Raw genomic sequence first — 72089 nt, 5'->3', positions numbered from 1 at the left:
CAGCACTATTTTTAATTAAATAAAGTGCAAAATTAGGAGATATATGCTTGGAAAAGTCTAGATATGCCACTTGGATTGATCTGATTTATTTTGCTATAAATGGCTGCCACATACCCCCATTAGGTGTCCCATTTTCAGCTAATTAAGGGTAGAAGGCGGCAGATTAAATTTTCTATAAATACCCCCTCCTAAAATACAAGAAAACGTTAGAAAAATTGAAAAAAGAGAGGAGGTGTTGTCACTACAATTCCAGGCCAAGGGAGACCAAAAATTAGAGGGTTTTGAGTAAGAAATCATCTAGTTTTTACTAGGGAAATATCAAGGTATATGCAGGCATTCCTATCCCTAAGTTTCAAGCTTGTTTAGTAAGGGTTTTGGCTTGAATATTCCAAGTTGTGGTGCTGCCGAAATTTCAGTGGATTAGTGATGTTTAGGGAAGGATATAAATCTTAAATATCAAGTGAAATAATCTTGATTAAGTGGTGTATGGATTGATTTTTGGAAGAAAACCAAGTTAGGGTTTTTGGTGAACATTTCGGCCAAACACTGTTCATGCTACAGGAAATTGTTTTCCCTTGATTTGATGATTCCCATGAGTTTAAAATGTGTTTTTGTGTAGGGATATGTTATTGGGAAGTGTTTAAAATCATTAGAATCAAAAATAAAATTTTTGGAAGCATATACCCCCTATTCGGCCAACTCAACTTGAAGGGGAAGAAGTTTGATTTTTAAAAATTTGATTTCATATTTGGATTCCTCATGAAAAATTTTGTAGGAATGAGTCACAAGGTTATTGATTCTAAAGGAGGAATCATTTTGTTAAGAAAACAAAGAAAAAGGGGGAAAATGTTTGGTTAAAGTTAAAGTTTTGTGTTGTGTTGTTTAATGGTTAATGTGGCCTATATTTATGCTTGATTTAACAGGCTTTAGGAGGAGGAGTCAAGGAGGATAATTGTCCCTTGAGGTGACCAAATTGGACAAGTAGTAAGAGGTAGCTTTAAATTATAATTTGATTATTTATCTTGCTTGTTTAATGTGATTTAATGTTGCTTAGATTGAGAAGCTTATGTTGTGATCTTGGTTGGTTGGATAACCTTGGTTTATGCTTTGGCTAAATGTGGAAGTGTTAATATTCCTCTCCTGACATATTGTTGGATATGATTTTATGGTTTGAGGATGTCTTGAAGTTTATAACATGTCACATGATAACTTGCTTGATTTGCATGATAATTATAGTTCAATAGCTACTGAGATTTCTATAAATCTCATCTCTCCTATGTCAATTTATTTGTCATTTAGGAAGTGGCTCATCCATGGATCAAGGCAAGGATTTGGTGCTAGGATGAGAGAGCTTTGTGGATGTTTTATTATTTTGCAATGTCATGTAATTTGTTACCAAATTTTATGCCAAGTTTATAATAGATTATGAATGATAAAATATTATAAATTATATTGGTATGACATGCCCAAGTGCTGAAATATTGAATGGTGCAATGTCAAAAGATGTGGAAGGAGGAAAAAGGAAAATAAATTCAGAAAAATGGGATTAGGGGATAAAAATACACTAAAAGAGGCTAATCTTGTGGCACATAAAATAATAAGAAAATAATAGAATTTGGACCTGAGATTTTGCAAGCTTATAGATATCATTTTTAGCTTTAAAAAAGTGGTAAACCATTAAAATTGGATTTTTGTACTCAAAGTTATGCCCATCCAAAGTTGGGTTAAAATATTAGAAATTCAAAAATTGACCATATGAACAATGTACTTTGTTGAATTTTTTGGTGCTGTTCTAGATAAAATTGGTCCAATAAATATTTTTCCTCTAAATAAATATTAGCAAGCTTCAAGTAAAAATTGGAACCATCACATTTTGATTTTTCTAGAATTAGCTATGAATTTTCAAAGTTGGCCCAAATTCGGATAAATAGTGTACGGACAAAATAAAAAGGAAAATTTTGGAATTAAAATTTTTCGCTCAGAAACATTGGGAAATGCGTTATAATGGTTTTAATTGATGTATAATGGGATATTTAAAGGAGATATGACACCACTAAATCCAATCAACCTAAAATATGAGTTTCCTGAGTCTACCAAATTTTAGAGCTTAATGTTGCAGTAATATATCTCAATATTCTTTTAGAATAAGATATAAATTTACCTTGAAAATATGTGGCAAGGAGCTATGGGTGTTTAGAAGTTTTTAAAGTCTCAATATCCCCCTTGAAGTATAAATTTCATAGTAATATCATCCCAAGCAAACAATCACCACAACAAATGTTTGCCACGTAAGATAAGCCACCACATAAGCAAACACATATGATTGTTCTTTTTTAATTACACATTGGACAATTCTTGCCAGCTAAATTTTCCTACATTAAAGGAGACATGGGTACATTAAATGGTAAGGATGTACATTAGCTAAATCAAGCAAAGAGGTAGAGGAAGAAGGATGATCAAATGCATAAAAGAATCAATAGAGGACTTGATGGCATCTTTGATGACAGCAAAGGAGGAAAAGGTTGAATTTATGAGACGTCATGGTGGAGAGGTCCAATATGTTGGTCTAACGAGGGTATGTAACTACAAAATAGAGTCACCCCTATGTACTTTGTGAATAGAGTATAACCCTGAAAGGAGATTATTCAGGTGCCAAAACTATCAACAAGTAGTTGGTTAGGCTCTGTAATGAGATTGATATATCTTTTTACTTTTCGTCTTGATCTATTCCTGATATGAAATAGTAAATAGTACAGGGAAAAGGGTTTGGGTTTTTCTAATAGAATGACGAAGAAATAAGGAAAAGGAAGACAATGGTGATAAACCAACTAGTGGACAATTTGGATACGACGTACAAGGAAAATACAAGAGAGAGGAGAGGAGATCTAGATGGTGATGCATGTGGACGTGATGTCAAAGTAGAAATTGGTGGCATACTTCAAGAGATGAAGAAGACACAATGCACATTGAGCATGGCATTTTATGCACTGGTTGTTACATGGGTGTTGTTGTTTGTCTTCATAATATATTAAAACTTGGATAATATGGGATAGGGAAGGAAGTTAAATGTTACAACTATTAAGTATTTTGGAGTAGGGAATATAGTTTGACTAAAAATTGTAGAACTTGAATATAATAACTATGATAGTAGCGAAATTTTTGTTACATTATAATGACTATGGTTATGGTGAAATTTGTGTCAAATTAGGAAGAAGATAGTAGCACTATAAAGTAACAAATTTTTTTCTTCAACATTTAACAATACTTCAATAAATTAATGTTCTATTTGTGATGAAAGTTTTTCGACATTATTATTGACACTACATTTGAAATATAAGACAAAATGAAAAACTATTGAATAAGACAAATGTTAGATGCAAAGTGGGAAATTATTTTCAAATTGGAAGTATGGGACAAATGTCCATCATGTTTATAAAAGTGATATTTATTTTTCCCATTCCATTCTTTAGTTATTTAGCCTAACCTAATACAAAGTGTTAATTTAAGTTAAATGATGAAAAAATTGAAAAAAGAAAATGACTAAAGTATATTGGAGACATAGGACTTCAATTTGACTAACTAAATTGTTCAATTTAGCATTATATATCACACAACATAGAACTTTAAATTACTTAAGATTAAAGTTAAAGATAAAATTACATATGCCTTAAAATATTACATAAATAAAGAATAATTTAGCATTACATATCACAAAACAAAAATAATTAGCCCCTACTTTCCTATAAGGCAGCATTACATAGATGAAGAATCCTACTTTCTCCTCCCTCTTATGTGAGCCATCTTCTTTCAACCATAGGTAGCAAACCTGTTTTCTCTATTGGCTAGGAGCCTTCAAGTGGTCAGAGCTGGTTGTCCTCTCCAAGTCAGACCTAGAGGAGTGAATAGAAGGTCAAAAGGAGTTTGGGGAGTTCCTCCATCACCTTGAAATTGTATTATCCTTTACCCTTACTTGGTGGAAGTAGTAGAGCCATTCTATGTCATCATTTTCATCATATCAGGGATGGAAAATCTAATCTCCATATTTTCATGATTAGACATATACTCTTCTGCCGTCCCCTTATCAAGCACAACTTATGAACTCATCTTAGGCTACATAACACATGGAAAATGATAATTAAATTAGTTTAAATATGTAGTTTAAATTTAATTGCAACAGCATGATGTAAATAAATTAGGTGCATATAAAAATCAATACATTACCTATTATCCTTCTAGTTTGTTCATCAATTTAAACTCCTATTTCCTTATCTACTTAAGTCCTATAAAAAAATGTTGTCACCACATAGTCGGAAGCTGGCTTGACATTATTGTTTCCATCTAGTCTACTTAATCAAGCAAAAAAAACTCAATTAACATTTGAACTATGAAAGTTTCAAAATTGATGATTATATGCTACTTACAATAAACAAAATAAACATATTTCCTTTACAGCATTAAAGCAAACATAGATTCGGCTGAGTACTTTTTTCCCACATTCAAGCACCTCTTTGTTTACTTCAATTAAGACATCTAAGCCAATATTAGATGTCCTCAACTCATTATAGTAAGTTTCAAGATTTTTTAATTCATCATTGTACTCTCTTCCATTTGGTGCATAATCATCGTCTTCTTGTTTTTGCATTCTATGTGCTCAAATAGAGCTTCAACTCATTTTTCATGTCCTTCTTCATGCCTACAAGTTTGTACTATGGCCTCTCTTAAACTTTCCTCTTGAAATGTGTTGTCACCCACTTCATAGATGCCCTTGGATTCATAAAAAGCCTAGTGCATTTATTTTCTAAATATAATGTCTTTAACAGCATCCTAAAATTGGACCTATACTTGATGCATATAGGACAAATAGGCACCCTTTCTCACACTTAACCTCTACTCTAAATGACTCACTTTTACTGAGTTTCAACTTTACACCCACACTTATTGTGTATCTATCAATAACTCCTCCTTGTTTTTATTGCTCATACCAACCATAAAAGAGGGCCTCCCATCTAATCCATTACCTATTTGTTCACCTTTCACTTCAAGTAAAGGCCTATCCCTTCCCTTTAGCCCTAACTTTATCTCAAAATCCCCCTATTCATACTCACTTCCTTTATTTTCATTATCAACTAACACACTATCTCCCCTACATAAAAAATCCCGATTCTCACTATCACTATCTTTTCTCCTTGCCCTTGTTGCTTTGATCATCCTCTTTGCCCTAATTGCCTTTATCTTCCTCCTTACCTCCACTTAACACATTATTTACCACAATTTCATGTTGAATTTTACCCAACTCCATCTTAACAAGCTCATCATCCCAAATCTTCCTCCTTCTCTCTTCTAATGCAACTTGTACCTTGTCTAGATGGCTATTTCATCATCCTAATGCTCTTTAATTTTTCCTCCTCTAAACAATAAGGGGCAATATTACTACAATTTTAAACTTTGTGAGAAAATTTGCACATCCAGACACCCAGCGCTCCTAAGCAAAAACTTTTAGAACGAATTTACACATTGTAACACCCTGCAACTTACTTACCAAACTTAACCTATTTCTCATAGCCATGATATAAAAGAACCAAAGTACATAATAGCATACGGTGCATCACGTTATGGTTATAGAAGAATTTTACTTACCTCAAATGTATAACCATATTAGAAAATTATTGTACTGCTAACATCTTTATACAACGATCACTTCCAGTAACCAACAAACACAATTATCACTGCTAATATGCAAGAATCAAATCCATAGATCAAAATTACTTATGCACCACCCAAGTGTCATAATTCATAATAAGATACTAGGCCCCAACATCAACTTTAAATGAAAAACCAACTAACCAATGAAATGACAAAAAAGAAGGTTTAGTAAATCAAACAACAAATGTTTAATAATTTAACAATGAATGCCCATATCCTAGGTGTAACACATTAATTTACCACCCAATTTTATGTCAAGTAGGAGCAATTAGAACCATTTAATAAATCATTAAGTTGAACAATTTTGAATTTTTAAATTTCTTTTCTCAGGTTACTAGTCATGGTAACCCTAATTTTGACCAAACTTTGAAAAATCATAACTAATTCTAGAAAAATCAAAATTACATGGTTCCAAATCCTAGTTTAAGCTTTCAATGATATATTTAAATTAAAAATAATTCTAGGGTGTGAACTCAGCTCATATGTGCTCAATTCTATCGTCAAATTGTATTGTTCGTTTGGTAACTTCGTCAATTTTACAAAATTTATGCCTAATTTGAGAAAAGCATAACTTTTTGTACAAAACTTCAAATTTTATGAATTACCACTCATTTTAAAGTTAAAAATGAGATATGTAGATCTGTCTAATTTCATGACCAAACTTCTTCATTTGCTCAAAATATCATGTGGTTAAATTTTGACTCACTTTAGGTCAACTTTTACACTTTTAGTGTTTAATTTGCCATAACTCAACTTTAACAACTCAGGCATAATTAAACCATAATTCACAGCATATAATAGGTGTATCCACATAGATTACAAGCCTCGATAGTCAACCAAACATTATTTCATAAATATTACAATATTTAGGCGTAAAGTTCATTATAATGTCATCAAGATACTCTTCATGATGTAACCACCTCCATGCCTTTGCCAAGACCATTTGCAGCCCCTATTGCTATTATTTAGACATAAAGAGGAATGAGATTTCATAAAAATCTCAATAGCAAAGAATTACAATTATAATGTTAATCAAGCAAGGTATGTTACAATTTCACAAGTATTCAACTAACTTTCATGTCATGTAAGAGGGTATAAAACCATTCCAAACATCAATATGTTAGTGCATTTTGACAAGGCATACAATGCAACCAATCAAACACATTATCATCAAACAAGTTCAATCACAACATGACACATATTCAAGGAATTATGCAATGCAATAACCAAGTAAGATAACATTAAAATTGTAAGTTTTATGCTACCTCTTGTGTCCTTGAATTACACAGCCTCCCTTCTTGATTTTTGAATGTATTTGAAATTTTAAAAACATGATTTTTTTTTTATGTAACACAATGCAAAACATTAAAGACTAAACATTGTCATAAGAAGCATCAAGCTTCAACTCAACTGGCAAAAGCTTTGGTTGTGTATAAGGTCAAGGGTTTGAACCACAACTTGGTCATAAATTCAATCGATTCACAGCAAATAGGAGATGTTGTTGTTGTGGCATTGGTTGATGAGGCCACATGGCATCAATTACTGGATTCCACATGGCATTTGAGACTAATAAAAGTAAAAATAAATTATTGACAAACGTTCTGTTCCTAACTAGGGATATTACCTGGACCAAATTTTAGGATATTATATATTATCTTTTTCATTTTTATAAATTTATTTTACTTATCAATTTTTATTTCGATTATATTGTTTTCAACACTACAAAAAAAATGTTTTTAGCAACGAAATTTTTTATCCAGTGACAGAATTGAATTACCAACAAAATTTGCTGATCTCACTGATTAGCCACGGATTAACGACAGAATTTTTCATCGCTAATTACTGACAGAAATTTTTGGTCGCTAATCTGTCACTAATTACTGATAGAAATTTCAGTCACAAATTAGCAATGGAAAAATTCCTTCATTAATCTGCCGCTAACCTGATTTTTGAAATAAAAAATAAATTGCCATATGGAGCCTTTATCATTCACCAGATCATTGCCTGTGATGATCGCCAACCACCTCTATGTGTCCCTGTCACCTTTGACAACAGCTGCCACGTCACATGTCACCTTGTGCAGTCACGTGTCACCACCACATAATTCTTTTCTCAAAGTAACTTCTCCATGGCTCAGACCCAAGACCTCGTCTGTGCATAAATGTAGTTTTACCAGTTAAGCTACAATGAACATGTTGACTTATTATGCATAATTATATATAATATTCTTTTACACAAACAAATATATATACATATGTATTATTAAAAACTAAAAATAAACTATATGATAATTTTAATCATGACTATTTTAGAAACAAAATAATTTTTAAATATTTCTTGTACTATTTATTTTATAATATTTTATTTTTTTAAAAGATATTTTTAATATAATTTTAATTTTCAATGACACTAATTTTGAATTTTAAATCATAAATAATTTTTTCATAAATATTTTTTTAATTAACATTGATAAGACATACAATTTAATTATATATGTACTATGTTACAATTTTATTGTTTAATGATTGAAATTCAAAATTCACTTCAATATTATTTTGTGTTCATATAAATTTATTTTTCAATTTTGAATTTCTATCATATATTATATCTTTCAATATATTATACATATGATAAAATTATTTCTTTCTTATATTAGTTTGTATAAGCAAGTTATTAATATTCTTATTATATTTTTTTAATTATTATTAATAATCAAGAGGAATTGATTTTAACAAAATATAAACAAGTTTTCTAAGAAATTGTCTTCCTATTCTCAATATATACCTAATGATGACATGAATGATGACGATACCTTCGTTAACACCAACTTCACAAATATATTAATTTATTTTACAATTAAAAATATATTTAAATCATTATATTCTTAATTATGTTATTATATAAATTGTTGTAAGATTACAATCTAAAATAATAACATTTAGAATTAGTGACAGATTAGCAATGGAATAGAATTAGCAATAGAATTAGTGACAAAAACTTCTATGACAAACAATTTAACAACAAAAATTTCTGACGAAAAAAATTCTGTCGCTAATTCTTGAGCTAAATATTTACTAACAGATTTTCTGATGGATTAGTGACAGAATTTTGTGAGGGACAAAAATTCTATCGCTAATCCATCACTAATATTAGTGACGAAAAATTTTTTCGCTAAATTTAGCAACCGAATTTCCATCGGTAATCCTTCAAAAATTAGTAATGGAATAATTTTTCATCACTAATTTTGTCGGTGATGAGCTTTTTTTTTTTATATAGTGCAAGTTCTTCTATATAGGTTATATGATGTCTTTTAGTGGATATTTTGAATTTCTTTATTTTATGTATTTCAAGATTACAAGAAACTTTTTCCTTTGGCAATTTTTTACTTATTTTCTTTATGCTATTGTACAGTCTTGTTATGAGTTTCTTACGACACAAATAAAAATAAAGTTTTTTAACAACAAGGAAAGACATTCCTATCCCATCACAATTATGTCCCCTCTTAATTGGTATGGGACACCATTAGGGTAGGAAAAAACACAAGATGAAAAGGTCACCCTCTTGTGATTATCAAGACAAGATTAGACTAGGACGGGATTGTCCCAATTTCAACTTGTTCCATGAATACTCCTATCACTAAAAATTAGTGATAAAAATTTCATTGCTAAATTACGGTGGGAAGATGCACATTATGGTTATATTTGCAAATGGAGACATACATAAGCGTGAAATAGGGTTTATGTAATTTTAGGATGAAAAAAACATTTCTAGGGAAAAATGCACGAAAAAGAGACCTTGAAAATTGTAAAATCATAAATTAGGACTCATTACAAGACTTGTATAAGTTTTGACTTTTGACAATAATTGAATGGCACATGACAACAACTTTCTGACAAAATACCTAATTTGCAATTTCACAATTTTTTTGTGATTTTCCCTACTTTCTACACCAATTAATATGAAATAGTGGAATAAGCTTTTTACTTTAGTCATTCTTTTATTAGGTGTAAGGTGTAGGGTAACCTTTTACATTAATTGTAACATTACTTGCGTATCATGTAATTGATTTCTTTAAAATAATCAATTTGGTACTCTTTTAATCCAAAATATAAGACTCATTTTATAGCATAAATTATATTATAAAGTACGTCTTACATTTAAGATCAGAGAGAGTATTATTTTTCTATCCCTCTAGTAAAAAATTTGTCTTGCATCTTATTTATGACAATACTATTGATTATACTTTTTACCCCATCTCTATAGAAATTGATGTGGAAAGACTGTCGTGTGTACTTAACAGAGAGCTCAGAGTCCAAAAGCCCCTAACGATGAGTGAGAAAGGTAGAGAGAGAATGATGCGCACTAAATGGATACAAGCAATGATGATTCTCCAGCCAAGGTTGACAGCGAGCAATCAAAGGAGGAGGAAGAGATTTTGGGAAGGAATATTAAGAGGTTACTAGATGGTGACGGTGATGTAGACATGAGGGAAGATGACAAAATTGATAACCAAGAGAAAGAAGAGGGAAAATTGGGCTAAACCAATAAAGACGATAGAACACCAAATGCTTGGAACAACAAAAACAGGGAAAAACATAGATTTCTTACAAGTCAAAACTCCTAGGATAAGAAGAAAAAACTTTTGACCAAACACTGGAGGAATAAATGGAAGAATGGTTGCGGGAAGAAGAATAAATGGTACCTCTTCTGTCGGCAAAACAAAAGAAATTGATGGAGGGCCTACCAAACTTGAATATGCCAAATGAGAGGTTGAATGAGCTGTGTAAACTGTGGAGAAATGTCCTTATCATTACACTCCTCAGAAGAAACACAAGCTTATAGATGATGACTGATAGAATCCAGTGGCTCTTGAGGTCGACCAACTTCAAACTGATAGACCTTCCGAACAACTATTTTGTTTTTTGAACTGAAGAAAAAAGCATACGTATAAAGCTTCTCTTTGAGAGACGTTGGCTTATATAGGGTCACTATTTAGCAGTCCAGAGATGGAGTCCCAACTTTAATCTCTATTGCAACCAACTTAAGAAAATAGCAATAAGGGTTAGAGTCCCCACCTTGCCTATACACGTTTATTCAAAAGATTGTCTCATAGAGCTGGGAAATTTGATAGGCAAAGAGTTAAAAGTCAATATGAACATGCTAGTTCACTGTGAAGGGGAAAAAAGTAGTAGTTGAACATGATAAATTTGCTACAGTGAGTGTGGAGGTGGATCTGAACAGACCCCTCCAATCTCGCTTTGTCATCCGAAAAAGAATGTATATGGTAGGATATGAAGGGCTTGAGGTGATTTGTTTTACCTGTGGGAAGTATGGCCATGAAAAACAAGAATGCCCTCTGCTTGGAGCAAAACAACCGGAGAGGGCAAAGGCTAGCTCATCAAAAAAATGGTGGAAACATTGGTTACTTACCCAGAAACATCACAATCATTGTTTAGTTTTCTAGGTGTATCATGTGAAGAGTAGTACGGTGAATGGATGCTTGCTTAAAGGACCTTTAGGCAAAGACAGTGAAGGAAGGAAGCTGAAAAGAAGAGTAGAGATACCAATAGGGATAAACAGGTCAATGGCTCCTAACAAGAAAAAAGCAACAGGGGCAAGGTTTGATGTACTGCAAGAGGAGGTGATAGAAGTCCCATCAACAAAAAAAATCTTGCAGAACAAGAAAAAGGTAACTGCAAAGTAGTAGAGGAGAAAAGGGGGAAAGAAACCTAGCATGGAAGAGGAAAAAATACCTACAAAAGACCTAAAATAGCAAAACCAAAGCCCTTTTGTCTTTGGTGAGACTAGCATGAGGGAAACAAAATAGCAGGCAAGTAGCGGACATCAGATACAAAAGGAAGAAGACAAAGGGAAGGAAAAGGAAAAGGAGACAAGGGAGGGCTTTATGAGAGAAATATGATCAGAGCAAGCCCAAGACCAAAGCCCAAAAAGGGGAAAAAAACTAGAAGGCAAAGAAGTGCTGGCTGGAACAAAAAAAAGTCAAGCCTCACGACCCAAGGTTGTGTCACCAATCCTCAAAAGGAAACCGTCTATTTAGCTAAACCAAGTAGTTGTTGGGTCTTTGGGTAAAACTGGACCAGTGAACCTATAAGGATTATTTGAGCAGGCCCAAAAGACCAGTGAGTCTCAATAAGAAAAAAGAGAGAACATAAGCTCACAGATATAGCATGCTAGTAAGCAAAAGGCACAAAATAATCACACCTTGAAAGAACATATGGTTATATCTCCTAAAAAACCCCCTGACCTGTCAAGGATGATGAAAGATGCTTCTCCTGACTCGGACAATAATGAAGCTAATGATCAATGGTTTGAGACACAAGATGAACTGAAAGAAGAAACATCGATGGGCAACAGTGCTTTGGTAGTGAACCTTGAATCTCAACAATGAAGTACAACTAACTAACTCCTGTTGTTTTAGTCTTAATGAATATCATTACTTGGAATTGTAGAGGCACAACCTCAAAGTCTTTTCCGGGTAGAGTGAATGATTTGACCAAAGGAAAGAATGTCAATATTCTTATTTTTATCAAAACTCAAGTGTGTGGGAAGAAAGCTGATAGAATTGTTAGCAAACTGGGATATATTAACTGGATTCGATTGGAGGCTACAGGATTCATAAACGGTATTTGGGTTTTATAGTATGAGGAGGAGAATATTGTGACATTCATTACTTCCATAACCCAATTGCTACACCTCTATGTGAAAAATACAAAAGATTATCTTTCTTTTTATATAACAGCTGTCTATGCTGAGCCTTGCCATAACCTAAGGTAACACCTATAAGGGGACCTTATAAATATTAGCAGAAATATAGAAGGACCTCGAGTTGTTACTAGAGACTTCAATGCTTACCTTAGATAAGACAACAAAAAAGGAGGGGCAGGAGCTAATATCCTATCCATGAGACAGTTTGAGGATTGTATACAAGAAACACAACTAGTTGAATTGGAGAGTGTTGGGGAGAATTCACTTAGGAACGAGACTCGAACAATGATTGGTTGAATAGATTTCCTTTCTCTAAAGTGCATAATCTGAGCAAATATGGTTCAAACCACAGAGCTTTATTACTGATGAATAAACCCAAACAGCCTACTACATAAACCATCCCTCTTTTTTGATGTCAAGCAACTTGGGTCCTTGAAACAGACTTTATAGATTAAAAGATGCTAGGCTACAAGTAATTAGGAGGAAAAACTAAACAAGTTTACTAGGAAAGCTACAATATGGAACAAAAATAAGGTAGGAAATTATAGAAACAAGGTGGGAAATTATAGAATCAGGAAGAACAAACTCTTGAGCAAAATTGGAAGAATAAAAGAGGCAAGAGGTAGATAGGATTCACAATACTTATGCCAAGTGGAGCAAGAGTTATAGAATGAGTATAACAAGGTTTTGGCCCAAGAAGAGCTAATATGGTATCAAAAATCTTGATGTAACTGGCTTAAATGGGGTGATCGAATTACCACCTTTTTTTATACTCAGGCTACTATGCATTGTAGACGAAACAGAGTTGACTATTTAAAAAGTAATGAGAGGGACTGGATCTTTTAACAGGATGTACTTCAGAAAATAGCACTAGATTTCTATCAGCAATTATTGACATCAGAAGTGACTGTGCACAGGAACTTTGGTCCAAAATGCTTATTTCCTCCCATTGACGAGAGGAATTTCAGTTGTTGGACAATGTAATTCAAACCAAAGAAATTAGGGAAGTAGTATTTGATATGGGAGCATTTAAAGTATTGGGACTAGATAGAATTCAAACTTTTTTCTACCAGCAATATTGGAATGTGGTGGGGGACTTAGGATGCCACATGGTCAGGGATATGGTGAAAGACCTAGCCATATCTATCTTGTTGCAGGGGTTGAAGAGGGTTGGAAATGACAGAGAATAAGCTTTCTGGTTTGATAATTAGTCTGAAGTAAATACAACCCTAATCAACCTTGTTGCAGGGGTTGAAGATTTGATTGATAGAAATGAAAAAGTCATCGACTATGTCACTCACTCTGGGGAATGGGATACTGAAAAAGTGAGACCTTGGCTCCAACCAAACATCGTTGGGCATATTACTTCACTGCATCCACCCTATAAGGAGAGAGGAGAGGATAAATACTTGTGGAAACCAGCCTCAGATAGACGATTTTCTGTCAAATCTGCTTGTTGTTTTCTTACAGGTACACATAGGAGCAAGGAAAGCATTTGGAGAAAATTATGGAGGTGGCAAGTACCAGAGAAGATCAAGTCCCTTATGTGGCTCTATTGTCATGACAAAATGCATACAATTGAACTAAGAAGAAAAAGGGAAATAACAGTCGAAGCAAATTGTTTGTTTGGATGTGAAGAGGAAGAAGACACCATGCATTTGCTCAGAAACTGTATCAATGCAAGGGAACGATGGAGATCAGTTTTATTGCCATCTTTAGAGGGGGAATTTTTTACATTACAGGGCATAGATTGGTTGAAGTGGAACTTACAAAGGGAAGCAGGAAAGAGTTTTACAAAAAGGATCCAATGGAATAGTCTGTTTGGATATATTTACTAGGATATCTAGATTGCAAGGTGCCAGAAGCTCTTTGGAGACGAAGGGAGAGATGTGCAACCCAGTGCCCAAATGATTTTTTCTAAACCTTGCTCGGATTGACATCAAGAGAAGCTAGCAAGGACATAGAGACAGATACATCAATGAGATAACCAACCAAGAAGCGCCAATATCTTTATTAATTTGAAGGTTGATGGGTCAGTTTCTAGGAATGGAAAGAGTAGGTGCGGTAGGGTGCTGAGAAAAAAGGATAAGACCTAGATCAAAGGCTTCAGTTGTAAATTATCAAGGGTCCCTCTGGTTGTAGCAGAACTTGTTGGAATAATGCAAGGCCTTTACCTTAGTTGGACTATGGGATATAGGAAGATCCACCTCTTCTCGAATTGTATGGAAGCTCTAAATTTAGCGATTAGAGGATGTGATGGAAACCACCCTTATAGTGATGTAGTGGAAGAAACTAGGTTGCTATTATTGCGAGATTGGCAAGTCATTATAAGCCACCGAGATCGGGAAGGAAATTCCACAGCAGATCACCTAGCGAAAGTAGCGCATGACTTGGAGGGAAGCTATCAAGTTTTTGATCAACCCCCAGTTTATGAGCTAGAGGAAGACGGGGATTGATGATTTTTTATTTTCGGCTAGCTACGTTTAGGCCTTAGGATTTTAGGGTCATTCTTTTGTTAGCTTGTTGTGTCTATGTTTTAATGTAAGGTTCTCGTTTTTCTTAAGTCAAAAAAAAAAAGACTGTCATGTTTTTTCCCCACTAGTGGGTCATCTTGCTAGTGGGTCGTCTTATTAAAAAAGAAGCATAAGAAGGGTTGGCAAAAAAAATAAAAAAGAAACATAAAAAGCAAAGTAATTTTAAAAAAAAATGCAATAAATTAATTAAAAAAACAGAGAAGGAGTAGGTCTGGTAACTTCATCGACATTGTTATGAACTTTATAATACTTAACCTATCTTATTGGTGATCTGCCATGGATCATCAATATCCCAAACAAACTCTCATCATCACTAACTTGGCTCTCTTCTCTCTTCTTTTCTGCCTTCTTCCTCTTTCTCTCTTCATCTTTCTCTCTCCCTTTACTTTCCCTTCACCGTCACAAGCAACACCAATAACAGCCACCTTCTTGCAGGCTCTCCCGGCTTATCTTCTATAAGTTCATAACATAACTCAAACTAGTTTTTAATTTCAACTTGTCTCTTCTCAGTTGAATATCGTTCATGGGTGCTTTTTATTTTGCTCTAATCCTTAGTCTTTCAAGTAGCTAGCTTTAATCTTTACTTCTCAATTCTGTAGAATATAACACCATTGAATTAGAAGAAGCCTGAATGAGAAATTGATTACTGTTTCTATTTTTAGAGTTTTAGCGGCTTTCTTGATCTGTAGAACGCCATAGATGAACTCCAAATCAGCAATTCTTACCATATATAATACATATGTCAAATTGTCTATCATATGTTGTTCCCAGCATAACGACATTACATGTCATGTAATAAACCAATGTCGACAGAACTTGATGTAACATTTCTTTTATTAGAGTTTTGGGAAACAGATAAAAGATCTTAGATATAGTTAAATCACACTTTTTTGCTTATATTCTGAGAGGTTTAGCAAAACTTCTTCATCACACTTATCATTCATTTCCATTCCATGCAAAAGTTACTGATATATATATAATCCACTTCATAGTTTGAGTTTCTAACTAGTCAGACTGTTTTATTATTAACCAGCCAACACTGTAAACCGCCTTCAACTGGTTATATTTTGCTAGACTGATTAATTTTCTTGTTATCAACTATTCTCCTCTCTCTCTCTCTAGATATATATACATAAATGAGATGTACAAGAGTTACTATAACTCCAAAGGGATTAGTCAAAGAAGATATTTTACATTGGTATATATATTGATATGTGTGTATCCATGAAGGCCACCACTGATAAAGCGAGAGATGAGCTCAAAGCAACTCTAGCTCGAGCATCAATGGGGAAGTAAGAAGAAGAAGACAGTGAAAATAACAGTGATAAACAAGGCGTATGCAAAAGCGGACATGGAACAAGGCACTACCATGCTAGACCTGTTCCTCGAAAGCTTTTGGGTAGGAGAAGGCACAAGGTCTCCGGTTGATCATCTTCTGATCATGGTAGTTGATCGGACAGCTACGAGCTTTGTTAGTGTTGACGACTGATATGCTACAAATTAGGAACAGACGGTAGAAATATTTCATGGGAAAATTACACTCAAGTCCCATGTAAGGGAATCTATTACTGACAAGTCCGGTGAAATCATCAAATGATTAGTAAGTCCCAAGGGACTTGAGAGTAAGAAAATCTAATTCTGAAATCACTAACATACCCTTATCAATTTGGGGAAAAATTAGAAGAAAACAGAGAGGATTTTGCTCATGCTCATTTACACGATGGTAGCTATAACTCGATGGGTTCTTCAACTAGGACCTTCTTCTGTGACGAAAAGAGCAGATCGGGTAGAAGACTGAAGAGGTGACTAGAGCGCAGACCAAAAGACACTGTTAACAAGACCAAAGGATGTGAATGAAGTTGACAGAAAAGGGAGCCAGTTTGTCTTCTTCAACCTTTGATGGCAAGAGCTGGAACATGGGAAGAGGAAGATGTCGCCATTATTGCTATTCATTTTCATCATCGCGATCTAAACCAGCAAGAGAGGGAGGCCACAAGCAACTGTTCATGGTCATATCACTCATCCAAGTGTGAAATACGAGGACCAGGTGAGACATTGCTGAAAAGGGAATATGAACTTAAAGGTTTTTGATTTATGTGAATTAAGTTTATAATGAAGAATGAATTGAATTTATGAAAATGAAATTGGGAAATGATATTACAAAAATGAGCTTGTAGTGCAAAAATAGCTTAGAAGATTATTACTGCATCAAAATGCATATGGGCAAAGTTTTGCAAAATAAATACATGCTGCATAATGAAGAAAATTGATTGGCAGTGTTAACAACCCAAGGGAAAGCTATTGACAATTTAGGCTGTGTTTCTAATAAAAATGATAGATTTTTATTGTTATAATCCCTGTAATGTGATGGTTAAATGTCTTGTTAATGGGTGCATCGAAGGTTGTTAATATAACTGTATGACTTGTTATTAACAAGTGATTGTGACGGGTTGATATGAAGGATGACAACTTCAAGTGGGAAGCATTTATTTTGTTACCTCCATATGGGAGGACAATTTATTAATGGTGTAAAAGGTGAAATGCAATATGTTGGAGGTGGTATGAGAACAAGAATGATTAAGGAATGCACATCATATGAAGAATTTAGAACAATAGTAGCATCAATTATGGAAAAAGAAAGTAATAAAATGGTTATGAAATTCACAGTAACCTTTGATGAGTATACATTTATGGACCTTGTAGATAAAATGTAAATTTAGTGTAGTTACATTGTACATATATATAAAGTGGTAAATAACATCTAGTTGTAATCTAATATAATATTATATCCGTATTTTGCTGTACTTGTCAATAGGTTGTCATGGACTTGTTATTAGACGCTGTGGGGGTTGTCATTAGCAATCTAAATTAAGTTACTGATATAAAGTGACAATTTCTCCTATTTGCAGTATTCAATGATTTCTTAACACATATGATATGATGGAAAGGCTGAAAAGAATTGGTTTTGATAAATTGTCAATTAATGCCTGCTGATTACTTTCCATTTACTACTGTGAAGGTTGTTAATGCCTGCTGATTACTTGTCATTCACTACTGTCAAGGTTGTTAATGCCTGCTGATTACTTGTCATTCACTACTATGAAGGTTGACAAAAAGACAAAATTGACAAGGAAGTCACATGACTTGAAGGTTGGATGCTTGTGGTGGCTTGTAACTTATAGGAACAACCTGCATGGTGATCAAGTGCTGTCTTTGCTATGAGAAAACCCCCAAAGCAAGAGGAAGAAATAAACAACCAGCATATATTGTATTTAGTTTTTTTATTTGACAGCATAATGACAGCTGAATGTAAAGTTCACATTTTATTTTTTCATTTAACAGCATAATAACAGCTGAAAGTAAAGTTCAGATTTTGTTTTTTTATTTGACCATATAATGACAGCTGAACGTTAATTTATGTTAATATGATTGGCATCATTTACTGGTTATGAAGTTGTTGTAATGGTTTTCATGTGTTTTAATAACCACGAAATTTCTTATTTCAAACCCAAATCATGTCCAAAAATGAAGATTTAATAAAACTGGATAAACAAATGCTAACCTTGATGACATGATAGGTATATATCACATTCCTCTCTGCCAAATCTATTTACAACCTCAACAGCTTCTATTGACAACCTGAGGAGAGGTGCTTAACAATCTTGGTAGTGTCCCTAACAACTCACTCTGTAGGATACCACGGCTTCTTAAAAAAATTGTATATCAGCACATATAATGACCTTAACAATATAATGGGAGACATTTTGAAGGTATTAACAGCTTTAAGTAAACCCAGCAGGATTACAGTACATATTTATTATAGATATTCATTTACAACCTCAACAAAAACTGCTGACAACTTGAAGAGAAGTGGTTAACAACCTCGATAGTACCCCTAGCAACTCACTCAATTAGATACCACAGCTTCTAAAAAAATTGTATTATCAACATATATAATGACCTTAACAATATAATGTGAGGCATTTTAAAGTCATTAACAGCTGTAACTGAATCCAATAGGATTATAGTAGATTTTATTGCAGAGATTCATTTACAACCTCAACGATGGTTGTTGACAACCCGAGGAGAAGTTTATTAACAACCTCAGTAATGCCCTTGACAATTTACACTGTGGGATATCATAGCCTCCACATAACATCAAATTATAACCAAATCATATAATATTATAACTTTAGCACAAAAATCATGTGTTAAGAAATCATTAAACACTATAAGTAGGAGAAATTATCACTTTATATCAGTAACATAATTCAGATTGCTAATGAAAACCTCCATGGCATCTAATAACAAGTCCATTACAGCCTATTGACAAGTACATCAAAATATAGATATGATATTATATCAGATTACAACCAGATGTTATTTACCACTTGATATATATATGTACAATATAACTACACCAAATTTACAACCCATTCAAAAAAGCATATAGGTTGTATGTGTGGATAATAACGGACAACTTGAAGTATGGGTTATGACATTTACAAAACAATTCTGTCACAAGAATTCACAAAAAGAAATATAAACAAGCCACCAACAAAGCTCAACTTGGATTAGGGTTCTAGCAAGTCTTCATAGTTGGCCCGGTTCATGGCATCTTCCATGGTGGTGAAGTTTTTTATTTTGAAATTGAGATTCAATCCTACTTTTCTTTGGCCTCCCTAAGGGTCTTTTAGTTATTGGTGTGCCTTCCTTTATCATTCTTGTTCTCACACCACCTCTAACATATTGCATTTCACCTCTTACACCATTAATAAATTGTCCCCCTATATGGAGGTAACAGAACAAATGCTTCCCGCTTAAAGTTGTCATCCTTCATATCAACCTGTTACAATCACTTGTTAATAACAAGTCATACAGTTACATTAACAAACTTCGATGCACCCATTAAGAAGACATTAACCATCATATTGCAGGGATTATAACAATAAAAATTTGTCATTTTCATTCATTTTTATCGAAAACACAGCCTAAATTGTCAATAGCTTTCCCCTGGGTTGTTAACACTGCCAATCAATTTTCTTCATTATGCAGCATGTATTTATTCTGCAAAACTTTACCCATATGCATTTTGATGCAGTAATAATCTTCTAAGCTATTTTTGCACTACAAGCTCATTTTTGTAATATCATTTCCCAATTTCATTTTCATAAATTCAATTCATTCTTCATTATAAACTTAATTCACATAAATAAAAAAACTTTAAATTCATATTCCCTTTTTAGCAACACGTCACTTGGTCCTTATATTTCACACTTGGATGAGTGATATGACCATGAACATTTGCTCGTGGCCTCCCTCTCTTGCTGGTTTAGATCGCGATGATAAAGATGAATAGCAATAATGGCGACATCTCCCTCTTCCCATGTTCCAGCTCTTGCCATCAAAGCTTGAAGAAGACAAACTGGCTCCCTTTTCTGTCAACTTCATTCACATCCTCTGGTCTTGTTAACAGCGTCTTTTGGTCTCCGCTCCAGTCGCCTCTTCAGTCTTCTACCCGATCTGCTCTCTTCGTCACAGAAGAAGGTCCTAGCTGAAGAACCCATTGAGTTATAGCTACCCTCGTGTAAATGAGCATGAGCAAAATCCTCTCTATTTTCTTCTAATTTTTTTCCCAAATTGATAAGGGTATGTTAGTGATTTCACAATTAGATTTTCTTAATCTCAAGCTCCTTGGGACTTACTAATCATTTGATAATTTCACGGGACCTGTCAGTAATAGATTCCCTTACATGGGACTTGAGTGTAATTTTTTCATATTTCATTGAGAGTCTAAACTTATTACAAATATTTTTAAAAAAATAATAAAAACTCTAAAGCGACATTTTGGTAAATGGGAAGGAATAAGTTATAATTTATGCTTTACTAAAATTTTATAGATAAATTATTGTTAACTAAAATTAATTCTTTCAAATGGTAATAATTTGGAAATGGGAGGAATATATAATACATGGTAAAAATTTTATAGAAAATTTCAGCATGATCTCTTAATCTTATAAAGTGTCTTTTAAATCAGATAACTCTAATATTATTAGTTTTAAATGATAATTTTTTGTCAATTATTATTTTCTAAAAAATTAAACTTAATACATCAACATTTATGAATAATTTATCAACATTTAAAATTTTAATGACATCTTTTTTTTGTCAATAAAACTAATGGTGTTAAAATTAGAGGACTAAAAAATATTTTGTAAAATTAAAAAATTAAATGGCCCAGACAAAATTTTATATAAAATTAATTGACAAAAATATACTCTCTCCGGTCCTATTTATAAGCTTTAAATTTAGAAATAAGTATGGTTCATTTTATAAGTTTCAATTTGGGTTTGTCTTAACATTTTAATATATATTTTTCCAATGTTATCATTAATTATTTCTCTCTTATAATATTTTTCTACACATTTTCTTTGGTTATTTTTCTCATTTCTTATAAAGCCATATTTAAAAATGAAGGTATATTTCTAACCTATTTATTATTTTTAACTAATTGTTAGTTATTTAAAACTTATAATAAAAATAGGAGGGAGTATTCTGATTCTAATAGATAAGGTGTGCAAGCAATTACTTAGGCCTTGTTTGGATTTATGTTTGGAGGAGTAAAAGCTCATGGGAAAGTGTGTTTTGTGATTCAACTTGCTGTTTAGATGGATTAAGATGCCAACTAACTTTTAGGCCAAACTACTGGTACGTTCCAACGCTCAGATTTGTAAATTTTAGAGTGTTCAAGAAGGTGCCTTCCTGCCTTTTCCAAGCTTCTCCCTCTCTCAGCCTCACCCACCTTCTCAATTTCATCCACCATAGCTAGGAACAAGGGAAATGCAATGGCTCCAAAAGGGATTTTAGTAGAAAAAGAATTAAAACCTTAGACAAACACTAATAAAATCCCAAACTAGAGAACAAATTAATGGTAATTTATATTCATATTTATCCATTATATATGTTTAATTATCTCGGTAACAAATATTTCTATTTTATAATCTCACAAATAAACTATTTTTATTTTATCATAATAATTTTAGGTATTTTTTTTAAATATTATCATATTAAAAATATAAAATATCAAATACTACTATTTAATAAAGTTTATGCCCTTTTCAGTCATTTTACAGCTAGATTAACTTTTCTATTAATCATCCAAAACTTTCAACTTTTTTAACTAATTTTTTATAAGCACCTATCTAAACATAAATCACATTATACTAACTGATTTTTACTCTAACTTCAGTTACAAAAGTCAATTAGATTAGAAGTCAGTTTTTTCTCACACTAATCCAAACACACTCTTAAAGAAGTGATTAACTAGCATTTAATTATGGGGATTTGTGTATTTGGGAACTAAAATTAAATGAAGGCAGAGATCTCAAAGTCTAATGCCTTGTTCGGTGGGAAGTGGAAGTGGAATCATAAAATTGATATGTGTGGTATAATGGAACCTACTTCCACATGGAATTCACTCCCATCAAATTGATGGAATTGGATTCCATGGCCAACCCTAAGGAACTGGTTTGAGTTCCTAAGAAGAGAGATTTTCTCACAATTATACCCTCAGCTTTTTTAATCTATTGACAAGTTTGGCCCTTCTTTCTTCCCCTCCAGCAACCTTCGGTGATGGCACACCCATTCAGCTCCACCTGCATTGACGATGGCTATGACAGAGGATGACGAGGACTAAGGTAGGTGGCGAGACGCGATCTGCAATCTTAGTCACCTTTCTCTGCGATCCTAACCTCCATTTCCCTCAACTTCGTTGCCCAATCTCGTCTTCCTGCTCTGCCACACCCTTCCTCAATCTCCATCTTCTTTCTTCGACTTCAGATCTAAGAGTAGAAGGTCCCATTTTCTTCCTCTGCAGCTTTGTCCCTCTTTAATCTCCATCTTTTTCTCCGTCGACTTCAAATCTAAGAGCAGGAGGGGAGAGGTCGTGATTCACAGACTGAGAGTAGGAGTGGCGGCTTCATATTTGAGAAGCACCAGTGCCCTCGTCCTCATCTTCCTCCTTTTCCCTCACGGCAGCTTTTGATTTTCTTGATGCGCAGACTCTGTAATACCTCTCTTGCTCAATCTCTTTCTTTGCTTTTCTTCCCTTGGTGTTGGTGGCTGATATTTGCGTTTGGATTAGATTTATATATTGCTTGGATTGATGATTCAGTTTTGATTAATTGTTTAAGAGTTGATGAACTATCGTCGACAGGGGACAATTTCTTTCCGATGAACGCCGGTAGTCATGCGTGAGGGGATGGTCGTGACTGTGGGAGTGGATTTTTTTCTGTTGAGGGTATTTTAGTATTTTCACAATATAAATATATATTTTAATTAAAAATTATACCTTAGTTCCACCCTCATGCTAAACATGTTTTAAAACCCACTTCCACTTCCATTTTTACTTTCGCTTCCACATCTATTTCTGCTTTCACTTTCATCAAAAACTCTTCCATCATACCAACGAGATATAAAGTATTTCTATTTACATCTATTAAGAAGGAAGGGGTTATATAGAAAGTTGCAATTTTTATATAACATTTATGATGAGGGGTTGACCATTCATGTGTTGTAAGGTGTAAAGCTTTTACTAGCAGTTAATTATGTCATAGCAAGACTGGTGGCTATTGTTTGAGAATCAATTAAATGTAGTCACTGTGAGGACTCTGGTTTTTTAATGTATAAAATCTTATTAACTAAATTAAGACAACTTGAAAAACAGTTAAAATTATTAAAAATAATAAATATATAAAAATTAATTTTTTTTAAATATATCCTTTTTTTTCTTTTGATCAATGGTTTTTGTTTTTAGCACTTAGAACACAAAGGCTTTTCACCTCTTCCAACAAGCACATTTTACCACAAATAAAGTCATTTTCCATCTATTTTTGCCTGTTTTGAAAAACAGAAGAATAGCCTTACTCACAAATAGTATAGGCTCTCATACTCGTCTGTTATGAGGAACAGACAGGTATTGGCTCATCTTATTTTTGAACAGACGAGTATAAACTCCTCATACTCGCTTGTTTTTTTGAATAGAAAAGGCGTCTTTTCTTTAGGTGCAATGAGCTCTCTCTCCCTTTTTTAGACTTCTACTTCTCCCTCTCTAGGGCCGATACTGATACCAAGTTTGCCTTCTCCCTCTCTAGTAGCTCAATGTCTTCTTCTCCCTCTCTTTCCCATTCTTCTTCTCCCTCTCTTCCCCATTCTTCTTCTTCCTCTCTTTCCTATTTTTCATCTATTCCATCCCAAGACCAAGAGTAACATTTTCTTCCATGAAAGTCACCATTCTTGTCCAACTTAAGCTTGTTCACAACACAAAGTAAGTGGCATAGGGACTGTGTCTCTTATATTATGTGGGTTTTTGGATGTTGAAAGGAATGAATGTAAGTGTCTGTGGATGTATATGTTTTCTATTTAAATTGATTGCTGGTAAGAGTTGCATTTAGGAATTATTCAATATCGATTGGGTTACATTTTGATGATTAAAAAGCTTACTAAACTTGTTTAAACCTTAATGCACATAAGGTGTTTGTGAAAATATCTAAGAGAGTAATTTGATTGGAATATAATAGTTAATTAAGCATTCTCAATATTTAATCTTCATATTAAATTTTAGAAAGCTTTAGATGCTATTTAAACATATATGTTTATGTAGCTTTATTTTTATTACTTTGTAGGTAGATAGTGTTAGGAGAAATGTGCTTCAAATTATATTGAAAAGCTCAAGCAGTTGAATATTACAATCATCCTAATTAATATTGTTTGATTTAATTGTGTTGGATAGCTTAACTTAGTCTTGAATTACTTTAGTTTTGTTGGAATTGGGCTTAATTGGATAAAATTGCTTTAATTGTTATATGACTATGCATAGTTCTTTTCGCTTAATTAAGCTAATGAATTAGGATGTTATTTGTTTTAAATGTTTTGACCTTTAAAATTGTGGATTGTGTAGATTTTATTTATATGAAAAATATATGATTTGGTTGTGCTGAATTGTTTTTTTTTTTTTTGTAATCTGTTTTAGTTTTACTATATGTATGCTTTTGGAATCGTAGGTTGAATAAAAACTGATAATATGCAAATTTTCATCTTTTTTTAAAATAAAAAAATATTCATATGTTTTCTACATATGCATGCCCATATTCATCTGTTATGAAACAAACGAATATATATTGATGCCAATATTTGTCTATTTTAAAACAGGTAAATATACAATTACTATCTACATATCTTCTATCAATGTCTCCCCTAAAACAGACAAAAAAGAACCTTTAGAACAGACAAAAATAATATATTTTGTAGTAGTAAAATGCACTTCTAGAGATTTGAACTTGTATTTTTCTCTTTATAAGGGTAAGGTCGTTCACCACCTCAATTAATAACTTGTTGGTCAAGTATATGCTTATTTAATGAGCGAGTAAATAAGGAAGAAAGAATTACAAATTATGAGATAAAGGATAAAAGAGAATAAAAAATAAATTAAATGCAAAATTGATAAAAACGCATTTAATATTCAGACAATGCGTAGCGAGATCTTATATAAAAGACCAAACCAATTCAAAATTTGGAATTTTGTAAATAGCACAGGAGGGAGTATTAATTTAAAATCCAACATCTTTTTTCTTTGGGGGGGTTTTGGGTTAAAAAGAGAGGATTTTATTCTAGATAAGAAATTCTTGAAGCAATAAAAATGGATTTATATTTGTTTTATTTATATTAATTAAGAGTAACAATCTTTTGTTTTCCCAACTACTTCGTACTTTAAGATTTTTTAAGAAGTTTTTTTTTTTTGGGCCCAAGATACTAATAAGAAAGTTAACCGATTAGAAGTTTGATAAACACATTAATACACACACCCACCCACATCAAAAAATTTATAGGTAAAAACGTTTTCGATAGTCACGATATATGGACAATACTTTGTTACGGTTGCTAGCTAATTGGGGCATAGGAAAATAAGGCAAAAGTTAAATATCAAAATATTAAATTGAGAGAAAAGTTTAATAATTAATTTAAGGTGATTTGATGAAAATAAAAATGAAATGTTTATATACATATATTTAACAAAAATATATATTTCTATATAAGAAAAATATACTTTTACTATTTCTCATTCATTAGATTCCTCATACTACCAATTTATGTCAATAAATAATATTTAAAACTTTCTATATTATACTTAAAATTTATAGACACACTTCTATAAAAAAAATTATATACACAATGTTTGTATATATCTGGAAAAAAAAACACTTTTGGCATTTGTAACTCTTCATTATTATAAATTACTCTTAAAAACTCCCATTTCTCTTTTATTTTATCTTGTATCTTTAATTTTGTATCCCTCTAAAAATGTAAATATAGCCCCCCAATGCAATGGGGAAAGAAAAGGAAAAAAGTTATTTATTCTAGCTAGGTCTAAAATAAGGTTATTTAATTTGAAATTCTAATTTTATCTGTGAAAATATTTAGAATATAAATGTAAAACTTGAATTTTGGTATCCAAAATAAGATATTCCAACTCAATTATTTAAATCAAGTTATTTATCACAAGCCCTATCGGATCCTTATTTAGCAGTCCTCTCCTGTCTTGAATATGCTTGGACGAGCAGCAGTCAAACTATAGCACAATTATTTTTCAAATTTGTGCTGCCGAATAAATTACATTATTTTTAATAGCTTCTCTAATGTTTCTTTAAGTTTTCTAAATTCAATATTTTCACAAGGGATATTGAAAAAATTTATTTAAATATTTAAAATTTTTTAAAATAAACTAAATTTGAAAAGAAATAATAATGATATTTAATGAATATTTATTTCACTGAAAAAATTCTCAAAATTCACAATTGTAATTTGGCTTTTAGCTGCAGTCCTATGCCATCATTATTCTAACACTATTTTGTCCGATAACTCTTTTTCTTTTTCACGTTTCATTCTTCAATATTTGAACATAATAATAATAATAATAATAATAATAATAATAATAATAATAATATAATAATTGAGAAGGCCTCACTACTCACCAGAAATAAACAATGATTCACAAATATGAAATATTCATTGTGGCAAAACCCCCAGAGAAAACAATTTGGCAGGTAGGACGTGAAAGCTTCGGCCCCACTACTCGCCAGAAATAAACAATGATTCATAAATATGAAATATTCATTGTGGCAAAAACCCCCAGAGAAAAAAATTTGGCAGGCAGTACGTGAAAGCTTCGACTAATGTGATGGGTAAATTCAGGAGTGAGTAAAAAACTCATTACCCGCTAACTTGTCGTGGCCTATGAAATTTTTGTCCATTTAAATCCGTTCAATTAGCCCAAATAAGTAATTATAAACAGTCGGGCTTAAATGGGCGGGATAACCTATTAAACAGGACGGGCTATGAGCAAGGTATTAAACTGTCCATACCCGCTAGTTTAAGTTTTATTTTTTTTTAAATATTTTATTCTTCGTTTAATTGATGATATTGTTTTCATTCATCTTTTATCAAACTTTCATACTTATCTAAACTTTTATTTTATCCTTTAGGTGGAAGTTGGAACTTTCAAAGTTTATGAGACTTTTATGATTGGTGACTACTTTTATGATTTTATCAGATTTTGATTATTTGTGACATTAGGTGAGATTGTGTGATTGAATATAGTTGATATTATGTAATGTTTTTTCATATTTGATTTGCTATTTAGCACGTAAAATTTATTGACAGCTTCATAAGGTTATATATATAAAGTAGCTATGTTGAAAAAATTACAAAAAAAAAATAAAGAAAAATAAATGGGTTACTCAGGAACTCAATTAGCCCAAACGAACTGTCCCCATAGCCCATTTAATACAGGCTAAATGGGCTAATACTGGTTATGGGTTAGCCCATGCCCGTTTATTCATAAATAGGTAGGTTTTCAAGTTAGCCCATCCCGCCCATTGCTCAGCCCTAGGTAAATTCTCAATTTTTTCCCACTTTTTTGAACTAGGGATTTTAATTTTTAATAATTACAATGAAACCAAATGATCATTGAAATAATTCATTGAAAAGACTATGCTAAAGACTTCACCAAAAAAAAAAAAGACAATGCTAAAGAGCACGAAGTAAAGTTATTTATTCTTTCCATTAAAAAAAAAAATTTCAAGTTGAAAGACCACAAATATGTAACATTATTTTCAATGATCAACGTTCGTTTCCAACAAAAAATAACTTGATGATCCACTTATTTTTAATATCATTGTTAAATTTTCAATACCAATCATATCCACTAGTTACAATCCACGATTCTAACAGTTTTTCATTTTTTTTTTTCAGTTCTTTTAAAACTTATCCTATAAATTACGTCTTAGTTAGCGGCTCCTCAAAAAGAAAGAAACATAAAAGGCAGCGTAATTATTCAAAAAACGCAGTGAATTAATTAAAAGAAATGGAGGAGAAATATATAGGTGCGGCAACTTCACCGACGTTGTCATGAAACTCATAATATCCCATTCCTTTGAAAACTGTCATGTCGTCTATTTAAACCCTTCTCTCTACTCCTAACCCCACCCTTTGACCCTCTTGCCCTCCCAATTTGCCTCACCTGTCATCTCACAAACTCACTCTTCTCTCTTATTCACACACCCATATCAATTCCATTTGGCCAATCATATCACTGGGCGGCCATGGATCATCAATATCCCAAACAAACCCTTATCACTAACTTGGCTCTCTTCTCTCTTCTCCTTTCTTCTTCTCTTCTCCTTCTCTCTCTCTCTTTCTCCCACCCTTTACTTTCCCTCCCCCGCCACAAAAAACAGCAACAACCACCACCTTCTTCTTGCAGGCTCTCACCCAACTCGTCATCTTCTGTAAGTTCAGAACTCCTTTACTTTCCCTCCCCCGCCACAAAAAACAGCAACAACCACCACCTTCTTCTTGCAGGCTCTCACCCAACTCGTCATCTTCTGTAAGTTCAGAACTCAGATAGTTTTTACTTTTAATCTGTCTCTTCCCATCACTTGAATATCGTTCATGGGTGCTTTTTATCGGCTCCAATCTTCGGTCTTTCATAGCTTTAATCTTTACTTCTCAGTTCTGTAGAATATACTGTATATAATACCACTGAATTAGCAGAAGCCCATATGAAAAATTGATTACTGGTTCTGTTGTTAGAGTTTTAGCAGCTTTCTTGATCTGTAGAACACCACAGACGAACTCCAGATTAGCTTTTTATCATATATACTATATATGTCAAATTTTCTATGTCACATGTTGTTCCCAATATAGCGACATTACATGTCATGGAATTAACAAATGTCGACGGAACTTGAGGTAACATTTCTTTTATTAGAGTCCAAGGGAACAGATAAAAGATCTTAAATCCAGTTAAATTAGGCGTTTTTGTATATATCCCGAGAGTTTTAGCAATCTTCTTCACCGCACTTATCATTCACTTCCATTTCATACAAAAGCTGTAATGTGTGTGTGTGTGCGTGTGTGTGTGTAGAATTGACTAATAATTTAACACAATAAATTCATAGTTTGAGTTTCTAACTAGTCAGACTGTTTTATTATTAACCTAGTCAGCACAATAAACTGCTTTCAAATCTCTCACTCTATATATATATATATATATATATGAGATACACAAGAGTATCTATAACTCCAAAGGCGTTAGTCAAAGAAGATATTTTACGCCAGTATATACATTAATTTGTGTATCTATGTAGGCGGCCATTGATGAAGCTGGAGATGAGCTCGATGCAGCTCTGGCTCGAGCAACAATGGGGGAGAAGAAGAAGAAGACAGTGATAATAACAGTGATAAACAAGGCGTATGCAGAAGCTGACGTGGAACCAGGCACTGCCATGCTGGACCTGTTCCTCGAAAGCTTCTGGGTGGGAGAAGGCACAAGACCTCTGGTTGATCATCTCCTGATCGTGGCGGTTGATCGGACGGCGTACGAGCTTTGCCAGTTTCGACGGCTGATCTGCTACAAATTGGAAACAGACGGCGGAGATTTAGAGACAGAGAAAGTGTACATGTCCAACGACTTCATCGAAATGATGTGGGCGCGAACTTATTTCCTCTTAGAGGTGCTCAAACGAGGTTATAACTTCGTCTTCACGGTACGTTTTCTTCACTTTTTGAGTAAATTATTGTTAAGTACCCTTAGTTAAAGACATTTATGTTGCTAGCCCAAGAAAAGAAACATATTTTATGTTGGAAATATTTCGTTGAGCGCCTAAACTTATTACAGATATTTTAAAAAAGAATAAAAACTCTAAACCGACACTTATGGTAAATGGGAAGGAGTTAATCATAATTTATGGTTTTTAAAAGTTTTATAGCAAAAATTATTTTGAACTAAATCTAATTCTTTAGACCGCGAAACAGGAAGGTTTTTTTTTATATTTTTGGCAACCTCATAGGAAAAATATCTACAAATAGAAAATACACCACATATATATATATATATATATATATATGTGCGTGTGTGTTTTTGTGTTTGTTTTTCTAACTTTGCAGTACAATGTTTCTGTCTAATCCATTAATTTTGTAAAATATTTTTTCAGTCCTTTAACTCTAATATTACTAGTCTCAAATAATAATTTTTTGTGGCAATTATTATTATTTAAAAAATTGTACTTGATATATTAATATTTGTGAATATTATATTAATATCTAAAATTTTAATGTCAGTTTTTTCTCAATAAAACAACAGTGTTAGAGTTAGAAGATTAGAACAATATTTTATAAAATTAAAATGCCAAAATGAAATCATATAGATATGGTGTGGCGCCAGTGCGGGCAATTAGTTAGAAAATGATTAATTAGCATTTAATTATAGGGCACTGTGAGTGTTGGGAAACTAAAATTAAATGGAGGCAGAGATCTCCAAGATTATAGCATTTCTATAAATATCTATTAAGAAGAGGCTATATAATATAGGATGTTGCAATTTTTCTAGTAGCATAATTTTCTGATTCTATTTGTAAATTACTTTCAATATATTTCACACAGATAAAAGAAAAAACTTAAACTTTATTAACTCTCATTAAAAATTTAACAACTTTATAATTTTATCCCTATTTAATATATATCATATCTCATGTAAATAAAGTCAATACAACAATAAGTGACGCATAAAATTATATATCCATATAAAAAAATTTTCTCAGTTCTCTGTAAATAAGACTAAAAAATATCTTCTTTGTGAATAGAACCGGAGGAGTAACATTTATGCTGAGAGGTGGATCATTTATTTGCGAGGTGTAAAGCTTTGAGTTTCACTGCCATTTAATTAATGTCACGGCAATACTGGTGGCTAGCGTCAATTAAATGCTGTCACTATGTGCCTTTGGTGTGAAAATATTAATTAAAAGCCAACATTTTTTTTTTTTTTGGTTTTTGGGTTAACAAGAGAGGATTTTATAGTAGATAAGAAAATGAATGGAACAATAAAAATGGACTTATGTTTTATTTGTATCAATTAAGAGTAATGAATTTTGTTTTCCTAACTATAGCTTTAGGATTTTTTATTATTTTATGAATTAGCTAGTTCAATTAATAATTGAAACAATCTTGATATTAATAAAAAGATTGTCTTGCTTAAGAAAACTAAAAAGAAAATTCTCCATTTAGAAGTTTGATAAACACAATAATATATGTAAAATAAAATGTATAGGTGACATCGTTTTCAATGGTTAATAGACAATACTCTGTTGGGGTTGTTAATTAGGGTATAGGAAAATGTGGCAAAAGTTAAATATCAAAATATTAAATTGAGAGAAAATTTTACAAATTAATTTAATATGATTTAATGAAAAAGATAAAATGTTGACATACATATATAACAGGAAAAATATATTTTGACTATTTGTTATTCATTAGATTGCTCATACTAACAAATTATGGCTTCAATAAATAAGAACCCACAATTGTCCTTGTAAATCTTCATTACTTTACTTTTGGCCAAAACATTATTATAAAATACAAGCAGACAGTGCTATTGGTTTTCATTTTATTTTCTATCTTTAATTTTATATTCTTTTAAAAATGTAATATAGCCCCGCAATGCAATGGGAGAGAAAAGTTAAAAAAAAAATTATTTGGTTCTTTGAAATTCCAATTTTATCTGTGAAAATATAAAAAATAAATGTAAAACTTGAGTTTTTGTATCCAAAATAAGATATTCCAAGTAAATTATTTAAATTAATTTATTTATCGCAAAAAACCCTATCTAATCTTTATTTAGCAATCCTCTTTTCTCTTAGACATAGGCAGTCAAAACTATAGCATAATTACTTTTCAAAATTTTTCTAAATGAAATAGTTCATCTCCCTGCTCCCTAATAAACTACATTATTTTTAATATCTTCTCCAATGTTTCTTAAAGTTTCTGAATTCAATATTTTGACAAGGGATATTTAAATATTTAAATCATTTTAAAGAAAAATGAACTATATTTGCAAAGAAAATAATGATGATATTTTATGAATATTTATTTCACTGAAAAACTTCCACGATATAAAATTGCGGCTATCATATTATCTCTTTTTATATAAGTGATCAAAATTCACAATTGTAATTTGGCTTTTAGCTGCAGTCAAATGCCATTGTCATCCTAAAAGCATTTTGTCATATAACTCCTTTTCTTTTTTCGCACTTATCATATTTCAATATTTGAATCAAATAATAAAAAGTTGAGAAGGCCCCACTATTCATGAGAAATTAACAATGATTTATGAATATGAAATATTCATTGTGGCAAAATCCCCAGGAAAACAAATTTTGGCAGGCAGTGAAAGCTCTGATTAATGTGATGGGTAAATTCTCAATTTTTACCATTTTTTTAACTGAGGATTCTAATTTTTAATAATTATTACAATGAAACCAAATAATCATTGAAATAATTCGTTGAAGAGTGTATGCTTAAAGAGCACAAAGTAAAGTTATTTATTCATAAAAAAATTATTCAAATTGAAAGACCACAAATTTATAAAATTGTTTTCAAGGATCAAGACTCTTTTCTAAATTAGATTGATGATCTAATTATTTTTAATATCATTGTTAAATTTTCAATAGATATACATGTAGTACTTTACCAAAAAATAAAGTATAGTAAATTTTTGTTCTAGCACTTGTAAATTTCTTTTCTCTGACTGTTAGATACTTAGACTGCACATTTACAAATCCAAATTCAAGTGTCCTCAACCCCTAAATGTAGTACTAAATAGGTTTAAATATATGATTTAGACAATTAATTTGTAAAAATTAAAAAAAATTAATTTAATTAGTTATCTATAAGAAGCGTAAATTTTCTTTTCTAAAATAATTTGTTAAATCATTTGCATTAGAAATTACTCCATTGATAGAAAAATCCTTATTGATATATGTAATTAATATGAAAAGTTAGAAAAAAATTTATAGTGTTGAAGATAAAGTAAATCGATGTCTTATGTTTAGAATAGAAACAACCCTTATACTAACTCTTATATTTAGTGCTGAAGGAAGTAACTAAATAACTAATTTATATAAATTAAAAAAATATTTAAATTAGTTATTTTTAACAAATATTTATTGATTTACCTAGAGTATTTTTTATCAATAATATGTATTGGGTACTACTTCACTAAAAGAAGACCCTCTAAGCATGTGCAATCAATAAGAAGAGTTTAAAGGAAGGAAGGGGAAATAAAATATATTAATATCTTACGTCTAGAGCTAAATTAAACCTATCTGCTAGCTCTTACATTTAATATTGGAGGGAGTATAACAAATTTGGAAGGAAGAGTTTAAAATCGGAGGAAGAGAATAAAAACAAATTTATAAATTTAGAAGACAAAATAAGTTAGTGTCTTATATTTAGAATTAAAACAAATCTCTGCACACAGACCTTATAATTAATGTTGTTGGGCGTGTGACCCAAATTTACAAGTCACAGTTCAAAAGTTTACTGCTTAAAAACACAAATTTAACAATGACCACATTTTACGGTTTTAGAGCACAGTAGTCCTTCAAAATAATTTTGAAAATTGACAGTCTTTCAAATTCTTCACTTCTAATTTTAGCCATCCAGAATAAGTTGCCCAATGCCAAATTTGTCTCTTTTGTTTTCTTGTTAATTCAAATTCACGTGAAGGTGAAACAGACAATGAAAAAGTTCGATTCATTCGGGCATGTGATTAATTACTTCATTTGTCTTTTGTCTTGTCTGAAATCCTTATGTGGAACAACGCTTATCCTACATTTTTTTAAATTAAAAAAAAAAAATTAATAGTTTAAATACAAGAACAGAGAACAGAGTAAAAATTTCAGTGTGAAAACGAAACATCACTGGTATAATGTTAAGAAATGAGAGAGACACATCCTATTTCCACCCATCCTCCTATTGTCTAGGAACAATCTCGATCCCACGAAGATTGGAAAGATTAACTAGTTTTTTTAACATCATGCTAGGGGACCCCTTTTATTTATTACTGGTCCACCCTATTTATAAGATTTTACTTATTGGTCTGTAATATAAGTTTTTTAAATAAAATTTAATGAAATATTATTTCTGAGTCGTTCGAAAATGCCATTGTGACTTACACTCTTAGTTCAAATAATAGCTTTAATTTGACTGAGGGTAATTTTTGGAAAGTTATAAAAAAAATTTACTTCAACTAAATTTAATTGATTTCCTTAATATCAACAAAATAGTTAATATGCCTTTATGAAAAGAACTAGAACGAGTGCAAAAGTCAGGAAAACAGTAAACATTTTCCCAGCTTATACTACGTGACCTTGTTACATTTAGGTAAGTTTTTTGGCCAAATACGTTTAGGTAATTTATATTTAGGCTATATTATTTATTATTAAATATTATTTTAAATTATTTTCTTTTTATATTTTTGAAAGTCAAATTCAAACAATCTAAATCAATATAAAATATAAAATTTGTAACAAAATGTGTTATTTATAAGTCATAGACAATGCAATTCATTTCATAATTCTTACCACTTAGATACTTATATTACCTCCAGTTCTTAATATTAAAGTTAGTTGACTAATTTGAGTATATTAAGAAAATTAGTTAAGTTAATTAACTAATTTGAGTATATTAAGAAAATTAGTTAAGTTAATTATTCGTAATAAATCGGTATTATATTTCCAAAAATACCCTTACTAATCATGTTTATTAGTTAGAACTACCATGTGATGAAACTTTTAACATTTGCAACTACTACAATAACTACCTTTAAAAAAATAGATAAATATGATAGACAAAGTGCATTGGATCTTATATTTATAACTAAATTGAAGGTCAAACTAGATCATATATTAAGAAGCAGATGTAGTATAGGATAATCTTTCAGAACATTTCTATGATCCTAAATATTAGACACTTTGCAAAAAAGTTAATATTGTTATTTTCTTTTCACAACTGCCTTCAATTTTTTTTTTTGACCTGACACAACTGCCTTCATTAATTGTATACATAAAGAGAAATTATATGAGAAAGAAATTAAAGGCAATTAAGATATGTTGATTTTAATTGGACGATAATTTTGAACTTTTTGTTGTAAAAAATAAAACTGTATATATATGGTATATTTATTATTATAAATTTTAATGACAAATATATAACAAATTATATATAATCCTTGCCCCACCCCTTTTCAATTTACAGGATACAGATGTAATGTGGCTTAGAAACCCCTTTAGTAGATTAAGCAAGAACAAAAGTGAAGATCTTCAAATCAGCACAGACAAGTACTTGGGAGATCCATGGTCAGAAAATCACTTGATCAACACTGGATTTTACTTCATTCGATCAAACAACAAGACCATTTCATTGTTTGAAACATGGTACTCAAAGAAGCACAATTCCACGGGACAAAAGGAACAAGATGTTCTATTGGATCTCATAGGACGTTATGGAATAATTGCAGAATTAGGACTAAGGGTTAGGTTCTTGGACACCCTTTATTTCAGTGGCTTTTGTGAGGATAGTAAGGACCTTAGGGTTGTCGCCACCGTCCACGCCAATTGTTGCCGGAGCATTGCCGCCAAGGTAAGGGATCTCAAGGTGGTTCTCCGTGATTGGAAGCAATTCAAGAAGCTTGTGTCTTATAAGAGATTGGCGAACACTAATTTGACAGCTAATTACCGATGGAAAGGACACTTTGGATGTTGGAATTCATGGAATGCGTCACTAACAGTGTAAATTAGGGTTACAAATTATTGTCTTGAAGGATTTAAATTCACCAATTATGAGTCAGGATAAATGTGATTGTTTTTGCTGTGATAAGTTGTTTATTTGTTTTGACGTAGCTATTTTAGAGATCCATTCCTGTAGTGATGTTATTAATAAACATCAACTAAAAAATATAATTACTTAGGGGCTAAAGAGCATCTAGCACCCCAAAATATTTTTCAGGTGCATTAAGCATCCCGAAAGATTTTCTAGGATGTACCAAAAAATATTTCAGGGTAATGAATGCACCACAAAATACTTTGAAGTGCTAGATATAGCTGAGAAAATACTTTGAAGTGCTGAATACACTTTAATCTATTACTTAATGCAAAATAAAGTCCATACTAAATTGAATTTATGAAAAATTAATTTGCAGGTTCTTAAAGCTTATCTTAATTTTATATTAGGTCCATTCAATTTGTTCTATTTGGATTCAGCCTTATATATGTTAGAAAGGGTTAGTTAACCCTTTCTCTATCCTTCTTGAGTATATGGGTAATTTTTGCAAGAGCTGCAGAGAAGTTGGCTTTTGTAGGGACCACTATAGCAAGGCGACGTATCATTGTCATGTTCATTTAACTCATGTGGAGCCTAAATCTGATCACATAACATATTTGGATAAAATATATATTTATTAAAGGGATTCTTGGCTGTTTCTTTGGGGTTTAAGTTATAATTCAACTATGTTTGTGGGGTCCTTTTCTCAAGCCCTAACTTCTAATGGACTTTAACTTGCTTCCTCAATTAGACACCAGGACATGAGACTACTCAACAAACAAGGAAGCGACTAGTTAAAGACTACTCTCAGTCTCTAAGGCAAAATGAACTAAATTGGTTTAATTTCTTCAACTTTCAAAGTCTTTAATAGTCACCAAGTGAATGTGAGCGATGTCAAGCGGCGGTCTCATTATGATCTCCGTCTGTTCAGTGCAACTAATTAGGTATCATATGGAGGCTAGCTCTTTAGAGCTTAATGCTAGTATGGCTGTGGAAATTAATATATATATTATTCATGTATATGTGTGTGTGTACAAATAGTTGTTCTTACTCAATGGCTGTGGAAATTAATATATATATTATTCATGTATATGTGTGTGTGTACAAATAGTTGTTCTTACTCACCAAGGCGCTCGGGTTTAGAAATATGGAGCTTAGTTTTGCTTTCTTCAATGAGTCAGCCTTATGCTCCTTCCTTCATCATTGGCCTAGTAATCTTGCAAGCCCATCTCGGTCTCCTCCAAGTGGTTCTTTTCAAGCAGCTTGTGGGAATAAGTGTCACCGAGTTACTCCTTACAATATGGGTCATGGTTTTGTCAACAAGGATCTTCATTCGCTTGGTTTTCACAAATCTTTGTCCAAAAGGTTCACATTTTAGCATCGTGATCACCTGGACTTCATGCAAGCGTAAAATGGGTAGTGCTATGCTTGTTTTTGTGTATCAAAGGTTACTCATTGTGACTTCTTGCTTTCTAGTTTAGTTTTCTTTAATTTTTGTTTGCTCGTTGTGTCTCCTTTGGTGTCTCCCTCAATTGTTATATTGCATTTTGAAGCCCCTCGTATGCATTTCATTATCTTAGTGTCATCTTCCTTGCTTCTGGGTCATTATCTCGACAGCAAGTTTGTTTTCCTCTGGCTATATCTGGTCTTTAATGGCCATTTAAGGTGGGTTGCGTTTAACATTCGTGCTGTAAATGTATATGATCACCTTCCTTCAAGCTCATCCTCTCGGCTTCTTAGCTAGGTAGTGCTCGAGTGGTGGATTTTGTTTTGGTTTCAATTTGTGTGATGTGTTGTTGTTGGTTTTTCTTAGTTTCATGTTTGAATATGTGTTACTCTTGTTACAAAAAGAAACATCCATTTGTAACAGTTACCGTAACAGCTACAAAATCGACCAATGCAAATGACTAATTGCTATATATAAAGTCAAACCCACTATAATAATTTGTAGCAGTTTCTTAACTACTACGAGTTATGAGACAAGATTAGAGCACTTTTGGGGACTTATAATAGCAGTTATAAAATCACTACAAACATTTCATCGAATTCTATTTGAACTTTATAGCGGTTATTTAACCACTACTAATTTTAGCAGGAAATAAAATTTGAATATTTGTCGCGGTTCTGAAAACTGCTCTCAAAACCACTATTAATGTGTGGCCGAATATTTTCATTTGCTGGGAGCCAAAAATTTGACAACAACACCAAAATTTATAGTGGTAAAATAACCTCTACAAAATTGGAAATTTTGAGAGAAAATTGGTGTCAATTTAAAAAGTGGTGCAATTTCTGTGGTTTGTAATTAAAAAAACAAAAAACCGATTTGATTAATAAATATGGTTAAAATTTAATTATGTAATTATATCTATAGCATATGAATTTTTATTATGCAAGATTTAATTAATTATATATATTTATTATCAAATTATGAGTGAAATTTTAAAAAAAAAAATTGCGTGATATTTTAATAAATTTTGTAGTATGTATAATTTAAGAAAGGAAAAAAAAGTTTGGAAAGTATAGGGATGGAAGAGATGAAGTGAAAACTATGAAATATCTTGAAACCTCCAGCAAGAGAAGAAGATTAGAATACTTGAAAGGGGAAAAAAAAATACTAACAAATATAAATAATAATATAAAAGTATGAATTTAAAAAAATAAAAAAAGTTACTCACATTAGGTAGGTTTGAAGATGAAGAGGAGAGGAGAGGTAGTGGTTGATGTGGAAGTAAAATGAGAGGAGGTGGGGCATTTATAGAGAGCGAGTTTGAAGTTGTATTGGTTGTTGTGGATTCTGTAGCGGTTGAGTACTTAGTAGCAGTTATAGTGATAAATTGCTACAAATTGTAATAGTGATTATTAAAAAAAAGAATAAATTGAATTTAGTGATTTTAACTAAAAAAATTGTGTGTGTGATTTGAATTATTGGAAATTTTAATTGTCATCACTTTGCATAAAAGTAGATATAAAAAAAAATAACTAGAAATAATTATATAAAATTAAAACATATAGCGGGTAATTAATTTTAAAAAATGAATTGAAAATATATATGAGAAAGATGTACCTAATAATGGCTAAATTATCATTTCCCTCACAAAAAAAGTTTTCAAAGTTCGTCAGTTGGAAGAGCTCACTATCATAAGTAATGTCATTCCCATCACCCATGTCATAAAGATTCCGTGGCTTCAGGTAGACCACCATATTCCAATCTTTATGTTTCTCATCCTTAATATAATAAACCTAGTGCCTCAAAGGCAAGAATGTAGGGCCTATCATCTTTAGATTTACCCATATGAATGAGCTTAGAGAAATTAACTAACGTGATGCCTAATTTATCAATAGCGAGTCCCTGTAAAGTTGTCGTATTTGCCCAACAACACTTGAAGTGAGTGACAATGAAAAGTTCTTGGTAATTTAATTCAATAATATCAACTAGCTTTCCATAGTAAGGGATGCCTCCAAATTGCATGTCATTGACGTGACTACCAGCATAACTCTTAGTCCAAAACATACTGAAAACTCTAGAGTTTTATTCAAGCAAACCCTAATCACATGGAACCATAAGAACTTGAATCCATTAACATTATACATAGTAAACCTTCTTGTATTGTCAAATAGATTGTATATAAGACATTTGAGTATAACTGTTTGTGGGTTGTTGTCATTATGTGTTTGACGTGCAAACTAACTAAAAAAATTCTTTGTGGGCTTTTCTATTAACCTCAGCAGGTATTTGTGAATAGACTCATAGCTATCGCTTGGCATAACTTTTAAACTCCTTGTAAATAAGGGTGATTTTTTATAAGAGTCAATGATAAAGAAATTTGAAATATAAAAAGTAAATAGTATCAAACTTACTGGCGGAAGGGTTCAACTTAATTGTAATTTATCAGAACATGTCTGTGTGCTTAGAACTTCTTAGTAGAAGTAAGTTTGAAGTACTCAAATGCCCAACTAGTTTTCTAATAGGAAGAAAAAATCACTTGAATTGAAAGGACTCAGTGGACAATATCAATGCGAGGTAGGTAGTTGAAAGATGTCTTGACATCATTAAAGTATCTAAAGGAAAAATTTAAGACCTCATTTTGTGAAACAACCTTCCATTGTTAATCTCTCTGCCCACACCTTATTCCTAACATGGGATTTCAATTTCCTTAAAAACCTACAAGTTAAATATGAAAATGTGCATGCTAATTCTATAACTAGTTGTGAGTAACTGAAATTAAAGTGTGAAAGATGCAACGATAAAATATATCATACCTCTCAATAGGGTATATCCATCAATATTGAACTGGGTCAATAAGCTTTGCTTCTCAAATAAGGTGGACAGTCAGATAAACCATGATAGTAAAGAAGGACGGAGGGAATATCATCTCCAAATAATAAAGCATATATAAGAATGATTTTATTTTGTAGTTGATCCAGCTCCTAGGGTATTAAGACCTTCACACACAACTTCTTACCAAGACCATAAAGACATCAGCAAGGAGTATGTTTCTGAGTCCTAGTGACATTAACTATTGCATTATGACATGCAAATCATGACTTTTCAACCGAGTAACCTTTCGAACTTGTAGATCAACATATCTTGAGATGTTGCTAGGATATCTATGAGGAACTTTTATTTTCTTTAATGTCAACAGGAATATATCCTTGTTTTGCTTCATCAACGTGAATTTATCTGGATCAAACTTTTCATTATCATCAAGCCAAACATCTTGATGAATTCCAAAGGCCCATAAATCTTTTCTAGCTAAGAAATGGTCTTTAGACTTTTTTATTTTGTTAGGCAACATGTATAGCATATTTTCACACAAATTCTTTTCGATTTGCATAACATCAAGATTGTGACATAGCAAATTACATTCCAATAAGAAAGGGTAAAGAAGACACTTCTTTTCTACCACTACAGTGGTTGATCATCAGATGTGCCACGAGAATGATGGTCGACTCATGCAGCTTCATCATTCTTTTCAAACTTGACATCAACATATTGTAGTTGTTGCAAGATATCCTCAACAAATAAAGTAATAGGAGGATCTCTTTTTTCTTGTTTCCTATTGAATTGATTTTGTTGTAATCTAAGAATGCGCTTGGAAATGAGAAATCGGCAATAGCCTATGAAGCACCACTTGCAACTATATGGAAGGGGCACAAATTTAGCGATAAAGTTGCACTCAAGACAAGCCAGCCTAGCATGCATTTTCTAACCAAATAATGTTCCCAACATAGAAAAATCATTGACCATCCACGCCAAGGCTACATGAAGGTTGAAAATTTATTTTTCATGTAAGTCATATATTTCAACATCAACAATCCACAACTCATTCAGCTTTTGCATCAACAGCTATAGGTAGATGTCTAGATCATTTTTAGGTGCTTTTTTTCCATGTCTAATCATAGAAAGCAAAAATGAGGTCAATTGCATGCACATACAAGATGGGAGATTGTATGGAATTAACACAACAGGCTAATTATTGTAACTTGTACTCATGTTACTAACAGGAGTAAAACCAATAATCGCCAATGCAAGCTAGACATTTTGAGTCATGCCACCTCATATATTCAGCTATTTTGGATGACTTATACATTCTCTAGAGCCACAGGTTCAAAAGAAAGCTCCTAAGAATTAAATTATTTAAAAATATATTAATTTATTAATTAAACAAAAAAAACTAAATAACACATTCAAACAAATAGTACCTTAGAATCTTTGCGAGTTTCTTCTTATTCTTCTTCCCCTTTTGTATTTGCTTGTACCTAAAACGTCTTACACTTTTTTCAAAGCATACAATTATTTGGACATGCGCCAATTTTTGTGTAGTTCAAACTAAGCTCATTAATAATCTTCTTTACTTCATAAAAAGATGGCAGGAAATTCACATGAAGGGATAGATCGTCTAGTAATTCCAAAAGCATCAGCATCCCCTTATCTGTGATATACCACAAGGACTTGATATGATAGAGTTTTATTAAGAATGACAACTTAGACTATTTTGTATATCCCTTATATAAGGACTTATCGGTTTCATCAATAAAATCAAAATAACTTCAAGTAGCTTTGTTCCTAAGGAATTAGGGATCAGGCCCTTGTATTTCTTTGGCATAGATGTCTTCATGAATTCAAAACATATCACGCACAGCATCATTAACGGGATCAAGTTGCTCTACTTTAACTCCATTTAGGAAATCATAGGAGTTGACTGAGCTATCATATCGGGTTGTTCACCATGGAAAGACCAAAATATATAATTTTATGGAAGTGATTTTAAGATTAAATAGTCCTTAAAAATACCTCATGGGTACTACTCATTGAAATTACATTTAGGACATAGAGAAAGAATTTTACTATTAGTTGTAGCATAGGCTGAAGCAAATTCTAAAAAAGAGTCGAGTCTAGCCAAAAATCACAGGGACATATGAGAAAACCTGATCCACTTCCTATCCGTCATTACAATAGCTTAGAACATCAAAATATTTCTTTAAAATAGAAGTCAAAATGAACTTTTCAACAAACGAGAGCCTTCAAAACTAAAAAGGTAATGGTTATCAATTCTGTAGCGATTTTGAAACTGCTACAAACATAATAAAACCACTACTAGGTCCAATAGTCAAATACTTTCTAGTAGTTTTAGAACCGCTACAAACTTGACAAGTAAAAGAAAATCTGAATTTCAAATTTTAGACACTTTATAGCAGTTTTAGAACCACTACAAAATGAGAGGTAAAGGAAAATATGGATATCAAATTTCAAACACTTTGTAGCAGTTTATAAACCAGTACAAAATAGACATGGAGGGAAATTTGAATTTTTTGATTTCAAACACTTCGTAATAGTTATAAAAACGCTACAAAATGAGAAGTGGATGAAAATCTGAACTTCAAAATTTAGACACTTTTTAGTGGCTGAATAAAGAACTACTACAAAATGGACATGAAGGGAAATCTTAATTTCAAATTTTAAGCAATTTATAGCGGTTTAGTCATGAATCGCTACAAACTAGGAAACAAATTCATTTAAATTAAAACACAAAGCTAAACATATAACCTAAACCCTAAACAAAACCTATAATTTAAGCCCTTAAGTTCTCATGCAAATTAAAATTGAACAACTAAGCTAAATTGTCATAAAAATTAAAATTAAACAATTAAATTAAATTCTCATAAAAAGTCAAATTAAACCATTCAAAATTAAATCCAACAACTACTAAATTAAAAAGAAAATTCAACTTTCAATATTTGCTAAAAATTAAAAAAAAAAAAGTTAATGCTCGGCCCTCCTAGAAGACTCCTCTAAATCATTATCATCATCCTAGTAATGCTTTGAAGGCTGGGGCTGGGGTTGGGGCTCAGGTGGTTGCTGTGGAGAGTCATCATCTTCATCATCCATGCCCATATCTAGGAGCAATGGTGCAAGAGCACCAAGAGCTATCTTTTGCCAAACAATCTCCATCATTGCATTGGTAACTTCTCTCTATTGTTAATATTTGGCTTGCATCTTGGCCTCGTGAGCCTTAAGTTGAGCCTCACAAGCCTGAAGCCAAGCCTCCACAGTCCGTATCTCCTCACAAAGCTTCTCTACTAATGCCTCACTCAGACTTCTCATACCTAAGAGGGTCTGGTGTGATGTAACCACTAATTGAGAGGTTCCTGCCTTAGAGGATGCACGATCGCTTTAGCCATATACAACATGTAACACCCTACTTTCTTTACCCAATTTTAAATTAAGTGGGAGCATTTGGAACTATTTCTCAAGTCATTAATTTGGGAAAATTTAAATTTTTAAACTTAATTTCTTGGGCTACTATTCATTATAACCCTAATTCCTCTAAACTTTGAAAATCATAACTAATTCCAAGAAGAATCAAAATGATGTGGTTCCAAGTCCTCCTTGAAGCTTGCAAAAAGCTCTTTAAGGAAAAATACATTTAGAGTGTGAATTTAGCTCATGTGTGTTTAGTTTTCACGACATGATGTATTGTTCATTTGGTAATTTTTCTAATTTTTTAGAATTTATGCTCAACTTTGAAAGGGCATAACTTTTTGTATAAAACTCTAAATTTTAAAAAATACCACTCATTTTAAAGCTAAAAATATGAATTATTAAAATCTTAAGTTTCAGATCCAAATTCTATCATTTGATCAAAATTTTGCATGGTCAAACTTTACCCTTAATTCGGTCAATTTTCATCCCTTTTTTGCAAAACTTATCAAAATAAAATCATAACCATTCCAATATGATTCAGCCACAAATCACAGCATTTAATAAGTAATTCTTCATAATTTACAATCCTTAAAGGTCATCAGAGTAATAATCCATAATTATTACAAAGTTTCCACATAAAGTTCAATATGGCTCCATAACATATTTCTTTCATGGAGAGACCACTTCCTTACCCTTGGCTATACCACTTGAGTGTCCTATTGGTGTTATTTAAACATAGAGAGGAATGAAATTTCATAGAAATCTCAGTAGCAAAGGATTTATAATAATAATATCAAGCAAGCAAGGTATATTACAAATAAGTTCATAAGCACTTATTTATTTCTATGCCATGCAAGTATCATTCCAACCATTCAAAATTGACATGTTAATGCATATTGCCAAAGCATACAATGCAACCAACCAATATGTCATCATCATCAAATAATTTCAAATACAATATGGCATATATTCAAGGAATCACATTATGTAACAACCAAGCAAATTAACATTAAAATTGTAAATTCCATGCTACCTCTTTTGAATTCAAGGCTTTCGGCCTCTTTGGTCCCCTTGTGTTCCTCCTTGTTCTCTTACTCAATGCCTATTAATTCATGCATAAATATATGCCATATTATCAATCATAATACACAAAATACCATTAGGTATCAAGATAACTCTATAACCTTCTTTTCTTTGACTTTTTTACTTTAATTTCCATCCTTGTTTTGACAAGTCTCAAGGGCCATTCCTATATAATTTTTTAATGTAGAATTCAAATATCCACTTGGTTTTATCAAAATCAAACTCCTCCCTATTACAATGAGCTTGGCTAAATGGTATGTGACTTAGGGTTAGAATTTTTATTTTTTATTCCAATGCTTTCAAACACTTTCTTTTCACATATTCGCACACAAAAACACATTCTAAACTCATTGAAATCATCAAATTAAATTGAAACAATTTCTAACCCACAAAACCAAGCTTGGCCGAATGGATTCTCAAGTCAGGAAACTTGGATTTTTTTTTCCAAAAATCAATCTAAATATTAACCAAAAAAGCTAATCCAAGTTCTAAATCATGGTTTTTATCCTTCCCTATGTTAATGGTAGTCTCACCCAAGAGGGGGGGTGAATTGGGTGAGTTATAAAAATTTACAGAATTAAAAATAAATACTATCAGAAACAGAGAGTGTAAGTTTAGGAAGATTTCACCGTAGAGAGAAAGACACAGGATTTATACTGGTTCGGTCTTAACCACTTGACCTACGTCCAGTTCTCAAAACACCTCTGAGTATTTCACTATCTTTCAAGATTGATCGGGCTCTTAGTACCTCAGTACAGTAATTAAGTCACTCAATCACTCCCCTTTACTTCCCATAAGGTTACAGACCCACTCAAGAGTCCACACTCTTGAGTATCACACAAATTTAATTAATGATGAGTGAGTAATCTCTCTTATAGAGTGAATAGATGATAAACACTGGGGCTCAGTATATTGAAAGAATAGAGTATTGAATGCAACAGTAAATGATCACAAATAGTAGCTCGGGTATTCAATTCTTTTTCATTAATACTTCTTCGTGCCTTTTATAGTTGAGGTCGTTAAGTAACCGTTAGACAAAAGAGCTTCTAGTCGTTGTGACTCAGTTTGTGTGTTTTTCCAGTTGCAACGATTCTGCCATTAATGCTTCTGAGCTTCTGACAAAGTAGGTTACAGGCTACGTAATCATTCGTTAAAGAGCCGTTGGGATTTTCCTTCATAATCTGCAACAAAACTTTTACTCAATAAGTTGATCTTTGCAGTGTAACCCTTAAAGCAAAACTGAATAGGTGATAATATGATTATTCATTATTTTTAGGTGGAATCAAATGTTTGTTGAATATACAGAATAATAATCTGAACATATTTGATCGAAGTGCTGATCGATCACTAGTTGATCGATCAGGTTATAGATAATCAGAGTGAAAACTTTTGACTCAGTTAATGAGGATTATCGATCAAGTGATCGATAAAATGCAGCAAAGACACTTATGCTAATATGTAAACCAGAGAAAGATCAGAGTCACTTTTGATCATAAATCACTTAGCAAAATAATCAAGATGATCATGCATACTAAAAACAGTTAAAAAGAAAATAGATAATTGAATATGAGAAACATCATAGCTAACTGAAATTGAATCGAAGGAGTTCCATGATCGATCAGATTATCAATAATCCAAATGTTACAGAAATGAAACTTCAGTCAATATTGATCAAACATATTATCAATAAACTCATGATTGATAATGTTATCGATAAGCACCATGTGAAAAATATTCAGTGAAGAGCAAAGACTAAATGGATTGATCGAATAGGTGATCAATCAGTGAATGTTCGATCAGGTTATCGATAAAATGTGAGACAGAGACTTTATCCTTAAGCATTTTATCGATCACGTTATGTGAAAAAGAACTATGCAGAATGGTTCAATTATCGATAATGTTATCGATAATTTGACTATAGAAGAACCAAGTAAGAGCAGATGAAACACTGATTATCAATCATGTGATCGATAATTTAATGATCAATTAGGTTATCGATTAGCAGCTTTGATAAGTACCTACATTCAGAGAGTTAGCGAACAATATTCGATCATATTATCGATAACTGGTTGATTGATAATGTGATCGATAAATGATGACATAATCAAAGTGTAGAAAGAGTAAAGTGTATTACCATTTATCGGAGTCTTTATCGATAACTGATTTATCGATCATGTGATCGATAAATACACTTCAGATTTAGTTGTCTTATCTGTTTCATGTTTGATTAATCTACATTATCAATCAAGTGATTGATAATTCACAGTAAACTTCTATAACCTCTACGTTAACAATGATCGATCATTTTATTGATCAGTGGATTATCGAACAGTTTATCGATCAAAATATCAGTTATGTTACTTGTTTATACTGCCAATTTATCTGACAGCTTATCGATAAACACTTGATCGATCAGATGATGGATCAACACACTGAACCACTTTTATCTTACTTTGTTATCATCAAAACCATAATCCTAACACCCTAATCACTGTTCCATATTTCAAAAATTGGACAGCATGGTACCTTGGAGTTTTGTCACCAAATTCCATTTGAAACAAGCTAGAAACATAGTAAGATTAAAGCTTTAACATACTTTGATTGATCCTTGATTCTTAGTTGATAATTTTTGGCTATTCCCTGTGTGCTTTGGGCTTTCAAAACTCTATTTCTACAACAGAACCTCCTCCCTCTTTAAGTGCCCAAAATAACCAAATTTTAAAGGCTTGGGAAGGGCTATTTATAGAGAAAATTTTATCCTTTCTTGCTTCCATATGTCCCTAAAAATCTGAGGTAATAAGGCCATATGTCCCCCTTCACAAAATGCAGAAAACTTGGAGTGTCCAAATGTGCCATGTGTAATGATGTTTAGGATAAAATCATGTGTTAATTTGTAATATTTTATTCCTTAATCATATGGACCACTTGGACCACAAATTCAAATTTCATTTCTAGCTCAAAATAATGCCTAATGGGCTAGAGAAAGAAGGAAGGAGTATTACCTTTTAACTCCAAACATTTTTCTACCCGATTTTGCAGTATAGGCTAAAATTCCTGTCTATTTCCAATAATATTTTTGGACCTCCAAAAATTTATTTCTACCCATACAAAATCATATTTTAATATAGGAAGGTCCTCTTAATTTTTCTAGAATTTATCTCAGCCTCCAACTAACTGTATTGAATTTTCTCCGAAATCAAGCTTTACTGATCAGATCTCAGTCATAAATATTCTAAAATTAATCCTTTCAGTTCCAAGACCTGAAAATAATTTTATAAGTTCAAATAATTTTTTCATTTTTTTAAAAAATTATTGAGGTCTCCACATATTTAAAATACTTGTTTCCGACTATTTTTCACTGTTTTTCTTGAAAAACCTTTGTTTATAGAAAATTCTGTAATAATTTATTTACATGTTATTTCCACCTCCAAGGCCCCTAATATGGTTCAAAACCCTCTAATTTACTTTTTTTAAAAACTATTTTTCAGGAATTTTTCTGTAATTTTCCCATTTTGCCCTTCTATGACTGATAATTTTAAAAATATCAATCCGGACAAGAGTTAAATCTCAATTCAAAAACTGTTCTAACTCTGAGTCTACTCTACTACTTGACCCTCTGTCTAAATTATTATTTACACTCTCAAGGTTAAAATTGGTAGATGTGACACAACACTTAGTGTAACACCAAAATCAAGTCCCCTCACTTGTTCAGGGTGCTCACGTCGTCATAGACCCATATGGGGTGAGACAGTGGGATCCACAGCTGACCCTTAAGACTCTTGAAGCTCAAAATCACTAACCCTTAAGACTCTTGGAGCTCCAAATCACTCTAAGTTATCCGCTTCTACCAAAACAACATTTTAAAAATTAACTTTTAAATGTGAAATTAAATTTAATAAACATTCATAAATTAAATTAAATACTTACAGCAACTTCCTCAGAGTGTTGGGAAGTAGGTATGCCATCCCTGTGCCTATGGAAGATAGGCCACATGTCTCTAAAGGCGGGCGTCTAGCCCTTCTCCTATTACGTCTTCTTCTCTTGCAAATTATAATAAACCAAATGTATTACTATTATTATAATTCAAACATACACATATATATTATTAAATTTCCTATAATATTTACAATCTCATTATGTTTGAGAGCAAATGTCTTCGAGCCAGCCATATGTTGAATGTTCTGTATCTACAACTTTGAGTGTTTGTCTGAGAAACATGTTCGAACAAAAGTAAAACAAAATTGGTTAAATTGTAGATTATATATGTTTCATAATAGCGTTAATTGTAAATTAAATTTCATATATTACACAAACCCCCTTTATATATTTAAGATTCAATTTTCATCCATCCAAAATATTAGTTAACCGTTAAGTTAAACTCTTAAACTTCTGTTTGGCCAAACTACCCCTTTTATCATATAACCAAAAAATAATTTTAGTACATCTATTTCAAAACTTCCTAATATGTTGTAAAATTTATTCATTTTGATTATATTATATAATTTTATAATTTTACTCTTTCATCATATTTATTGAAACTAATTATTTTGGTTTATATTCAAAATTTTGGGTTCTCTACTAATAGAAAAAATTACCAAAAAATAAAAATAAAAATAAAAATTCAATGTTCCCCCCTCAATTTAACTCCAAAAAATTGTTTCCCAAAGACCGTGAAGATTTCAAAAACTCAAATTGCTGAGATCCCTAAATTTCTTAGCATTTAAAGAGATTGTGAATGTTTTGAATCTCTTACTAATAAATGATTAAATTTCATTGAGCTTTGATTTATCAGCAATACGTACTACTCAAATGGGAACTAGGAAATGGATATTTGAATATGTTCTTGCCAAATTGGACAAGGAAAAACATGCTAGAAAAATTTTGAGTTTGATTTTGATTTCTGAGTTCATCTCTAGATAACAGTTTCCCTTTGTCTTTGATTTTTATTTTTGGTAGTTCAAATTGTAGTGTGAAATTCAAGGCAAGAAATTTTCAATGATCTACTCATCCTAAAAGAATCATGACTATTGCAACATATAAGAGAGGGCTCTAAAGGATGACCAAAAGAAGAATAAAGAGACAATGAGCATGTATTAAGGACAAACTAGTAAATAAAATTTTATTTTATTATAAATTTTTATTAAAAAAATATTTTTAGAATCTTTTTAAAATATTCTTAACGGATGTAAGAGTTTGGACTTAACTGTATGTTTTGAAAATAGAAGAGAGGTATGTATAATTGAGATAAAATGCAAGGGTAATCAAAGTATTTTACTCTAAACTAAAAAGGATATTAAAAAAATTACATAAATAAAAAAATTAAATAATATATTCATTTCTAGATCTGAAGCTAGATCTAGATTTGAAGCTAGATCTAGATTTAGATTGCAAACAAGGAGAAAAACTAGTAGAACTTCCGTTTATAATGGTTCTCTCAAAAACTACTATAAACTTCTTGATTTTTTTGTTAATTCGTAGTAGTTGTCTCCAAATCGTGACAAACCAAAGACATATGGTAGCTAGGTATCAAATAACATGACAATTTGCAATAGTTAAGGAGACAACTGCTACTAATTAACATAGATGCATGAAGTTTGTAGCAGTTTATAGCAGAACCACTACAAACTAGACAGACAATTGACACTCTATAGCGATTTCTCCTAAGTAACCACTACAAACTGTGCGCTACCAATCTCACTCCAGCTTCATGCCACTTAGCATTAACTTGGTACCACGTTTTTAGGAGTTCATTCTAGGAAACTGCAACAACTAACCACTACAAACATGGCACTACTTTGGCACCAAGTTGGCACCAAATTCGTAGCAATTTCATACATCATAAGCTGTTACTAATTATGGTACAAACTTCATACTCATCAAAGGGCTGCACATTTATAGCTGTTATATGAAAAGCTACTATAAACTGTGCACTTCAACTACTACAAAGAAATCACTACAACAACGGTTTTTTTTAGTGTCTTTGTGTTTCTTATACGGTTGTTATTTCATGTTGTCTTTTTCCTTGTGTCTTTTTTATGCTTAGCTTAGGTTATTTGGTGCTTCAAGTTTCAAATTTGGCAATTAGGGAAAATCGTATTAAAAGTTACTTAAAATAAAAAAAAATACCAAATGAAGTTGGTAAATTTCACATATCCCTAATTAAGCCATGGACCTAATTTTTGAGTTGTGAATTTAGCCACTTTACCACATTACCCTAATATTTTTTTCAAACCTACCTTTATTTTTTTCCCCTAAAAGTATTCTTTTAGTAATGATTGATTTAGCCTTCAATTGTGCACATCCATCTTAAATAGGTCAGGCCACACAATTGTACCTCTTTAACTAAATAAATTGTTAGGTGGATCATGAAGTCAAATAATCTTGGAAGAAAATACATATCAAACTCAAACAATGCAAACATGATTCAAGTTTGCAATATCAACAATTTCTTAGGTTACTCACTTTATTGCAAGGTGACTTGAAGAAGAAACATAATTTGGTGATTGTAACTCACCACCCATTGAGTAAAATAGCTTGTATACCATTGGAACATTATTCTTCATCAATACGTGATAGTCATGAGATTTTAAACCTTTCAATTTCAAATCCTTCACTAACACAAAGTTACTAATGTCTGCAGAGTAATCCTTCAACATTTTGATAGCAAGAGGAAAGTCATAAAAAATAATTTTTTTTTCTCTTAGATAGTATGTAAGCCGTGAGACAAAAAAAATGTATGAGTTCTTTTATCCTCTGATGCTAATTCCTTTCTTCTTCCTATCTAAAGTTTACCTAGCTTCACATTTATGGCATTTTTTGTCTTCCTTAAAATATAGAGTAATGAGACCTTTTTTTACCATGTATAATGTCAAGAAAATGTCTTGCATTGAGGGTCCTCCAATATGGCAAAAAAAAAAAAAAGACTTTTTATTCCACCTACTTGCCACAACATACCCCACAAAAGATTTTTAAAAAACCCTAGCGCCTTACCTTCTTTTAAGTTTCCATTGAAATAATTCCCTAAATAGCAATAAGGATGATGCCGACACAACCATTTGTGATGTCTCATATAGGAATTCTTCATACCACATTTCAACCTCATTAAATATGTACCCTTTTCACAAATATCAATCCAAGTTTGCCTTTAATACTGTACTTCAACAAATTACCATATGTAGGAAAATTGTTGATTATGCCAAACAACATAGCTCTTAATTTGAAAATTTCTTCATTGTAAACATTATATATGTCAAGCCTATGCTTTAATAATAGATTTAGGTCTTCAATTAGTGGTGCCAAGTATACATGTAGATCATTCATGGGTTTCTTAGGCCTCGAGATTATCATGGACAACATGGAATACTTGCGCTTTATGCAGAATGTCACACCTCCTTTATTATTATATTATACATCAATTGGAATCATTATAATCCATTTCCCATAGCTCTAAAATGAAAATTTTCAAGTTTAAGATTTTCCACTTTCGTTTTGTTCATACACTGTTCATAGATTTCTGGGCCAATTTTGAAAATTCATAACTAAATATAGAAAAATCAAAATGAGGTGGTTCTAATTTCTATTTAAAGCTTGTTATTCCCTCTATCAAGGAAAAATACTAATTGGACTTACATCCATCTAAAACAAAGACAGAAAATTCAACAAGTTGCACTATTCATTTGGTCAATTTCTAAATTTTCAGTGTTTTAGTCTAACTTTAGAAGGGCATAACTCTTAGCACAAAACTCCAAATTTAGTGGTTTACCACTTTTTTTAAAGCTAAAAATGAGAGATATATATATATATATATATATATGCCTACCGAATTTCAGGTCTATATTCCCCTATTTTCTTATTATTTTATGTGGCATAAATTTGCCCCTAATTTAGGCAATTTTATCCTCTAATCACCTTTTTCTTGAATTTTATTTTCTTTTTCCTTGCATTACTTCATACTAGAAATCCATTACTCATAATTCCAGCATCCAAGCACGTTATACAAATATAATCATAGTGTAATATTATCCATAATCCATTACAAACTTAAAATAAAGTTCATTAAACATTACATAATATATCATAGTGTTATGAGAATCATAAAACTCCACTATCTCAACACCATTTCTTTGCCTTGATCGATGGATGAGGTACTTCCTATTTAAAACATAAATTGACATAGGAAGAATGAGATTTCATAGAAATCCCAGTAGCAATTGAACTATGATTATCATGTAAATCAAGTAAGATATAATGTGACATGTTATAAAACTTCAAGACATTCTCAAGCCGCATAAACTCATATTTAACATCATGCTAGGAGAGGAACATCAACACTTCCACATTGACATAATCCCATGCATTTAGCCAAAGCACAAACCAAATTCATCCAATCAACAATAACCACAACAAGTTTCTCAATCCAAGCAAACAACATAATCACATTAACAAGCAAGATAAACAATCAAATTAATATTCAATGCTACCTTTTAACACTTGACAATTTCGGCCTTCTCAAGGGGTTATGATCCTCCTTGATTCCTCCTCACAAAACTTATTGATTCGAACATAAATACAAGCTATATTAACAACTAAACAGCTTAAACACAATACTTTAACTTTAATCTACACATTTTCCCTTTTTTCTTTGATTTTAAACAGTATTGTTCCTCCCTTGGAATCAATAATCTCTTGACTCAATCCCACACAAATTTTCATGAGGAATTCAAATCTCCAATTAGATTTATAAAATTCAAACTCCTTCCCCATGAAACTGTTTTGGCCGAATAGGGTATAGGTTTTTCTAAAAATTTCATTTTTTATTCCAATGATTTTACACACTTTCTTTTAGTATATACCTACACAAAAAATACATTTTAAACTCATTGGAATCATCAAATCAATACAAAACAAATTCCTTCAGCATGTACTAACCTTGGATGAATTGAAGAGCATAGGACCCTAGGTTGATTTTCTTTCAAAAACCACTCCATACACCACTTAAACAAGCTTATTCCATATCATATTCAAGGTTGCTATCCTTCCCTAATAGCCAAGCATACCAACCAAATTTGTGCAGCATTTTCCCTTGATTTTTCAAGCCAAAAACCTAACTAAAACTAGATTAAATCTTAACGATAACAAGGCTTGAACATACCTTAATGATTCCTTGATGATAGCTAGCTAATTCCTTTCCAAAATCCTCAAGAATTTTGGCCAAGAGATCAGGTTTTCAAATGAGCAGAACCTCCCCTTATATTTTCTAATTTCATACCATTTTCTTGTATTTTAGGGGGTATTTATAGGTAAATAAATCTGTCATTTTTCCCCATTTTAGATACCTAAAATGCCATATAATGGGGTGAGTTGACAGCCATAAAGTGCAATATAGCTTCAGATTTGTCCAAGTGTCCTTTTTACTAGATTATTCCAAATTATCACATGAAAAATGGGTTTTATTTTAATAAAAGAGCAAGGTCCAGAAGCTGCATGAAATTGGGCCTAAATTTGGTTCAATGCAGGTCCTACAAATGGCCTAGGATGGCCTAAAAAGATGGCCCACAAACCAAATCACAATTCCAAACTATTCTAAAACTTTATCAATTACTATTCACTAGTAACATTTCATAATTTTTTTAGACCTCCAAAAATTCATTTATCTCCATGAAAAATCCCTTTTTCATATAAGGATATGATCTGAAAATTTTCAGAATTTTTCTCCACCTCTAGGTATTTATTTTGAATTTTTCCCTATTAGACATTTATTGGTGTCCCCATAGGAAAATAAATTTCCTAAAATTAATTCATGAGTTTTCAAGGCCTAAAACTTATTTTATAAATTCAAAAAAATATTTAGATGATTTTTTCCAGAATTATTGAGGCTTCTAACTAATTAAAATAATTATTTTTCTCTGATTTTCCAAATATTTTCTAAAAAAAACCTTTATTTATGGGAAATTCTATAATAATTTATTTTCATAATAATTCCACCTTTTGAGCCTCAACTGAGATTCTAAAACCTCTAATTTGTATTTTTCCCATTTTACAAGAATTTTTTAGAATTTTTCTCAAAATTTTTCGTTTTGCCCTTTCTAAATTGATAATTATGAAAATGTCAGCCCGGACCATATCGGGGTTTCACATCAAAAGTTATTTCGTCCCCCCGTCTAGTTTCTACATTGGCCCTCATCCTAGTTTTTAACTTTCTATGTCCAGGTGAACTTTCTTGAGATGTGACACAGAACCATGGAGAAAGCTCATGAATTAAAAAAAAAAATAACTAGCCATGTATTAGTGGTATTACTTTGCATACCGTACGGGTTTCATTCTATCAGGAGCCAATACAAAGCATAGGTTCCCATCATCTTCTTTGAATTTAGAGTACTCTAGTTCAAACTTCTTCCATTCTAAAGAATCAATAGGATGTCAAAGCATGCCATCTTCAATACTTTCATTCGTATGCCACCTTAAATTTTTTCCATCTTTTACATTACTATGTAAGTTTCTAAATCTAGATATAATGGGAAAAATACCATAATGCCTTCTTCAAACTCCTTTCCATTCACTTGGTAGCATAAGACCTTACACTTGAACAATGAGTTAATGATTTGTATTTCTTCTTAAATAAAATACAATCATGATGATGAGCATGAATCTTCTTGTAACTCAAGTTGGTAGACAATCATTTTGCACCATATGCATTGGTCAGAAGCTCATTTTTCCCTCAATAGCATTACCTTCAAAAGTGAGAGAAATGCATTGAAACTCAAATCACTCCACCTATTTCTTACTTTCAAACTATATAATTTTAACACTACATATAGCAGGGCGAAGTCAATACAATCATCATACAAAGGCTTCTTAATGTCAGTCTTCAACCTTTTAAACATTTTGGACAATCTTCAAGTTCCTCTTCAATCACATTGGCTATGTCTACAAGACAGTTAACCTCATATGTTCTTGTGTTACAATTAGGTGATACAGGCTTTTCCTATGCCCTTGACCCTTGTTACTTAGATCTCTTGTCTCCTCAGATTTTATCCAACACTAATGACTAGTCAATTTCATGTATCACTAAGTGTGACTCATAAATATCTAGATGAAGTCTCTTTATGTAGATATTTTTCCTATAGTGTTACCAAAACAATAATTAATTCTCTAAAGATCAATGTAATAGAAAAGAGTTAACTAAACATTTAAGTAATAACTATGGTAGAAAGAATAACTTATATAATTGAAAACTACCATAGTTATAAAGGACCTCGTTAATCACTTTAAAATGTCAATCATGGTAGAAAGAACAAAAGTAATCAAATAGAAGTCTACCATGGTTATTAAAAATTTGTATCTACAACAAATCACTAGTCACTATGCAATAACAACGAAAACAGCTACTATAACAAGAAGTAACTAACACTTGATTATCACAAACACACACACCAAATCCATCGTGAGACTCTAGGGTCTAAAAAATACAACTAAAACTAGTCATAAGTGGGTTAGGGCATTTAAAGCCTACCAAAATAACAACCACTACCGTCCATAACAACTGCAACCAAAACAAAAGTCATATGTATTCAAAAGGGCTCCGCCCAACAGCACAATTCCAGAATGTAGCGAAAAACTGGAAATATGTTAAGTATAATAAAAGGACTATAAAGTTTGGCAATATATATCAATCAAAGCATGTATAACAAAACAGAGACTAGAGTAGAAAGAGAAACTCAAGCCTCGAACAACTTCCCTTTAGGACTAACACCTGAACCCTCACTTGAAAAATATTAAACAACCACGAGGTGAGTCAAATTGATCCAGTAACCACAATTCCAATTCAACACGTATACATAGAGCGATTACAAAATAGTTAAGTAGACAAAATACAATTTCAAATTTCATATAGTGTAAATATCTTTATAGAAAACAATATATAATAATTGAAAAAGAAACTTGTATGCACAGAACTCCATCAACCATCCTTATAACCTCATTATAACCTCTGACAGAACCCTAGGCTATTCACACATAACAGGATTCATCTCTTTAATAAGATTGCACCAAGCTCTCTAATAATAAGGTGTAATTTGGGCAAAAGTTACAAAACTCATATCGGACCATGAATTCCCTTTTCTTAGAATACGAAAAGGTGTCATGTCTCTTAAGCTGACCCTTGACCCGACTAAAGGACGAGTGATACCGAGGACTCTAAGAATGTTAAAGCCAGCAACTAGGTGCCAAGTGGCGGCTATACCATGTGGTATGAAACAACTAAACCTCCTATAATCATATCCCAACACAGCCCGATATAGTTCCATAAGTATTTCAATAGTTCAATTTCACACAATCCAAAATCCATAAATTATTTCCATATTCAATATTCAATTTTGTTCAACATCAACAATATAATATCAAGATAAAACAATTTATGCCCACTTAACTAACAAACTTATCAAAACATAAATTTCATATTTTTATTTCATACTTTTTATTCATAAAAAACTATAACATATAATGATAACATTTATAATATCAACATATGCTTATAATCACATCAACAAGCGTACAAGATAAATTAGAAAGTGATTACCTCAAGTTCTTGACACAAGAACTAAATTGAGGGGATTCAAGACCTTAGAGCCCAAACCAAACTCACTCTACAATAATAAATTTATAAACATATATTAATAAAAAAAAACTAATTAATATAACATTAAATAGTTCAATGGTTAAATCCCCATAATTGGCTCACTAAAAATATCCTTTAGGAAAAAAGATAATAATTCATTTATTCCTCTAATCATCCTTCCAAATAACAATTCCTAAAATTCTTAACTCCATTTCACTTATTAAAAGTATTAACAAGGATAATTCCATCCAATAATCCAAAAATTCCTAAATAGTGCTTACTTTAATTCTTAAAAAAAAATAGCCATACATTAACCATTCCTCAAATCATCATTACAATCCTATTTCCTTCTTCTATTAACTACCTCTCATTATTAAGATCATTGAATGGCAAATTATTTCGCCAATTTATTCAAAACATCCAACTTTTACTAGTTAAGGTTCCTCCAAAAATCATCAACATTCATATTCCCACGAAATCCTCAAAACCGAAGCATTGAATCTTCAATATAAAGTCCAATGAACTAAACTAAGAGATCAAATTCAAAATTAATATCACTGTTATCAAAATTCATAATTTTCCAACCAAAACCTGACTTCTATTTTGTCACATCCTAAATTTTGGGCCTAAAAGTGCCGAAATTAGCCTGAAATGGGTAACCTACCAGACCCTTTTTGGCATAGGTCCTAGAGATTCCCTAGAAGGACAGTAGGATTCCCAAGGACTAAATCACAAAGGAAAAGTTTTATGGGACTGAGAAAAGAGAAAGTTAGAGACTCAGAAGAAGTCTTTGGGCCCAAGAATGAGAAATATAGATAAATATAGGCCAAAGGTTATATTGAAGGCCTCAATCAGGCAAATTTTGATGTTAAGCCAAATCAGGGGCAAAATCATAATTTCGTAACGTTTCGGGCTGGTAAGGGCCAAAAATAGAAATTATGCCTGAAAATTGCAAAAAAAATCCTTGAAAATAGGAAATGGTAGGTTAAGGCCTGAATACATTAGAAAAATTCTAGAAAAATGGGAATAAGGTTCACAGACCTCTGTGAGGCTAAAAATGATGAAAATGTCCTTGGAAGGAATTTGTGGAATTCCCAGGGTTTTGACTGATTTTGAATATTATTAAAAATGAATTATTTAAAGCATAGGGAGGCCTCAAATAATTGGAAGAAAATGGGAGAAGATACTTGAGGAATTGTCACAGGTTTTTAAAATAATTCCATCCCCAGAAAGCGAAAAGGTTGGCTTTAATGGAATTTAAAGCCTATTTACGTACTATCAGGGAAAAGTCAAAGTCAAATGTCTAGAGGTTGACTTTTGACGTAAGAAAAATTAAAGGAATTTCCTTTGGTGAATAAATAGTATTGGTACTCAGAGATAGATTCTCAGAGTTGTAGATCGGTAGAAAGAATTCGGTCAAGTTCACTCCGAAATAAATATTATTAATTTTTATAATTATTTTAATGGAAGAACAAGGGAAGAACATTACTCCCTCTTTAGGCATGTTGTATAATTCCATGTCAATTTATTTGATATGAGAAAATGGTGCTAGAACATGTCCCAGTGGTCCCAGGTAAGTCAGAACTCGAAAAAGTACCATATACGGTGCAGAATGGCAAGATAGTTGGAGGAGTACCTAAGAGTTGTATTTTTCATGAATTTTATATTAATTTCCTCCCTATTTTAATGCCAAAATGATGAAAGAATATGGATGAGACAAGTGTACGGTTAGATAGGAAAAGAAGGTATTATGTATTCGGCTAGATGCAAGGCACGTGCATGGTCAGATGCAAGACATGTGGATTGATGATGTAAGCATGATGTCATGGGACATTTGTCACTACAAGATTAAAAGAGAAAATAGATGGTCCAGATCAATCCACATATTTTTAAGATCAACGGCCTAGATTCAGTCTTGTTTTCTATAAATACCCCCTCCCCTCCCTCATTTTTGTCCAACCTAGAGGAAACCTTGGGGAAGCTCTGGGAAAATGGTTTCTAGAGAGAGAAAGAAGAGGGAGAAAGAAAGGCCAAGTGGTCATATGCAAGATCAAGCTCCAAAACAAGGTATGTTCATGGTTTTTGATGTAGTTTTCACTACCCTTATTGTTGTTAAGCTTGGTGATGGATTTTAATGATTTTTGAGAGCTTGGAACCCTTAGGGGAGGTGCTGCACGAAATTCTTAAGATTAGGAGAAGATGAAATTGATGTTAGAATAATGTTTAAAGGCTTGAAAAGAACAATAATCAAGTGGCTTTATGTTGAAATTGGTTGAATTTCATGACTATGTAACTTGAGTTATATTTCGGTTAAGACTAGTTCATGGGGAAGGAGTTTGATTTTGATTATTTTGAGCCTGGAAATGGATTCTACATGCAAAATTATGTGGAAATAATTTGTGGAATTAATTTTAGAAAGGTTGGAAAGCAAGCTCAAAAGTTAGAAGTCAATATAGCTCAAAAAAAACAAAGTGTTGATGTTGCTTATTACCATGGCTCTAATGAATGGATGGAAATGATGTGTTGATGCATTTAGGGTCATAAGACATTAAGGAAGATGAATACAAAGGTTGAGCAAGTAACCTTAATGGTTGGTAGCAAAAGGCAGCAAGAGAAAGTAAAGAGAAAGTTTAAAGACACAAGGTAGCAGACTTGACCTTACTCTTATATGCTTGGTATTTACTTGCATGTATGACATATTTCTATGTTACATGATTTTATGAACTCGTGTTGTGATGGTGAATGTGTTTGAAATATGCCATAGGCCTATGTGTTTTATGATAAATGCATGATGATTTCCAAACATGTCATTATGTTATAAAAATGTTAAGTTGCAAGTATGTTATAAATGCTAAGCTTGCCATGTATGTTTGGGTAGTTATTGTTTGCTATTGAGATTCTCCCCAATCTCACCCCTCCCTAACTAAACATTTAGGGCAAGTATGATAAACAATGATTGAATGAAGGGGAGCATGAGAAGGAAGGAGAAAAAAGGTAGAGAATTATTCTTGTTAATGATTGAAGCTATTAGTTAATGTATAATTCTCCTATTATGTAAATTATGTATATGAATGCCAATTGTCACATCCTGAATTTTAGACCTAGAAGTATCAAAATTAGCTTGAAATAGGTAGGCCACCCGACTTTTTTTGGCAGAGGACCTAGAGATTCCCTGGAAAGACAGCAGGATTCCTAGGGACTAAATCACAAAGAGAAAGTTTTCTGAGACTAAGAAAAGAGAAAGTTAGAGTCCTAGAAGAAGTCTCGGGGTCTAGGAATGAGAAATAGAGATAAATATAAGCCAAAGATTATGTTGGAGGCCTCAATGAGGTGAATTTTGAGGTTAAACCAAATCAAAGGCAAAATCGTAATTTTTTAAAGCTTTGGGCTAGTAAGGGCAAAAATGGAAATTATGCTCGAAGATTCCAGAAAAATCCCAAAAAATGGGAAATAGTAGATTAAGGCTTGAACACTTCAGAAAAATTCCAAAAAAATGGGAATAAGGTTTAGAGGCTTGTATGAGGCTAAAAATGACGAAAATACCCTTAGAAGGAAATTATGGAATTCCCGGGGTTTTGACTGATTTGGAATATTTTCAAAAAAGGAATTATTTAAAGTGTAGGGATGCCTCAAATAATTGGAAGAGAATGGGAGAAAATACTTGTGGAATTATCCTAGGTTTTAAAAATAATTCCGTCCCCACAAAGCGAAGAGGTTGGCTTTAATAAAATTTAAAGCATATTTATACACTATCTGAAGAAAGTCAAAGTCAACTATCTAGAGCTTGACTTTTGACGTAAGAAAAATTAGAAGAACTCCTTGTGACGAATAAATAGTACTAGTACCTAGAGATAGATTTTCGAAGTTGTGGACTGGTACAAAAAATTCGGTCAAGATCACTCTAAAATAAATATTATTAATTATTTTAATTATTTTAATAGAAGAACAAGGGAAGAGCATCACTCTCTCTTTTTGCATGTTATATAATATCATATGGATTTATTTGAGGTGAGAAAATGGTGCAATTACATGTCCCAGTGGTCCGGGAAAAGTCAGGACTCCAAAAATTACCCTATATGATGTAGAATGACAAGACAGGTGGAAGAGTACCTAAGGGTTGTATTTTGTACAAATTTTATATTAATTTCTTTCCTATTTTAATGCCAAAATGATGAAGGAATATGGAGGAGACAAGTGTACGGTTAGATGGGAAAAGAAGGTGTTACGTGTATAGCTAGATGCAAGGCACGTATACAGTCAGATGCAAGAAACGTATACGGTCGGATGCAAGACACGTGTACGGTTGGATTAAAAGCATGTGGGTTGATGATGTAAGCATGATGTTATCAAGATGATATAATCATGATGTCATAGGACACTTGTCACCATAAGATTAAAAGAGAAAATGGACAATCCAAATCAAGCGACACATTTTAAGATCAACGACCCAGATTTAGTCTTGTTTTTTATAAATACCCCCTCTTCTCTCTCATTTTCATCCAACCTAGAGGAAACCTTGAGGAAGCTCTAGAAAAATCATTTCTAGAGAGAGAAAGAAGAGAGAGAAAGAAAGGCCAAGTGGTCCTATGCAAGATCAAGCTCTAAAACAAGGTATGTTTATGTTTTTGATGTAGTTCTCACTATCTTTGTTGTTGTTGAGCTTGGTTATAGATTTTAATGATTTTTGGGAGCTTGAAACCTTAGAAGTTTATGCTATATGAAATTCTTAAGAGTAGGAAAAGATGAAATTGATATTAGAATATTGTGTAAAGGCTTGAAAGGAACAAAAATCAAGTGGCTTTATGTTGAAATTAGTTAAATTTCATGACTGTGTAACTTGAGTTATATTTCTGTCAAGGCTAGTTTATGAGGAAGGAGTTTGATTTTGATTATTTTGAGCCTGGAAATGGATTCTCCATCCAAAATTGTATAGGAATAATATGTGGAATTAATTTTAGAAAGGTTAGAAAGCAAGCTCAAAAGTTAGAAGTCAATATAGCTCAAAGAAAACAAAGTATTGATGTTGCTTATTACCATGGCTCTAATGAATGAATGGAAATGATGTGTTGATGCATTTAGGGTCATGAGATATTAAGGAAGATGAATGGTAAAGCTTGAGCAAGTAACCTTAATGGTTGGTAGCAAAAGGCTGCAAGAGGAAGTAAAGAGAAAGTTTGAAGACACAAGGTAGCAAACTTGGCCTTACTCTTATATGCTTGGTATTTGCTTACATGTATGACATATTTCTATATTACATGATTTTATGAACTCGTGCTATGATTGTGAATGTATTTGAAATATCCCATAAGCCTATGTGTTTTATGATAAATGCATGATGATTTCCAAACATATCATTATGTTATAAAGATGTTAAGTTGCAAACATGTTATAAATGCCAAGCTTGCCTTGTATGTTTGGGTGATTATTGTTTGCTAATGATATTCTCCCAAATCTCACCCTTCCCTAACCAACCATTTAGGTCAAGTATGATGGACAATGATTGCATGAAGGAGAGCATGAGAAGGAAGGAGAAGAAAGTGAAGAATTATTCATGTTAACGATTGAAGCTATTGGTTAACGTATAATTCTCCTATTATGTAAATTATATATATGGATGCCAATGATGTAACGTATTTGTTTAGAATGTTTATGTCATGAATGGAAAGGTATGAGAATGAATGGGAAAGGATAGGGCCAAGTTATGCGTGCCAAAACAATAAAAATAATTAAAGCAAGAATTGTCTAATGAATAAAACGCAAGTGTTGAATCAGTCAATTTCCAGCTCTAGTTTGACCTATCAGATGAATGAGTTAAGCCATGAAGATTGGCAGACATGTTGTACACATGCCAAGCTTTAAAATGATAGGTAGATCATCTCAATTGGATGTGTACACAAGGAGATACAAGTTTTCAAAGTTGAGGCACAGAATTTGAAAGTTCTAGAATTAACCAAATGAATAGTAACGTTTAATGAATAACTGTACGAATTAGGCTAGGATAAGTCCAGTTTCATATTTTTTCCTTGTGGAGAATTAAAAGAGCTTCAAATAAAATTTTGGAGCACCTTAATATGATTTTTATAGAATTAGTTATGATTTTGTATGGGAATGGTTAGTGTATGAATGGAATGGTATTATGTATGGAAAGTCTTAATCATGAACTGTTAGTACAAGTTAGGGGATAAGCTATACCTAATTGAGCAACAAAATAGTGACAGAGTAGAAGTATGGCAAATGACTAAATCTACTCATGAAATTTGGCATGATTAAAGTACACATCCTGAGCTTTAAAACAACTGATAGATCACTTAAAACGAATGTGTGTGCTAAGAGTTATGATTGCTCAAAATTAGACTGAAAATCTGAAATTTAACCAGTAAATAATAACCCTAGAACCAATCACAAAGTTCGATCTACAGGCTTGTTTTTTGAATCACTTGAACCATAACGCTTCCACACGCGTACTCTAAAGGGTTAAAAGTAGGATGTTTCACCAATGATGCAATGTATTTGTTTAGAATGTTTATTGCATGAATGAAAATGCATGATAATGAATAGGAAAGGATAAGGCCAAGTTATGCATGCCAAAACAATAAAAAGAATTAAAGCAAGAATTATCTAATGGATAAAACATAGGTCATAGAGCAGTCAACTTCCAGATCCAGTTTGACCTATCAAATGAATGAGTTAAGCCATGAAATTTGGCAGACGTGTTGTACACATCCCAAGCTTTAAAATAAAAGGTAGAACACCTCAATTGGATTTGTACACAAGGAGATATGAAATTCCAAAGTTGAAGTATAGAATATGAAAGTTCTAGAATTAACCAAATGAACAATAAAATTTAAGGAATAAATTATACGAATTGGGCAAGGATAAGTCCAGTTTCATATTTTTCTCCTATAGAGAATTGAAAGAGCTTCGAGTAGAATTTTAGAGCACCTTAATACAATTTTTGTAGAATTAGCTATGATTTTTTTTAAGTTGGATCAAAAATCTGGAATTTAACTAGTGAACAATAACCCAAGAACCAATTGCAAATTTTCAATCTACGGGCTTGTTTCATGAATAGTTTGAACTGTAACGCTTCCAAATGAGTACTCTGAGGGGTTAAAGGAAGGATGTTTCACATTTCCCCAAATTAACCATCTAAATAAAAATCTAGGTGATAAAACTCCTATTCTAACCCCATAAGCCCCATTAATATCCTAATAATAAGCTAGAAGCCTCAAAGGTCAAAAATCTATCAAACCCTAATCAATTTTATTTTTCTCTCAAAAACTTAACAATAAAAAGAAGAAGCTAAATAGGGGGAAAAAATAAGGATGAAAATAGCTTACCCAAATGTTTTAGATGAAACCAAGTAAGACTCCCTTCTTTCTCTCACCCCTAACTCCTCCTCACACTCACGACGCACAACTAGGGATAAGGAAGATGAAGAAGAAGAAAAAATAAAAAAGGACTAGAGGTTTTCATAGACGAAGAGGGAGAAGACAGAAAAGAATTGAATTGATGGTGGGTTACATAACCCATTATTTCATTCAATTCAATTTTTTTCATATATATTTAAGGGGCCACGAGTGGTAACTTCCCCTCTCCCATATGGTAGTGGGTGGCTATATGCCACCTACTTGCTATATATATATATATATATAAAATATTTTTTCTATTTTTTTCTTCTTCTTCTTCTCTTTTTTTTAACTTTGTATATATATTCTTATTAAGATTATAATTTGCAATTATGTTATTAAAATTTAATTTCATTTTGAGTGAGTTTTCCTTACTCAATAATAATTATATGAAAAATTTTAATTACTATCAATTAATGTCATTCACATATAAATTAAATCCTAAAATAAAATTGGGATATTACAAATATAAAGGTTGAACACGTAACCTTAAGGTTAGCAGTAAATGGGAGCTAAAGAGGACAAAAGGAAACTTAAAACTACAAAGTAGTGAACTTACCCTATTTATGTGCTTGAGATAGATGCTTGTCTGTTGATGTTGCTTAATGATGCTTTGATATATGCATGATGAAATGTTGCTCTATTTCTTATATAATCCATGGTCATGTGTGCATGAAACATTGAGCATTAAAGCAAAGCATTTTACAAGTATGAAAACATGTCACTTTAATGCCAAGTATGTTATCCACCAGGCAATTGTCTTGCATGCATAATGGGTATAGTTTGCTACTAAGATTTTCCCAAAATCTCATCCTCTTCCATATTTAAATAGACCATCTAAAGGCTGCATTAGCAAGAGGCAAAGTAAAGGAATGGAGATGCAAAGAAGAAGCTCATGTATTCGTTTATATGGCTTGTAATTATTGTGAATGGACGTAATGAAATGATGATAATGGCATGCAACACTGAACATAGTGATGTATAAAAATGGTTAGTGCATTGATAGAATGGTAATATGCATGAAAAGAATTAATTATGAATCATTAATGCTATAAGGGGGATGAATCATCCCTAGATGAGTCATGAAATTGTCACAAAGTAGAGTGAGGCAAATGATGGAATCTACCTATAAAATTTAGCATGCTTAAAGTACATATCCATGAATTAAAATAGATGTATGTACTAAGAGTTATGACTGCTTAAAATTAGGACAAAAAAACTAGAAAGTACAGTTTTTACCAAATAAATAGTAAACTTCCATCAATTAACCGTATGAATTAGCAAAGGCTAAGATCATATTTATATTTTTATCCTATAGAGAATTGAAAGAGCTTTAAATAGAACTGTAACAACCTCAATATGACTTTTCTATATTTTGTTATGAATTTTCAAAGTTAGACTGAAAATCTAAAATTTACTAATGAATAGTAACCTGAGAAATTAAATGCAAGTTTTTAATTTACGTGCTTATTTTGTGATCCACTTAAGCTGTAACACTTCCAAACATGCATCAAATGGGGTTTGAGGAAGGATGTTTTATATGCTACCCCCATAGGTTACTACCTAATATTCTAACAGGTATGCTGCTCCCAGTGTTTACTGCCCTGTGATACTCTAGGAATGTAGCAAATGAGCATATGCTGCCCTCTCAAAGGGGGCCAACCATAGTGCATGCTATAAAGGCAAATCACCTGGTAGTGTATCAAAACTCTAGCAGATCACCTCCTTATGATATTACACAGTAATAGTTAAGCATAACAATTCACCATTCTCAATCTATACCATAAGCTCGTGTAATCTTATATGCAATTCAACATACCTCATCATATCATATTTAAATTAGAATTCCATAACATGATTTATTCTCATAATCAGTGTATTGATCAGATTATTCATGCAATTTAGTATGCAAACATGAACCGTACAGTTCTGGGCCATTTATCTAGGCAAATTACTCTACTGTTTATCATAGCAAATAAAGCTTTGCACCATGGTTAACTACCCAGTTAGCCCAAAATCCAAAGAATTAGTGAAAAAATTGTTGATTCAAGTCTCTATCCAGTCCTAGGATTCTAAACATTCATTTTGTTCATATAAATAATTCCACTAGGCCTGTTCTTAGTTTTAAAAAGTTTTTCTAGAAACTTCTAATCAATTTTCCTTATCCCAGATCTAAACAATCATTCTGTTCATACAAATAATTCTAACGCAGTTCTTCTCCAGTAAATCCTTATAGAAAGACTAACAGGAGAGACAAGCAAGAATTCACCTTACCTGATTTTTCAATAGTTGCTATAAAGATCCCTATAAACATTTATTGAACATCCCATAACTAGAAACTACTCTACATAGATTTTAGATACGACTGGATTAGAAAACTAAAAAAGAGATCTCTAAGGAGATACCTAACCTAGCTAAAAAAGAGAGATTACTAAGGAGAAGAGATAAGAACCAAACAAAGATACTCAAATCACTTACCGTTGCCTCCCAAAATTCTCAAACTAGCAGAGAAAAACTCTAAAACCCTCAAAATTTAAAACTCATGATAGCGCTATCACTAAAACTTATCCTTATATAAATTTTTGTCGTTTGCTGTAGTGAGCATAGAACTGAAATGACATTTTTTGATTCATTTCATCATGGGAAATGATGAGAGAAAAAGAAAAGCAAGAGGGAGGGAAAGACAAGATACTCACTTTACATATTAAGTCAATATGAGTCACGAGTCATCATAAGTTACATAATAATAATTTTATGCATTCATCCCTTATTAAATTCACTTATGTCACAAGTGTAATATTAAAATTTTTTTTAAAAAAAATCTAGATGTATAATAGCTTGAAATTATACCATATTTTCTTAGGAATTTTGCCTCTTTTTATAGTTAATTTTATTCTTGCACAATCTGATTTATTATGATTCTAACTGACTCAAATACAATAACAAAGTTCGTAGTAAAATAAGTTTGTAATGCTAATGAAAAAATTAAGAGCATATATTAATATTCAAGCTTTATTCCAACATATATTCAAATTTCAAGAGCAAATTAGAAAGGCATATATAGCATGCTAATATATAAAACATATAATATAAACTTATCAGCTCAGGTTCTTAATATGAGAGTTAGATAACTGATTTGAAAATATTAAGAAAATTAGCTAAGTTGGTTGTTTATAACAAATATATATTGACTTTCCTAAACTATGATATTTAATCATGTGTATTGAAATTACTCTTTTGTGGAAACCCTTATAGTCACTAAGGACATTTTAAAGACAAAATGAATTGAAGTCTTATAAGCATGCCTTAGGGTTAAGATCACAGATTTACTTAGAGATGCACTATAGTGGCACAACTCCGGATCGTTTCACTTAGGGAGCTTTTATTTAAATCGTAAGTTAACTAAGGAATAGGAATGCAAGATTGACAAGGATGAAATGAATATGCATGCATGAATTAAAAAAAATGTTTTTGGTATTTTTAATATACAAGTGGATGGAAAGGAATGAAAGGCAGTGTGATGGATCTCTTGAGGCTTGATTAGGTGGTTTGATTTTTTCTTCATTGGGGTTGAAGTGCAATTATATTTGGATTAATACACTTCCTGTTAATTAAGGTTTGATTAGTAGAATGCATCTAACATTATCACGGTACGTACTCAACTTTTAATCACCTTAATCAATAAAATACCATTAACAAAATCTCAAGCAAGCAAAACTCACAGAATTAATCCACTATAAAATGGTAATTGGTTCAATACAAGTAAACTCAACTGAAATATGCATGAACATAACAAAATACTTCACTACAATAATCCAAATCCAAATACATATTATCTAGCTCAACAAAAAAGGAGTTTAAAGCTCAATCTCAACATTACATAAATAGATACATCTATCTCTAGGTATCCAAATACATAATAGAGAACAAACATAAAATGGAACTAAACACTCCCATAATGAATGAACCAAAGCTTTAACCATCATCACTACTTCTCAAGAGATAAGGGAACCTTAAACACATATAACCACATCCAATAGAGCTTTTATCGGCAGTACCATTTGAGTAACCATGATAGAAGAAGGTGGAAGAAGACAAAAGGTGAAGAAAGAAGGTGAGAATGGGGAAAAAAAACAGAGAGAGCAAGAGGCTAGGGTTTTCGAATGGAGAGTAAATAAGAGGTGTTAGAATGAGGGTTTAGTCAAAACCTAATGTTTTTAAGACATGGGAGTTAAGTTGTGGATGGGTTTGCTCTAAATTTGTGTTTGGATTTGAAATTGTGGGTACTAACATAGCACTGTCACCACAACGACCCTAAACAATACTTATGGCAACAATTCCAAAAAAGTTCTTGAAACAAAAAGGCTTATTTCAAATCTTCAAGCCTTGTTGCTTCTTGTTTGAGTTTCTACACTTCTTGCTTCAAGTTTCGATGCACCTACAAGATGAAAACAATATTTTGCAGCATCAAAAGGTCTATGGAATCATGTTAAGGTAAGAGAAATCACAAGTACATGTAAAACATGCAAATTTAACTTAAAAGCCATGCAATCACCCCAAGTTAACCACAAGACATAAGATATGCAATAATACTCAAGAAACTAACTAAATGCACTCAAAATGTGAGGAAAAATACCATACAAAATTGGTCTAATCAGGAACAAATCCAACCCATTCACTAGCTCTTATATTAAGAACTGGAAGAAGAATAACATAAAGACTTGAAAAATTAAAAAACACTAAGAATTGGAGTAACTAAATAAGATAATAAGGACTGGTTCTAACATATACACACAAGACATAATTCTAACGCACCATGGTTAATTACTTGCTATTTAATCCAAAAATTAAAAAACCCAAAAATAAAAATCAATAGTGTAATAACTTAAAAATTAGCATTTCACAAACCTTATGCCCTCTCTTCATATTTAATTTATAACTAAATCAAATTTAGTATTAAGTAATCCTAATAAAAGATAACATTACTAAATTAATTGGCAATGGAACATAGCTCTTTTTAAGGATTGGTATGTTAACATGTATCATATCAAGGGAAATGGGAACTCATATGCTAATTATTGCTTAGTTTGGTAGTCAAGGATTGTTTACTTTTGTATTTAAAAAAATGAAATCACCCACAATTCTACTAAAAAAATTCAAGGTGAATAGTAACTCTACAATAAATTTATCAGACTAATATATTCTATTTTATCATAATCTATTGATAATATCATATATGTGCACGGGCACATCTTATATGAGATTATTTATGGCTATAGGCTAAATTTATAGGTAATTTGTTATTGCTTTAAAAATGTATTGTTTTGTTTTTGGATTAAAATCTAGTCGAGTTGTAACCTATGTTAATTGAAAAGAACAATGTAACAATATGGAGAAAATATCTTCATTAACAATATAGCAACAAACTCATTACAACTGAACTGATCCCAAAATTCTTAGGGGAGAGACCCTTGTTATCCTCTTTCTAGAGAGAAACTCAAGTTACTCTCTCTCTCTCTCTCTCTCTCTCTCATTATGGTAGGGATGCACATCCCATCATAATAAACACACGAATCAAAGACCTTTTATATAAAGCCTATATTAACTTACTAATAACACTTATTCAAGTTGACACTACTTAGACTAATTAAAGTGTCAACTTGAGTGTCAACTTGCTACAACAAGATGGAGGGAAAATAATTAAACTTTTCAACTTGGTAAATAACTCGCTAAACAACAAGGGAGCGTGAATTATACTATGCAAAATAACATAATATATTTGGAATGCTTCTTTCAATTTCCTCTCATTGATGTAGTTCTGACTTGCTTCAAATGAGAATATCTTAGCCTCTATTAGACTTTAATAGCTTTCTGAGATTAAATGTGGAAACTTTTAATGTCTTGACCTTTGATGTCACTTTTTCAATCTTTTACCTATTAATGGTTTTAATTTATGGTATATTTCTTGTCTCTCAATTTCTTCCCTCCATTGTACTTCTTTGCGAGTCGCACTATCTGCCAAATTGATGTATCCTTTCTCAAAAACACAACTTATGCATTCTCCTTTGCTTTGATTACTGCATATAGTACATCTACATCTTCAACCTCCCCTGAGTAAAAAAATGGTTTTGGGATATGCTCGTTACATGGCATAATTTATCAACCTTACTATTATTGAGCCAGTAGTTAAAAAAGTTGGCAATTGATATTTTTTTAACGCTACACTGATTAGAGATTTTACAGCTATAACACCTTAAGTTTATACCAAATAACTTGCCTTACGGAAGCATTTGGAATCTCTTTTGAAGACTACAAGTTATGAAAAATCAAGTTTGAAAATTTTCTTTTACGGATTACTATTCATTGTAACCCAAAAGTGTGGTAAACTTCAAAAATTCATAACTAATTGTAGAAAAATCAAAATCGAGTGATTCCAAGTTCTATGAAAAGCTCTTTGGATAACTTTTGAGAGAAAATAGTTTCTGGACTGATTGTCTTAAAATTTAAGCCCAGTTTTTCTTGAAAAAGTTATTGTTCATAGGGTCATTTTTTTCATTTTCTACTTATTTTAACCCAACTTTGGAAGGGCATAACTTCTTGTGTGGTTATCAGATTCAGGTAAACCAAAAAGGAAAAAATCCCATCTATTTGCTCACCGAATCTCATGGCTATACTCACTCGATTGCTTAATTTGACTTTGTTCAAAGTTTAGGTCTATAATGTTGACTTTTATCTCCCTTGGAAGGATAAATTGTCTTATTTGATCAATTACTTGCATACTAATTCTCCTACCATATAATCGTGCATATTGGACAACACTAGCATGCTTTCACATATTAACACATAAGCTAGCATATATCCATAACTTAAAACCTTAAAGCATACTCTTAATTACATTCATCCAACATAAGATTTTTCTTCATTCTTCTTCTTCTTCTTGAGGCAAACTTAACTCTCCACTATAGCTACTTCTTTTCCTTTGCTCTTGGAGGTTGAAGGCCCTAGGGTCTGTTAAGTATGGGGGTAAGATTCTTGGAGAATCTTAGTAGCACATTGCATACATTACTATGGTTACACATCACAATGTAATTCAAGCTACA

General features: G+C 32.0%; 1 protein-coding gene across 1 annotated transcript; it reads left to right on the top strand.

Annotated features, from left to right (window-relative positions):
• The first annotated feature begins 28548 nt into the window (after window positions 1-28548).
• Window positions 28549-36266, top strand: LOC114759660 (uncharacterized protein At1g28695). Its single transcript, XM_028948877.1, has 3 exons — window positions 28549-28807; window positions 29669-30067; window positions 35613-36266. Exons 1-3 carry the CDS (start codon window positions 28622-28624, stop codon window positions 36147-36149), a joined length of 1122 nt encoding a protein of 373 aa, XP_028804710.1. The 5' UTR covers window positions 28549-28621; the 3' UTR covers window positions 36150-36266.
• The last annotated feature ends 35823 nt before the right edge of the window (window positions 36267-72089 follow it).

Source organism: Neltuma alba, unplaced genomic scaffold (assembly GCF_004799145.2).
Source record: "Neltuma alba isolate B1F8T4 unplaced genomic scaffold, ASM479914v2 tig00010875_pilon, whole genome shotgun sequence".
NCBI lineage: Eukaryota > Viridiplantae > Streptophyta > Magnoliopsida > Fabales > Fabaceae > Neltuma > Neltuma alba.
The sequence above is the reverse complement of the archived record's forward strand: the minus strand, read 5'-3'. Positions and strand labels throughout refer to the sequence as shown.

What these genes read in the sequence shown, in the direction of transcription:
- LOC114759660 (XM_028948877.1), top strand. Translation starts at nt 28,622, where the DNA reads ATGGATCATCAATATCCCAAACAAACCCTTATCACTAACTTGGCTCTC. An exon ending in CACCCAACTCGTCATCTTCT is followed by an intron (nt 28,808 to 29,668) that starts GTAAGTTCAGAA and finishes GTATCTATGTAG; the next exon opens with GCGGCCATTGATGAAGCTGG. An exon ending in GTTATAACTTCGTCTTCACG is followed by an intron (nt 30,068 to 35,612) that starts GTACGTTTTCTT and finishes TTCAATTTACAG; the next exon opens with GATACAGATGTAATGTGGCT.